This window comes from Onychomys torridus, chromosome 16 (assembly GCF_903995425.1).
Source record: "Onychomys torridus chromosome 16, mOncTor1.1, whole genome shotgun sequence".
Lineage (NCBI taxonomy): Eukaryota > Metazoa > Chordata > Mammalia > Rodentia > Cricetidae > Onychomys > Onychomys torridus.
This window is the reverse complement of record NC_050458.1, coordinates 66371051-66440289: the sequence shown is the minus strand read 5'-3', so window position 1 is coordinate 66440289 and position 69239 is coordinate 66371051. Positions and strand designations below refer to the sequence as shown.

Sequence of the window (69239 nt, the reverse complement as noted above, 5' to 3'; positions counted from 1 at the left end):
AAGCTACACAGAGAAGCCCTGTCGAGAGAGAGAGAGAGAGAGAGAGAGAGAGAGAGAGAGAGAGAGAAAGAGTTTGAGAAATTGTTAGAAATTCTGTCCTAATCTCAAGTCAAATATAAAATATAATTGCATTTTCTTCATAGAATTTAAACCAGTGACTCAAACACCAATTTTTAAAATCAGAGATTCTCACGATATAATCCAGATATACTAATTTGATACTTACATGCTGAGGAATGGTGATAGGAAAACACTAGAAGCCTCTGTTTTCTATAATTATAATTAAACCATTTCATAAGGGCAGAAAACTTTGTAGGTACAGTGAGACAGTGGCATCCCTAACATACAGCAGTCTCGAATCTGAGGTTGCTTCAGGCAGGCTTGGCGTATGGCAGCATTCCCAATGAAAATGCACAAATTGTGTGTGTGTGTGTCCGTCCAGAGCCAAGGCTGTAGTGAATGGAGCGATGCATGTGAGTTTTGAGTTTATTTTCAATCAGTGCACGTATGGATCCTTTTGCTGTTGCCAAATATTTCATAATCCCCAAATTCAGTCACATGATCACATATCGTTATGATCTTGTTTTATGGGTTGAGATCTAGAAGCTCCATCATGGCCTGTCGGAATTTCCCTAGACAATTAGAATGGTACTAAGAAGAGTTTGGATGGCAGATCTCTCCACCTCAGAACATGCCAGGCTGTGCAGTATGGAAGCCAGACCCTCTGAGGACCTGGCACACAGATGTGTCCCTGCCTCTGTCTTATACAGGGCCACTGTGTCTCTCCTCTAGGTGCGGTCCAGAGCAGCAGTACAAGGTTCTAGACATCAAGTGGATGCTGCTGCAGGAGCAGAGCAGCAAGCCATCAAGGAGTACATTAGCACTCCCCAAAGATACAATGGGCACTTGACTTGCATCTGAGGACCATGTCGGGTGGGGCAGGAAACTATAAAAAGATGGGAGCCAAAGAGAAGAATGGGCCACTTCCCAAACCTCACCTCAGAATGACTGGGGACCAGGTTGAGAAGTGGGCACTGATCCTTAGCAAATAAATCACAAATTGTTACCAAAAAGCAAAACACGTAAGACCAGAATGAGTTACAGGGGTTCTAGGAGAGTTTTGCTTTGTTTTTAAGTGAACTATTTAGTAATATACGCTTTTGTGGAAGAAAGGACAGTTCCTTGTGTACACACTATATATTATATTGATATATATAGAGAGAGAGAAAGAGAGAGAGAGAATTGTCCTTGTGTACACAATATATATTATATTGCAATATATATGTTATATTATATATGTATATATATGGAATTGTCCTTGTCTACACAATATATATTATATTGCAACATATTAGAAAGTGTCATCCACCTGCTGGCTTAAACTGCTGTGCCCTTCATTTTGTAAATATGAAGATGGAATGATGTCACTCAGAGGAGAAAGGCCAGGCTGTGCAGTGAGCCAAGAGCTGCCGTAGGCCCTTCCTGAACTACAGGAGGCTTCTGATGTGGTGGAGAGTCAGGAATCTCTGAAGCTTGGATGCTCTCACAGCAATTGAGTGCAGTCTGGAGCTAGACCCCACTCTAAGAAGCAAAGAACCCAGAGGCAGGAAAAAAAGTGGAACAGATGAGAACCTAGGCACACTTGCTTAAGTCTCTCTCTCTCTCTCTCTCTCTCTCTCTCTCTCTCTCTCTCTCTCTCTCACACTCACTTCCTCTCCTTCTCCCTCTCCCCCTCCCGTCTCCCAGAATAATTTTTCATTTATTGAAGAGAATTTTTTCACATAATATATCCTGATTACAGTTTCCCCTCCCTCTCCTCCTCCCAGTCCTTCCTCCTCTCCTCTCCCTTCCAAATTCACTCCCCTTCTGTTTCTCTAGAAAAAAAAAACAGTGTTCTATTACAACAAAATAAAAACAAAACTATCACATCAGAGTTGGGCAAGACAAACAAACAGAAGGAAAAGAGCCCCAAGCGAAGGCACAGGAATCAGAGACTAACTCATTCACACACTCAGGAAGCCCATCAAAACACTAAACTGGAAGCCATAGTGTACACATGGAGGACCAGTGCAGAGCTTCAGGTCAACTCAGCACTGACTTTCAGGATACAATACACACCCTTTCTAAGAGAGCTGCCCGATCTGTTATCTCTAATTAAGAATGTTAAGAATCCAAAACACCAAACTGCCTAAGTCTTAAGGAGAAGCCATAGGTCAGCATATGCTAGATTCAGAAGTAAAAACTGTCCACAGGTAAAATCCACCTGTTCTCTCTCTTCTTGTGGACCACAGCATGAACCTCTGCAGGTCACAGAAAACAGACACAGGGACGACCTGTACACCATCAGGACAGACATTTCTGAGGACTGCACCACACAGCAGGTGAGACCTAAGACCAACCAGGTCAAGAGGCAGCCGTGCTGGGGGCAATCGGGAAGGAAATACCATAGCCTGGCCTGAGTGAGTGTAAACAACAGACTCGGAAATGTTTGCTGGGGGAAAAGCAGCACAGGGGAGAAGAGGCCATGTGATCCCCACACTTAGATAACAAGCTGATCAGCAAGACAGAGCCAACCTAATCAATGGCCCATCACCTGAACAGAGCCAATCCAGGTTGCTCAGAGTAGTTTGATCATAACTATGAACATTGTAATAGGAGCCCCAAAGACTGCAGTTTTACACAGTATCTGATTGGAAAGGAAGAACTGGGTCAGAGTGGGTGAGGAACATGTCACCGATCTGATGGAGATTACAGGGGGAATGAAAACAGAGCAGGAGCAGAGAAAAAAAGAACACAATGCTGGGGGGGGTTTCTGAGAGGGGAGGAAGTCACGGGCTTGGCAATCTTCTGTGTGCCCATTGCTCTCTCAATATGAGCATACTATGGTATAAGAACATGCGGAATGCTCATGTGATCATCAAAAATAGTCCTTGGGGGCTGGAGAGATAGCACAGTGGACAATGAATTTGTCACATAAGTCTGAGGACTTGAATCCCCAGAATTCATGTGACTCGTGTGAAGCTGGGCATAGTAGTGCACATTTATAATCTCAGTGCTACTGTGCCCAGCTTCACGTGAGTTCCGGGGGAGAACAAGCTGGAAGGGCTGGAGGATGCCACGCAGAAGGCCAAACAGGACATGGCCAGGCTGTTGAAGGAGTACCAAGAGCTCATGAATGCCAAAATGCCACTTGATGTGGAGATCGCCACCTACAGGAAGCTGCTGGAAGGAGAGGAGTACAGGTGAGTATGCACCCCTCCTCCAGCCCCTGAGGACACCTCCATGATGCCAGGACTGAGCACAAGATGAGAGAGCATTAGCTGTGGCCACAAATGGCTCCATTCAGGAACCCATGTGCTGGGGAATTCTCTGTGAACCGTCACCAGACCGAGGGTTCCCCCAGGGACCGAGGTGAGGGCTCCCTAGTTCTCACCTGCTCTGTTCCTCTTCCAGGTTGAATGGTGAAGGCGTTGGACCAGTCAACATCTGTAAGTACTCTGCTTGCCACCTCCCCTTCCCCTGCCTTGAGCCTGGCTCACAGGACAGAGTGGCTCACCATGTCCTTTTACCTTTCACCTCCGCAGCTGTGGTGCAGTCCACCATGTCCAGCGGCTATGGCAGCGCAGGTGGTGCCAGCAGCAGCCTGGGCCTGGGAGGAGGCAGCAGCTACTCCTACAGCAGCAGCCATGGCCTGGGAGGAGGCTTCAGTTCTGGCAGTGGCAGAGGCATCAGTGGTGGCCTCAGCTCCTCTGGTGGCAGCTCGTCCACCATCAAGTACACCACCACCTCCTCCAGCAGGAAGAGCTACAGGCTCTGAAGTCCCTGCCACCAGAGCTGGTCCCTGATCCCCAGACCCGCTGGCTGCAGAGCCCTGTGCTCAGGGGCTTCTCCTGCACTGGCCTTCTCCTGTGTTCTCTAGTTGGGGCTGAGCAGATCATGTGCCTTCATTATTTCTCTGTTTACCCTTCTTCTGTGTCCAGCTTCCTTCACCAGCAGCCGTTGCCACACGGTGTGGCTCCCCTCTGTATGTGTCTGACTTAAACCCAGAATGGTTCATCATATGCCCTGGAGGAATGGAAACTGGTCTCTGAAATGGGGAGTCCTCCCTGAGAAGCTTAGCTATCCTGCTCTTCCAGGCTGTCTTCAACAGGTCCCGTCTGACAGGTAACTATCTTGCCCAAAACCCTTCCCTTTCGATGACCCTGGATGCTCTGAGACACACCCCTGACAGACAGAGCCTGTCTCTGTAATTTTCTCTGGTCTGTATCAAAAATGTTCTGCTACATCGAGCAGAAATACAATGTTAACTTTCTTGCCCTGCATTGGTTCATGTGGGATCTTCCACATCCCACATATTTGTCATTGTCTTTGGGCAACCAGGTTCCTCCCTTTGCTGGCCCCATGCTCTCTTCCTAAACTTATCAACTTCATTTGATGCTGTAGTAATTCTCTAGGGACATGGACACCATTAACTTAGCCCTCCACACTTAATGTTTTGCTTTAGTGTACATCAGGACAGAAAGGAAAACTAAAAACTAGTTCAGTGCAGTTTATTTTCTTCTTTTTAACTCCACCTTCAGGTGGTTTGGTCTCTGCAGTGTCTGGGGCTCCCTTGGAGACTCCCCTGCCTCAGGGCACTGGTCCTCCAGGTCAGAGGCAGTTGGGAAGAGGCCAGAGTGTCTTGGCTCTATGGTTAAGACCTTTGTCTTGAAAGAGCTGCTTTGAGATGTATCCGTCAAACTAACTGGTGCAGTATGAAAGTGCCCCATCCTCGGCGTGTGAGCTTGAGGCCTCAGAGCATTAACTGCCAAGTGGATCCCACTCAACCCAGAGACAGATGGTTCAGATGAAGAACTTCTCTTTAAACTCAGAGGATGTGTCTTTGTCGTCTTGTCGCTTTGAGCAAACAGATGACAAGAAACAACTTAAGGAAGGAAACATGGGCTCTGACTTGCCATTCCCATCCTGACAGAGGAGTGTGGCAACAGCTGGGGAGGGCATGGAGGCGGAGGAGTGAGCATCTGGTCACTCTGCACTCACAGTGTGGAGGGAAATGAGGCTCTCACTCATCTCATTTCCTCGTTCTTATTCAGCCAGGGTCCCGGCCTATGGAATGGTACCACCTTCAAGTGGGCCTCCCTGTCTCACAGTTAACCCCCCACAGACGTGCACAAAGGCTTGTCTTCTCAATAGTTCTAGATACTCTCAGGTTGGCTGGCAATCAATAACAACAGTGACAGGAAGCCACGCCAGAAAACAAATCTACGTACTTATACCTTCTACCCCAGTAACCCAGAAAAGGGAGACACTGTCAGCAATTTGGCACAATAACTCAATCAAATGTCAAAACAGTGTTCGCTACAGATTTCATTTGAAGCGCTGTTAGCAGAGACGACATGAAAAGATGTTCCAAGCTGACAGGTGACTGTCGGGTTTGTGACGACTTCGCTTTAGGAAAGAAGCTTAGCAAGAAAAACTAGAGGTAAGTTTCTTCAAATCCATTCAGATATCAAAGTCAAGGCAGCAATTTTGGCTTTTAAGCAAAAACAGACTCCAGATTTTAGATCATGTTTACCCAAGCCTATTCTAAATTCCCTCTGGTCAAATATTTCACAAGAGCTTTAAGAATGAGAAAAAGAATGCACAGCAAGAGAAACTTCTACCCAAAGACTACAACCATATAACTAAGGGAGGCTAATTTAAAGCTACAGGAGGGACACTCTCCCTAGATCCCCAAGCAGGCTGGTGTCCCAAGGACCCTGCAGCTGAAAGGTTTATACAGAAGACTCCGAGGATCAGTGAATCTCCTTCTCCACTTATCCTGGTTGTCTGGGGTACCAGATACAGAGAAGGCAGAGCTTAGGACTGCCAAGTCAGACAAAATCCAAAGCCAGCAGAGGAATTTCCACCATGCCACACAGACATTATTCTCCCACGTTAAGAGTCCCAGAAGAGGAGGTTACCAACAGGCCTCCCTCCACGGCCTTGAGTGAGGGCCGCATGAGTGCTCCGTTGAAAAGAGGCCAACTAGAGACCAGGTGGGCTGATGTTTAGAGCAAGTCCACACCTCTGTCACCTGTGAAAAGGGGTGTTCAGGCCAGGGAGAGGACGTCCAACTAAGTTTCAGTGTCAGATAAACGGCAAAAGCATTTACTGTGCCTCAAGTATTGCATGCAACATCATTATATTGACAATATATCTGTCCATCAGAAGGGACTATCCTGCATGTGCTGCATGGCAGACGAGGGTGCTTTTGTTGGGCTGCTGCTCCGGGATTCTACCAAAGGTTAGACCATGAGTCGGGACCAAACCTAAGACCCCTTCATGCTGCATCAGTCAAGGTTTGCTAGAGGAACAGAATCAATGGGAAATGCACATAACTCAAAAGGGGAACTATTAGATCCGTTTACACCTCAGGGCTCGGGTGAGTTAACAATGGCGTTCTGTACACCACAGGGCAGAGAACATGGTAGCTTCCTGATGCAAAAATTCAGACCCTTAGCAGTTCTAATCTGGCACTGAATACCCTGAGACTCCCCGGAGAGTAGCTGGTATTGGGGCTACATTGAAAGGCTGAAATCACTGGTATCTGAAGACAGTGGCACAGAGTAGTTATTCAGAAAGCTAGGTGGCTTGCAAGCATCATCTTCTTCCACCATCCTTTTGCTAGGCTATTGGTGTTAGGGTACTGTGTGCGGAGGATCCCGGCTGGCTGGGCCAGGGTATCCCACTCGTGCAGGGAAACATGCCAGGCAGTGTAGCTAGAGTTTTCCTGCCTGGCCCAGTCAGGACAAATCTCTCTTACCCGCCAGTCCCACAGTCGCTCAGACCCAACCAAGAAAACACACAGAAACTTACAATGTTTAGAAACTGTATGGCTGTGGCAGGCTTCTTGTTATCTACTTCTTCTCTCTTAAATTAACCCATTTCTGTTAGTCTATACTTTGCCACATGGCTTGTGGCTTACCAGTGTCTTTACATGTTGCTTTTCATGGCGGCGGCTGGCGGTGTCTCTCTCCAACCTTCTACTTCCCAGAATTCTCTTCTCTCTTGTCCCACCTATACTTCCTGCCTGGCCACTGGCCAATCAGAACTTTATTTACACAGAGCGATATCCACAGCAAGGCAGATGCAGTGGCGGGCAGGACATGTGAACAGTCAGTCACTCACAGCCAGGCACTGCATCCACGTGGAAATAGGTTTATTATAATAGAGAGATGAAGCAAAAGACAGGGAAAGAGGGGGACAGAAAGAAAGGGGTGAGAGGAATGGAGGGTGCACACCTCGTGGGAATGGAGAGGGGGCGGGAGAGTTCTCTTTTTTAAAGGAGACTTTACGTCAAGACGCTGGGCGGGTCTCCAAGGGGCAGGTCTCCAAGGGGCAGGTCAGAATCCTAACAATTGTTGCTGCCCCCATTCAGCAGGAGTCTCCCCATCACTGTCTCATGTGACCCCTCTTTTCTATAAATGCACTCATAGGCACAGGATAGGTATGTTTTACCAATCCAGTCAAGCTGCCAACAATCACACCTGAGAGCCTTCCCCTCACTGGTAACTCAGCCTTGGAATCTTGTGGGCTGTACACACACACACACACACACACACACACACACACACCCTTTCCATGTCTCCTCACCTTGCCGGAGGGGAGACAGCAGCACCAGCGGGGGCCCATTTTGGTAACTGCAGGTTGTTTCAAAGTACAATGTGTTTACTCTGCTTGTAGGTTGTTCAAAGATCTTAGCAAGGGAAAACAGAACAAAAGCAAGTAGGTCACAATGAGTGGTGGTTAATTCTCAGAAGTGGGAGTCAGGGTGCCTGCTACTTTGCCTCCTGTACTTTGCTGCTCTGAGAGGAGAAGGAGCCTCCTCCCTGTCTCAAGGGATCACCACTTCTGAGATCTGCCAAACTCGCTTCTGCTTCTCTGTGGTTCCGTGGATCCCTTTGATCTCACCATCGTGAAGACCAGAGCTTCCCGTACACCCTCAAGTTCTCCTTGTTTACTTACAGAGTTCTCAGGTTGTTTTTGCTGACATTGCTTGTTGTGTGAGATTGTGTTTGTGTTCTGACAACTAAAGCTTGCTTGGAGTCAGAGGGCGGAGCTAGCCCCTAGTTAACCAGACAGGCCTGGAGGTCTGTACAGAGAGGAGACAGGAAGTGAGAAGGTTGGGTGGAGAGAGGATCTGGCCCTTTTGGACAGAGGAACAGAAGAGGTAGGAAGTCACTGGTGGCTGCTCCCCTGCTTCTCTGATCTTTCAGCATTTTACCCCATATCTGATTCCTGGTTTTTATTGATAAGATTAATTAGATTTGCGCATCAATGGCTATTGTGCATTCCTAGGTAAGTCATCATGTCTGTGTCATGAGATACAACTGTTCTCACATCTTGTTTTTTTCCAAAGTAGTCTGTGAAAAAAAAATACTGATTTCTATACCTTGATCTTGTGCTCAATTCCATCTTAAAGATAAGAGAGAAAACCTAAGCCTCAGGAAGTGCATAGGCAGGGCAGGGCTGATTGCTGAGGACTCCATGCTGGAATTTTCCTCCACACGGAGGCTTGGTCTCACCACACTCAGGGATCCCTCTGTCATCCCCGCCCCACTCTGACCATGGGGAGGACCTGGCCAGTGCCTTTCCCTTCCAGCCTCCTACGCCTTGCTTGCCCTCTGGTGGAGATACAGCTGTCCTAGGATATTAAGACATGAGGTGAAGGAGCAGGCTCCTCACCTAAGAAGGCCATGCTGGGTGGTGATGTCAGCTGGTGACAGATACACCCACTCTGAGGGCAAAGGCTAAGCGATGCTTACTCTACAGCTTGGTAATCCCAGCCTACACTGGGAGGAAGATGAATGGGAGGTTTTTTCCCAGGCTAGCTCTGTTACCATTCTCTCTCTTCCCTCAGCTCTGGACTCTAGCCAAGCTTTATTTTCCTGTCCATCATTTTCCAAGAGTTCCTTTGTGCCTCTGAAATCTCATTCTCCTGCTCTGACATTTCTTTATCCTTTGGAGATAAGGAATAAAACGTGTCTGTCATCAGCTCCTGGTGCCGCATTACTTTGCTTCCAAAAATCTCTTTAAAATCTCATTGTTTGCTTTTCTGCACCTTTGGATGCTTAGCAGTACAGCAGTCAGTCACTCATCAACACAGTCTAAGACTGCCCATGGCACAGCAAGGCTCTGGACATTGAAGAACAATCTAAAATAAGGCCGGCACATTACTAAATGCTGAATGTTGACTTCAACAGACTTTTGTGCCTATCTTTGAAAAAATTCTAACCTGTGAAATCCAGAATTATCAACATAAACACACACACACACACACACACACACACACACACACACACACCACTGCTGCCGCCACCACCACCACCTTACCACATAGACCAAGAGGCAAGGGGGGTGAAAAGTCTGTAAGTGTGTGAACAATGGTAGGTTGAACTTCAGAGAGACAAAGGGAGCATTTGCATCTTCAAGGGGACTTTCAGAAAATACCGGGATGCTTTCACAGCTTTGTCAAAACAGAGCACAGAGGTGTTTATCTTGTGGAAACAGGAAGTGCAACAAACAAAAACAGAACTCCCCTCCATCACAGAGTCACATCCCCTCAGTCATCCCGGAAATCTCCACAACCTCTCTGAGAGACAGTCTTTGCCCCATTTAGTGCTAGAACATAGAAGCCCATTGACGTTCAATGACTCCTCCCTTAAGGAGTCCCAGGTTGGTTGCCATAGCAACAACAAAGCAACCCTTGGGCCCTGTCACCACCACCTTCCCCCTTCTTCATGCTATTTCCCAATCCTGTCGTCATTTTTCATGAGTCTCCGAGCTCACTCGAGGTTGCCCAACTCTTGCTTAATAAGGCAGTGCTCAGGGTGAAGGAGAGGCGCCCCAGCTGCTTCCTTTAAGGGGAATGTGTCTCTTGTCGGCCTGCTGGAACACATCCAGAGTATGCATGGGCAGGAATCCCACCGAGAGCGCTGGAGCCTTGCCCACAGGCCACCCGCCCTTTTACCCTTTTCCATGAAGGGAAGAGACCAGTGTCCAAGCGGCTCATGTAGCCTGGTCTGCCCAGTGGACATGTTTCCTCCCTCTGACTCCAGTGACAGGTCTGTTTCACAGCCTGGAGCTGTGTGTCAATCAACTGCACACCGATTGCACATCAAGAGAGTTGACTAACTAAAAGGGCCTTCAACCAAGTTCCTCTTCAAAGACGCTGATTCTGCGGTAGTGATGAGTCAACCACAGGCTTAATCTGTCCCTCTGCATCTGGGCTTTTGAGCTCATCCCATCTAAAGGTAGAAGAGAGATGGGTTCCCCTTCTCCAGGTACCTTTCGGCAGTCCTTCCCAGCTTAAGGGCTCTCTGTTTCCCAACACCATTGTCATCATCGTCTTCATGATCAGTATTGCTGATCCGGGGCCACCAGCTCACCTGAGTATCGTATGGTCTGAAGGGGGACAATAGTTCCTAGCACTGTTCTGAGTGTTTCATGAGACAAACCTTCCTGGGGAACATGAAAACTACAGTTCTGCATCCAGAGGCACTCAGGAAGGCAATGCCTCACAAAGGTATGATGCAGAAAGGGAGGGTGGGTAACCATTCAGCAAATAAAGACAGTCCCATCCTCAGTGTCTTGGGTGGGTTAACTCTGTGGTTCTGCAGAGAAGCCACCCTGCAAGCCATTCTCCTACACTCAGACACTGATTCCTGTCTTTCTCTTGTGTGTGCCCAAAATGTTACATATGGCACCACCAGATAGAACAAGGGCTTGTTTGAAGTCTTCAAGGCCCATTCATAAATGGGCCAATCTATTCACTGTCCAAATATTAAATTTTCTAATAATGTCATACACCATTGCATGTGGCTATTATTTTCTATTCATCCCTTTCATCTTCTTCATAGCCCAGAAAGCCACAAGAGGGTAAGGACCACAGAAAACAATCCCTTTCCACCCAGGCACAGAGGATAATAACACAGAAGCCAGGCACTGTGCTGGGAGACAGAAGACAATAGTCCTGGGTCCAGTCTTACTCTCTAACTTCCTACAGGACATGGAACTCACTCTCTTCACTCATAAAGCAGGGAGATCCCAGGGATCTCTGAGCTCCCCTGAACATGCTGGGCCTACCCCTAAAATGGCATCCGACCACTATGGTCCTCTGGGGGTGACTATGCCTCCCCATTGTATCCCAGTACCAGGGATCCATAGGCCTCCTTTACTTCTTAAAAGAATAGGTGAATGAGAACGCAGCTTACTAGAAGAACTAGAATCTGAAGTGTCTCGGAGGTAATGGGAATCAGAGAAGACTAGACACCAAGGGGCAACTAGTTGCCAGGACACGAGTTCCAGGACCAAGTTCCTGAATAGTAAGGTGGAACCTGCCAGGCCATGGGGGTGAGGTGACTGCCCTTGGCTCTCCCTCCCCAGCTGTGACACACACACCAGGCTCAGCAGCCACCTCCACACCAGTTGCAAGCCAATGAAGCTGTGTCAACAGCTTCCCTCAGCACACCAGTATCGCCCAGCCCACCCAGACTGTGCCCACAGGCTGTGTCTCCATGCCAGTGCTCAACACACCAGGTTTCTAGGTAATGCACTCCTTGCTTATTCAGAGGACTTCCGGATTCCCGCCTCCAAGGAAGAGCCAGAGCAGCATCTCCTTCGTGGTCCTCTTTCCTCCCTCACCATTTCCTTCCCACAGCCTCTCGACAGGAGTCAGAGAGTTGCAGTGGATGAAACGGCCCTGTCCTGGGGACCGAAAAAGACCACTGAAGTGGTTGGAGGTGAATGGTCAGATACATTTTAAATCCTGACTTGTCTAAATCCCCCCACACCCATAAGTCACTGGTATCTCATCCACCATCTGCCCCCAGGAAGGGATCTAACCCTGTGTCACAGACAACAGAGTTTATCCCTTTGTGATCTACAGGGTAAGGGAGGCTTAGGCATATGTGGGACAGCAGACAAAGAATAAGTAGCTTAGCAGCCAAGTGGCTGGGTGTGTGACTGGATGATTATTCACAGTTTTGCCTCCTCTGGGACCCCAAGATTCCTCATCTGCACAGCTTCTCCAGGGACCCCAACATTCCTCATTTGCACAGCTTCTCCAGGAACCCCAACACTCTTCATCTGCACAGCTTCTCTAGGGACCATTGTAGTTAGAGTTTTCCTGCCCACAGTCAGGACAAATCTCTCTTACCCGCCAGTCCCACAGTTGCTCAGACCCAACCAAGAAAACACACAGAAACTTATATTGCTTACAAACTGTATGGCGGTGGCAGGCTGCTTGTTATCTACCTTTTCTATCTTAAATTAACCCATTTCTGTTAGTCTATACTTTGCCACATGGCTTGTGGCTTACCAGTGTCTTTACATGTTGCTTTTCATGGCGGCTGTTGGCGGTGTCTCCCCCCAACCTTTTACTTCCCAGAATTCTCTTCTCTCTTGTCCCGCCTATACTTCCTGCCTGGCCACTGGCCAATCAGAACTTTATTTACACAGAGTGATATCCACAGCACTTCCCCTTTTCTTCTTTTTTTTTAAAGGAAGGTTTTAACTTTTACATAGTACAATTACATATAACAAAACAATTATCAAGCAAGAATTACAGTTACAATATTAAAGAAGATATCCTATCTATCTTATATTTGTGAGTCTAAGATTTTATATCCAACTTATCTTTTATCATAACTGAGGAAATTATAACCATCTAGTCTTCAACCACATCAAAGACCTCAGAAGGATATAATATTACCTGAGAACCGGGAGAAGGATGTAAGCATTTTTTGGGAGTCTTGCAAGAGTAGACAGAGACAGCAGGCAGCCTGGACAGTCACCTAATGTTCCTTTGTAAAGTTGGGGCATTTGTCTTCAGCCCACAGGGCTAGAGTCTCTCAGTCACTTCTCTCAGTGTCCTGTAGAATGTCTGGCAGTTTCCTCTGTGAAGCAGGAACCTGAAGGACCATTTTGTCAAGCAAAGTTTAGTGTTCACCTTTCTATGGGTCCTGCATGTCCAGTCGATCAAGCAGTCCAGGCAAGAACAGTTTCTTGTCCAAATGGCTGTTTTTGCCAAGGTGAAGATAAACTCCATATGAAGTGTCTTCAATGTCCATCCTCCTCTCTGAAGTAAAATGGTGTTGCCAGGAGCAGACATGTCTCACTGTCCAGAAAGTCTAAATTTTAAAAATATTTTAAATGCCATATTCTGTAGACCTTTGAAGTATTTGAAGGTTACCTGTCTATCTGAAATATCTCTATGTATATCTAGAAGACTTAACTAACATGACTTTGAGTATGATTATCATAGATGACCAGTTATTAATCTATTTTTAATTATCCATTACAATTTAAAATGAGCTATATAAACATAATACCTTAAACAAGAGTAGAAATATACACACAATATAACAAAATTAACTAAGTTTGTATCAATAGACTAAAGTCTATACCAATGTAAAATATTTTAAACAAGTTGTTGCTCTTTAGAAGTAAGTTCCCTAATCTACCCTTTCATCCTATTATATCTATATCATATCCCCCTTTCTTCTTTAGAAAGAGATCTCATTTATAATCAACCTGCTTTAAAGAAAAACATTGGTTTTTTTTCTGTCCCACACCAGAGGGCTCTTCTGATTTGGGACATAAGAATCTCTTAACCTTTTCTTTTAACAATGTGCTTGGGTTTAGAGAAGGAGTGAGCCAATTCCAGCTCCAAAGCCAGCTGGGAATTTGGGCGTAGTTTTTCTTACTACTTCCTGCTGGAGGGGGACGCTGTATCTTATGGGGACACAAAGAAAATTTTAGGATTATGGAGTAGTCCGTGAGGGTGAACCTCTGAGCCAGTTGCCTTGAAACCATTCTGGATGTCAGATCATCTGGGCCATGGTGTCATTGGAGACCTTTCAGGTGGTCTTGGCTGATCAAACCTGATGTATCTTAATCTGGAACAAATCCGCAGCCTCTGGCTCTCTGTGGAAACAAAAGCAGAGACTCTTTTCCAAAGCAACATATCCTTATATCCAAATTTTGAAGTCAAGGTACCTTTAAAATTTACCTATTTGTTTAACTCAACAGCTTTCATGATCAAATCTTTTTCTGCGGTTAAAAATCCCAAAGACAACACAAACCAGATTCTCTGTAATATCCATCTTTGTAAGACTGAAATGTTGCTGTGGCTGCTGGCTCCGCCCACCTCAGCTTCCCAACATGGAGGTACAGTTCACCGCCAGCTCTGGGTCTGGAGCCATGTGTACCATCAACTATCAGAAGCAGTTCTATCAAAGCAGTGCATAGCCCAGAAACTTTTTTTTTAAAAAAAACTAGCAAAGGCTAAATCTACCACGCAGCAGAGTAAAGTGCCACTTGTAGACTCCTCATTCCCGCCACACTGCAGGTCAGACGCACACGCCAGGAACCCGCCATAGTAGCTCAAACAGGCAGGCTGCCGCTAACTTGAGGGAGACAACTAGAAAGCTGTTTTTAGCTCCATCTTAGAATCTTTTTTCTCAGGTTTTAGGTGGAAACTCTTGCCAACACGTTGGACGCCATTTGTAGTTAGAGTTTTTCTGCCTGGCCCATAGTCAGGACAAATCTCTCTTACCCGCCAGTCCCACAGTCGCTCAGACCCAACCAAGAAAACACACAGAAACTTACATTGCTTACAAACTGTATGGCGGTGGCAGGCTGCTTGTTATCTACCTTTTCTCTCTTAAATTAACCCATTTCTGTTAGTCTATACTTTGCCACATGGCTTGTGGCTTACCAGTGTCTTTACATGTTGCTTTTCATGGTGGTGGCTGGCGGTGTCTCCCCCCAACCTTCTACTTCCCAGAATTCTCTTCTCTCTTGTCCCGCCTATATTTCCTGCCTGGCCACTGGCCAATCAGAACTTTATTTACACATAGCAATATCCACAGCAGACCCCAAAATCTGAACAGCTTCTCCAGACTCTAACATTGTGCCCCTCTGTTTTATTCTTCTTTGCTGCTGTGCCCGTCACCAGCATGCTCTCGTGTATTGTTGTGCAGTGAGTGTTAACATGTGTGTGTTTGTGTGTGTGTGTGTGTGTGTGTGTGTGTGTGTGTGTGTGTTGTGTAATTTCACATAGGTACCTTCTCTGGGTCTGTCTGATGCTCTTGATCATGAAGGAAGAGACATCTTGCTTCTTAGAAGTACAATTTCAGATGGAAAGAGTGTGCCATTTTGCTGCTAAAACTTCCTGGGAGAATATTGAGGACTCTGCACTGCCCATCACAAGCCACATGAAGGGTCTGTGGGAGGAGCAGACAAGGCATGCAGCTGCACACAGGCAGGAGTCTCAAGTACTGAGCTTCATCGGAACACTGAGGTCAACCAACACAAGTGAGAGAGCACACAGCTAGTGAGAGAGCACACAGCTGGTGAGAGAGCACACAACTAGTGAGAGAGCACACAGCTAGTGAGAGAGCACACAGCTGGTGAGAGAGCACACAGCTAGTGAGAGAGCACACAGCTAGTGAGAGAGCACACAGCTAGTGAGCTGAGCACAGGTGCAAAGGGAAGCACATATGGCCTGAGCCCTTTAGAGGTGGGCTGGTGGTGCCTACTCGATACACCAAATATTGAGGAAGTATGGCCACCCTCATGCATAGTCAAGCAAGAAAAATGTTTCAAGTCTGGATATCGCCTCAACAGAATTATGTTCTCCCAGCTCAGCCCTGCTGAGTGTGCCCGCTGGGAGGCTCGGTTGGACTACATCTGCAAACCGCCTCTGCTCCCCTCCTCCCAGGGTGGGAGGGCTCTGTCTGCTTTACTCCAAGCTCTGCCTCCTTGACTGTAAGAGTGAGCAATGAGCATGTGAGAGGTTGCTGTCTGGCAGAAGAGATGCAAGGCAGTGAAGCAGACAGCTATGGCTTGGGTCCTCTGATGCCCCAGGAATGGCCTGCTCTGGGCAGGCAGTCTCCGCTGCCCAATGACATTCTGCCCATGTTCCTTCTCTGCCCTGGCCTGATTACAAACCCAAAGTCTCAGGTACAACCCCCAAGTCCTCACCCTGGGGAGGCCTGTCTCTTTGCCTTCCAGTCCTCCTCCCTAACTCATCCCTAGCCACTAGCCCACTCTGTCAATGGGTCCGACACTCTGACAGGGGCCTCAAGTTCTGCTGAGGATGATGGCAGTCAACCTAAGCTCAAGGGGCAGGCATGAGGGAAATCACTGGGTCCAGCTGTCCTGTTCTAGCTCCCAGAACACACCGTGTCCTTAGGTCCAACAATCCCCCAGACCAAAGCCCAGATGGTCAGAGAGCAGAAAGGATTCTGTAGGTCTCCTTCATGCTGGACCCCGTCTGCTAGATGAGCTCTTGTTGCCATTCTGAAGATCTGAGGAGACACATCTGGGGAAGAAGCACCCACCCATCAGAGACACACTAATACCCAGACCACCAAAGCTCAACACATGGAAGAGCAAGCATTCCATGGAACAGGTGGGAAGAGTTAGCATGGGGCCCTGGCTTCCTGGAAAGGCTTTTTAGAGGTTCGATATCAGTTCACTGAAAAAAGAAGGTAGAAAGTCGAGGGCCCAGGAGATAGTGCTGTCTGTAAAGCATGTTGTCACACAGACATGAAGACCTGAGCTTAATCCCCAGAACCCACATAAAAAAGACCAACAAGGAGGCTCTGCTTATGATCCCAGCACAGGAAGTTGGGACAAGTGAACCCTTGGAGTTTGCTAGCCAGCAAGCCTCGCCTAATTGCCTAATTGGTCCTAGTGAGAGACCTTGTCTGAAAGAATAAGGTGGCTGGCTCCTGAGGAACAACATCCAAGGTTGGCCTGTGACCTCCACATGCGTGTACACACATGTACCTGCACATATGCACACATACATGCACTTGCACACACACTTAAGAGTGAACACGTTACCCACATGTACACACACCAGTAAATAAGCAAACTAATCAATTATCCAAAGAAACCTCCTTGGTAGAAAGCAAAGAAGAAAAGTTTTAAGAGTAGGTAGGACTTCAGGGAAAACATTAAAGCAGACTCCTGTTGCCTTTTTCCTCTTTTAGAACGGCCACCTTTTGGTGTCTCATTGTTACTAAGATCTATTTTCAGAATAAAACTTGGTCTCCATTCAAAACAAAAAAACTAGGTAGGAGAGGAGTATGGAGTATAATCAAAATATGTTGTATGCATGAATGAAATTTTCAAAGAATAAATAAAAATACTACTTTACAAGAAGAGTCCATATATTTTGAGATCTCCAACTCATACATACACACAGTGAATACAAATAAAGAGGGCCGTGACCTGTGCGTTGGGGAGGCTGGCTATCCCAGGCACTCGCCGTCTATTGAAGTGAAGGCCACAGTGCAGGTGAAAAGTCAAGGACGAGTGAAGGAAGAAGAGAAGTCAAAGAATTATCTGCCTCAGTTTAGCTCCCCGTGTAAGTGAGGGAGACCACCCAGTTTGAGCAACTGCCACCTTTGGTGGGAAAATCAGAGAGGGAAGAAGAGCGCCAGAGAGCGACCCCAGAGAAGGCACTGTGGATAGCAAACAATAAAGCCGCAGCCACAGAAAATGGGGTGCCAGGAGGAGAACCTGTGGGAAAGGAAGGGAGTGGCCAGGAAGATGCCAACCTCAAGTTGCCAAAGGTGGTTCTGAGGGAAAATGCCAAGCCATCCGCTCGCATTCCCTCCTGTGGACATGTGCCATGCTGGGCTCCAGAGCCCTGCCTGAGCCAGCCTTTGGCGAAGGCTCTGCAGTTACTCAGAGTGCTCAGGTAACAAACACACGTCCCTTCCTCTGGGAGACCAATTATCACATAAAGGGAGCAAAGAACACAACCATGTTTATTCTTTCTGTGGGCAAAGACAAGCGTGCACCAACCAAGCCAGGACCTAGGTACACTGGCAACAGAGTAAATGTCTGAGCTCTGCTTGGCTGGTGTCAACAAAAGCTGTGATTCACAGGCTCCCGTGGAAACAGGGAGTATGAAGCTCAACAAGAGAGGCCCAGTCCTTGGTCAGAGCCCCAGGTAAAAGATGGCTCCCAGGACAGAGACAAGCCTCTGAGTGCCAAGCTGCCATTCCAGGCCTGTGAGAACATCAACCAGGCACTGTGGGCCTCCTAAAGGACACCTGTACCACGGCACCTGGCTCTGTTTCCCACCCATCAGGCTGTATCCGCCTGTCTCTAAATTAGCTGTTATGAGTTTTGTTTCCTTATCCACACATGGGATCTGAACACCTTGCTAGTATTTCCTCTCCTACTCACCCACCCTTCACGACCATGGCAAGAAGCAATCAGACAGCAAGATGAAAGAGGGCCTGACCATCAGCCAGACACCTCACAGTAGAGACGGGGAGAGGAATACGGGAAGAAAGAGGCTGATGCACACTGGAAACCCCCTGTCCACGCTCTAGTGCAATATGTGAGGCACAGTCAAGAAGGGAATGAGGGGCCAAGAGCACGGCTCTGTAAAAAGTTCTTTCTGTACAAGCCTGATGACCTGACCTGAGGTCAGTCCCTGGATCCTGTAGTAGAAGGAGAGAACCAGCCTTAAAAATTGTCATCTGATCTCCACACATACGCTGTGTCATATGTGTACCAACAGCCTCTCTCTCTCTCTCTCTCTCTCTCTCTCTCTCTCTCTCTCTCTCTCTCTCTGTCTGTCTGTCTCTCTCTGTCTCTCTCTCTCTCACACACACACACACACACACACACACACACACACACACAACAACAACAACAACAACAGTTTTCAATTTGTAAGCTAACATGAATGGGGCTTCTCCAGTGAGTGTAGCTCTGGGGATACGGGTCTTCAGGAGGGGATAGCCTGGGAGACTTCTGGAAACAGGCAGCCTCAGAGATAACTTGATTGTGTATCACCTTGTTCAGTTACCCAGAATGCTTGATTGAGTTTTGTCTTCCCGGCAGGGCCGTGAAGTTATCGCTAAAGATGAAGAATGTGTGCTGTTTCTTTTGGATCCTTACAAGACCCTTCTAGGATGAGCATGCGGCAAGCCCTTCATGAATACGTATACTGTCTGCGGGAGAACGCACTCACATGGCAGAGGCACTGTGGGAGTTTTCGCATAGGCGAATACTCTCCATAAACTCCATTATGCAGACACATGCTGAGGTTCAGCAAAGTTGGATGATGTGCCCCAGGTCCCACTGCTGGCCACTGGAGGGGTTAGAATTCAAACCCAAGGCTTTCTGTTCCCACTCCTGTCCACAGAAGACAGAATTCCAAATGGCCTTGAAAGGCAAATATTGGCATAAGCATGGCATACACACACGTGCATACCAACATACCTACTCCAGGAAGTCGCATGGGACACCCAGCAAACGTGGAAGGTTTTGAGCAAAATTAAAGGGCAATCAATGCTGTGTGGAAGCTTAAGGAAGATGATTGCAGACATGGAGGACCAGCCTGATGGGATTGGAGAAGGCAGGCAGTAGCTGCTGAGAACAGGCTCAGGGGTAAGATACATACTGGGGAATAGGAAACTGTTTCGAAGTCCCTTGTGTTGACACAAGATGTTTGGACTGGAGGGAGTTGGTCCCGGGCCTAAGAAAGCGGTTCAGAAATGAGGCAGTGTTTTGGAGTCCATGAGGAGATGCATGACTAGGACGTGACTGAAAGCAATTAAGAAGCTTCTCACCGGTCTGCTGATCAAGTTACAACTAGACAGAGGTTTCCACGTGGGGGAGGGGAGGCAGCTAACCAACCAGTGGGTTTTTTTTCTTAATGCCATTTCCTGCGGGGGTACTCAGGGTGAGCTCAGGACTGGCAGATGCCTAGGGGATGCCATCAGCAGGGCCCCCCTTCATTAATCAAGCCCCGCCCTTTGTGGAGGCCCATAAAATCCCAAGGGCCTGCCGCTCCGTAGCTGCCTGGCTTCTCCAACCCCTTCACGCATCTACCTCGCGGGAGCTCCTGTCGCCTGCCTTCTTCACCCACCATGTCTCGGCAGTCCACCATCACCTTCCACTCCGGCAGCCACAGGGGCTTCAGCACAGCCTCCGCCACCACGCCAGCTACTGGCCGCTCCCGCTTCAGCTCTGTCTCTGTGGCCCGCTCCTCAGGAAACAGTGGTGGACTGGGCAGGATCAGTGGTGCTGGCTTTGGAAGCCGCAGCCTCTACAACTTTGGGGGGACCAAGCGGGTCTCCATCGGTGGATATGCTGGCAGTGGCTTCCGGAGCGGCTTTGGTGGCAGGGCTAGCAGTGGGTTTGGGGTCAGCAGTGGCTTTGGCTATGGGGGTGGCATTGGAGGGGGCTTCAGTGGCCAGGGCTTCCCTGCCTGTCCCTCTGGAGGCATTCAAGAAGTCACCGTTAACCAGAGCCTCCTGACTCCCCTCAACCTACAAATCGACCCCACGATCCAGCGGGTGCGGAAAGAGGAGCGGGAGCAGATCAAGACCCTCAACAACAAGTTTGCCTCCTTCATCGACAAGGTGGGCCTGTGCTCACCCCTCAACTTCCCAGTGTATGGAGTGACTCGGTGGGGAAGGTTCAGTTCTGGAGACAGAAGCAATGCGGGGTCCCCAGGAAAAGAACATTCATCAAACAGTACCAGCTATGGACAGAGACATTTTCAAGCCAGGCCAGCTGGCCCACAGGACCTTGTAGAGATGCCCCACCCCCCATCCCTACCTCATCCTTCCTGGGAATCCCCTTCCAGAAAGAGGGCTTCCACCGTGCCAGCCACCCTGACCCAGAGGAGTGGCACGGAGAAACTCAACCCAGACTCCATGACTCTCACCATAGAGGCTGTAGTCCCTCCCGTGTCCAGTCCATGGAAATCCTAGAGTCCTTGGGATGCCTCCATGGGCTTTCTCATTTGGGAGTGGAGTTGTCAGTTACACAGCTACTGATTGAGTGTGGGCTAAAAGCCTCGTGTACTTGCCTCCACTGTTAGCAGGAGTGCATGGTTCTGCCTCGCTGGCTTCTCGAGTGAGGCCCACTCTCTCTGCTCCCCTGCAGGTACGCTTCCTGGAACAGCAGAACAAGGTCCTGGAGACCAAGTGGAACCTCCTGCAGGAGCAGGGCTCTAGGACTGTCAGGCAGAACCTGGAGCCCTTCTTCGATGCGTACCTCAATGACCTCCGCCGGCAGCTGGATGGCGTCACTGCTGAAAGAGGCAGGCTGGATGCCGAACTGAGGAGCATGCAGGAGGTTGTAGAAGACTTCAAAGTCAGGTGAGTGGGAGCCGGGCTCCCGACTACACACAAGCATCCCCGGGGTGGCTCCTCTGAGGCCCGGAGAAGTGCAAAGCAGTGAATGCCACATGTCCAGGAGTGTTGGGTGTGCAGCCCAGAGTGCAGAAGATAAAGACCACACAAGCAGGGTGGCAAGGGACCTCCATCTCAGCCTGGCTGCCAGCAAACACAGGGCCTGTTCTCATCTGTCTGCACGGCTGAAACTGGCGCCAGCATCGTCCGGCAAAACAACCCTGGTCGCTCATTCTGGTGAACGGTATTGCCTCACCTTTAGCGTGCTGCTTATCTCCACTGGGTGTGAGCCCAGGGGCTGAGATGGCTTGAATTTCCCAGATGACGTGAGCTCGGGTGAAGGAAAGCAGCCAGGTAGGAGGGTCTATCGTCTGGGCTACAGTGCAAAGGCATGGTCCTAGCAAGCCCGTTAGCTAGATTGAGCTCTATTTTATCACAAAAGTACACTGCTCAATGGTCACCCCAAGGCCCAGGGAAAATATTTCAAAATGTTCCTGAAAGACTCCTAAACCGATAAAGTTTTCTTCAGAGCTTCAGCGGGCACTACGGAGGCAGCATGCATTTCTGGCGATTAGGACTATGTGTCTCCAAAGAAATGGAATTGCCTAAGCATGTGATTCTATTCTTATAAGTCTATGCTCACCTCCGAATCGCATAAAAGCTTTTTTTTAAGCTGGCAGAAGGAATTATCTACCTTTTATAGGGGAAGAAATGGAGGTTAAATGAATCATCCAAAGTCATGTGCAGGTCACTGAAGAGCTGGAAAGGAAGGAAGGTCTTTAACTCTTGCTACAGCAGTGGGAGCCTTGCTCAACCTCATACCCCCTTGCCCTCATCCTTGCAGGTATGAAGATGAAATTAACAAGCGCACTGCCGCCGAGAATGAGTTTGTGGGCCTGAAGAAGGTGAGTGGGGACGTCTCTTAAATGAGATTGGTTCTGAGCTGCTCATCCCAGCACTCAGGAGACAGAAGCGGGAGAGCCGTGTCTGAAGCCAGCCTAGGCTACATGTAATATTATACCTCAAAGAAAGAAGGGATGAGTATACAGATCAGGGGCAGAGCTTATCAAGCATACACCAAGTCCTTTGGTCAAGATCCAGCACTGAGAGGTAGGGAGAAGGAGCTTCAAAGACGAGGAAGATGAGAGGGGCAGGGGAGGGGATGCTAGAGAAAGAAATTGAGACTGAACATTAAATCTTGGAGTATGAGATCGTCTGGCCCTGGGCTCACCCAAGAAATATCACATCGATGATGACATCATGTAATAAGCTCAAGCCTCCCAGAAGGCCCCACTACATCTGCTCAGGTCTCTGTTAGCCTAGGCAGCTTAAGCCCCAGTCTCAATGAACTTCTATGCCAGCCCACAAAACCCAGGCAAGATTCTGCTCAGCTTCTCTTGACTTGCTGTTTGGTTCTGGGGTCATTCCAGGACGTGGATGGAGCCTACATGAACAAGGTGGAGCTGGAGGCTAAGGTGGATGCCCTGACTGACCAGATCAACTTCTACCGGATGATCTATGAGGCAGTAAGTCCGCAAGTGGTTCTGCTGCTCCTGATACCAGGGCCTAGAGAGGAAGGGAAGCTTCTGGGTGTCAGTCACTTAGTGAGTTGAGCTGGCGTGGTACCGGAGAGGAATGCTGGGGCCTTTGACACAGGAAACAGTCTCAACCCTGAGGCCTCTCTCCCAACCAATGTCAAAACAGCTCTAGCAGGGATGCTGGTTCCCACCTTCTAGGAATGGAGACTGCCCCTGCTCCCCTCCCTCTGCTACAGCCCAACTCACTGGCCAGACGGCTTCTTGAGGCTCTGCCGTGTGGAAGGCAGATACCTGGGTCTCTGGGGAGACAGAGGAAGGAAATGATGGAGTCACACTGAGGAGGTGGGATGGCAGTATCACCTGACCCTGAAGAATGCCTCTATTTGGCATGGGGACCCACATGTTGTAATCGCATCCAACCAGTGGGAAACATCGACAGAAGGCTTGTAGAGGCAGTGCAGAGAGAACGACTCCACCACCACACCGACTAGTTGTCTAGAAACTTCCAGGGGCAGAATTGGGGTCCCTGACATGAGGACGTGGCTAGGAGTACTGGAGAGGTTGGGGTGCCTGGAAGGATTTCTGCCAGGGACACCAGAGAAGAGATTCCTAGCCTAAGTAGTCACTTCAGGCCCCTTCCTCTTGTCCCTGGTGACACTGAGTTGATTCCCTGCAGGAGCTGTCTCAGATGCAGAACCAGGTGAGTGACACCTCGGTGGTCCTCTCCATGGACAATAACCGCAGCCTGGACCTGGACAGCATCATCGCCGAAGTCAAGGCCCAGTACGAGGACATTGCCAACCGCAGCCGGGCAGAGGCTGAGTCCTGGTACCAGACCAAGGTGAGGTGATAACACTCAGGTGTGAGTGTTCTGCGGCTGAGCTTATCTCTTCTCTCTCTACTTCTCTTCCCAAGTGCAGCTCTGATACTAGAAAAGTCTAGCTTAAAATACAACAGAGGTCCAACCATAGACTAGTGTGTTCCCCAGATGATGTTGGGTGCTCAGGACATACCTGGTCCCTACCTTTCTCTGAATAGAGCAGACTGGGTCAGATTCCAAAATGACCATGAGGTATGCATAGTAGTCCTAAAGGACTTATGAACTCTTTATATAAGCTCTGGGGGCCCTCCACTCTGCCTAACAGGGCTTTAGAGTTGGAGATATAGAAGCCGCAACCAGAGAACCCAAAGTCTAGAAGGCCAGAAAGTGGATGGGCATCACCAAAGGGAAAAAAAGAGCATCACCAGAGAGCTTCCAGTGAGATCTGGGTTTTTAGTCCAGCAGTCAAGCAGAGAAGGATACGAGACTGTGAAAGAACAAGAGGGATTTTAAGGCTGAGCAATCGGCCAGAAGGCAAGAACTCACACGTGCTCGGAGACTGGGTTTGCAGGAGGGAGGCTGGAATGGCCTTAGAGAGCTACTGCCGAAAGCCTTGGGTGGTCAGGTTTGTCCTGAAACAGTGTAGCAAACCCCAAGTAGTCCCCTTGCCAAACCAAGGCCCCTCCCAGAGCCATCTGCCTCTCACTCTCTGACGGCCCCATCCCAACTGTCCTGCCCTGCCCTCCATTGGTCCCTTCGCTTCCAGTAGGTTGTCTGGTGTCAGGGGTCCACAGTGCAGCTCCTTGGCAGTGAGCAGGAGACGGTGCACTTAACCCCAACTGGAAGTGGAATTGGTAACAGACTCCTCCCTGCATGTTTGGGCTGCTTCCAGTCCTAAGTATCTGGTGGCAGAGGAAGCTGAGCGGTCCAGCACTCTCCAGACAGACTGGATCTTGACTCAGACAGGACCTCTTCCAAAGAGTGGGCTGGAGGAGGCAGGGTGAAGCAATCCCTCCTCAGCAAGCATGCCCTGGAGAGATGTATCTTGAGCATGGAGACCAGGGTGTCTGCCGGGTGGGCATGGTGCCCCCTGTAACCTCCCTTTCCTTTTTTCAGACGGCAGCATTGGGATAATCCCAATGCTGCCGTCTGCAAAGCTCTCTAAATTCATGGGCATAGCCAATCCTGACACAAGCTCAGACCAAAACACCACAGCAACATCGAGCAAGCTACTCCCTCGCTCCCACAACTGGCCACCATTCCCCCTGCTGCAGGGTTATCTCATAGGTCCCTTTTTCCAGTCTAGAATGTTCTCCCTCTAAGCTGTCTACCTAGGCCCCTCTTCCCATCCTACAGATGACAGCGTCTCCCCTTCAGATGTTTCCCTTCCACCCTCCCAGCCCACTACACACACTCTTTTGGGGTACTCTGAAGGATCCTGTTCATTGGCTACCAGCTACTTACCTTTTTGGATACAAATTGAGCAACAGTATAAGCACCTAGGAGCCAGGATCAGCTGTGCTCATGTGCCATTCCCAGAGCCTGTGCCTCCCCAAGGAGCAGATGGGCTCCAGAAAAACCAAATGAGGGAGGGGCAAGTGACTGGAAGTGAGTGGCCTGCTTGGCACACAGGCGTTTGAGTAGGTGGCCATGTCCGCTCTTGCCAGTATGAAGAGCTGCAGGTGACAGCTGGCCGGCACGGCGATGACCTCCGAAACACCAAGCAAGAGATCTCGGAGATGAACCGGATGATCCAGAGACTGAGATCTGAGATTGATGCCGTCAAGAAGCAGGTACGGTTCAATTAGTGCAAGAATGCTCACTTCTGTGCCATCCCACCAGCCCCAAGGACTCCTTCCATGGATCGAGGCACCTCTGGGATCTGTCCACAGATTACTGACACCTCCTTTCTTTTCAGTGTGCCAGTCTGCAAACTGCTATCTCGGACGCTGAGCAACGTGGAGAGCTGGCTCTCAAGGATGCTCGGGCCAAGCTGGTGGACCTTGAAGATGCCCTGCAGAAGGCCAAGCAGGACATGGCCCGGCTGCTGCGCGAGTACCAGGAGCTCATGAATGTCAAGCTGGCCCTGGACGTGGAGATCGCCACCTACCGCAAGCTGCTGGAGGGCGAGGAGTGCAGGTCTGTTCTCAGAGCACACAGACTTATCCCAGCAGCCTGAGCTGTGGCAGTGAGAGATGACAGAGAAGGCAGGTGCAGCCTCTTTCCAGACTGCTAAGTCATCCCAGGGGCATAGAAACCAAAGGCCTGAGCAGGTCTAAACAATCAGGTCTATTACAGTAGAAGGCTGGTTACATAGTAGACCTGAAAATGTGGGATAAAGGGTTCTGGATGAAGAAGAAAGTGTCCTAGATTTGGGCTTATAGGTCCCCATTCATTATGAAAAGTTGAGTCTATCTCTGGCCCTCAGTTTCCCCAGAGCTCATAGGGTTTTGGTATTCTTCCAGTTAACAGCTGTGCCACCAAAGGCAAGTTACTTAACCTTCCCATCTCAGGGTTCCTATCTGTAAAATGGGGGTAATGATGGTTCTGATGTTGCGTATTGCTAAAAGGCTTTAAATAAGGCAGTATCACAAAACTCTTAAAACAGCTCATGCCATGCAGCACGTGGTTTTGTTTTTTAACCACTCTTGGAGCTGGAGAGATGCCCCAGTGCCTAAGAACACATGCTACTCTTACAGAGGACCTGAGTTTGATCTTCAGCACCCATGTAGGGTGCCTGCTAATTGCCTATAATTCCAACTCCAGGGGATCCGACACCCTTTTCTGGCCTCTTCTTGCACTTACACTTGTGTGCACATACCCACACATAGACATATACATATAATTTTAAAATAATAATTTAAAGATTTATGTATTTATTATATGTGTATGAGAGTTTTGTCTGCTTGCATACCGGTGGAAGTCGGCACCAGATCCCCCTGGAGCTGGAGTTATAAATAATTGTGAGCCACCATGTGGGTTGTAGGAACCTAGGTCTTCTGTAAGAATAACAAGTGCTCTTTACCACAGGCTATCTCACTACAGCCCTAAAAATAGTTTTACTTTAATTAAAAAAATAAAAATCTTGCTCTCCAATTTAGTGGCCAAAGGAATGGGCTTTGAAGGCAGATGTATCCTGTTTCACACCTTGTGACCGTGAGCAAGTTAATTAGTCTCTCTGGTCTTCAATTTCCCACTGTAAAACTGACATAATAACACCTACTTAATAGGGTTGTTCAGAGAATTAAATGGTACAATGAGTGTAGCAGGCTCTCAATAAATGTTAATGGTAGCCCTGAGTGAGCGTTTAGGAATGAATACCGGTTGCTAAGACAGTAATAGACCGATTGTGACTACTGTTGTTTTTGTGATTGGGACGCCTCTCCACACTTATGATAGCCCCGGTGCGTGACAAGAATCCCTTATTGAAAAGAAAATCTGGGTTATAGGGACCATTCTGCCTTTCCCATGCACTCTAATCTGATTGGCTTTCACTTCCTCTAGGGGCGTGGTTTAAACCCAAACTGTGCCTCTGAGGTTACAGGAACTACACCTCCAAACTTCAGGTTTCCATAAGACTCCAGTCATTAGACCCTTACTGTTTTTAGTACTTCGTGTATTTTTAGAGTTTTAACCAGCATGACTTCTGCAATAAACATAATAAAGGGTTTTCATAGCCCTTAAAACAATCACAAAATTGGTCATTGCAAACACCTGCCCACTGACAACCTGGACAGTAGGTAACCTTCCCTCCTCTCCTCCCAACCAGGCTGAGTGGAGAAGGAGTTTCCCCAGTGAACATCTGTGAGTACGACCCCTGTGGCTTGGAGCTCATGTGAGTGGGCGGGCGGGCGGGTGGGCATTGGGGGGGTGCAGATGCGTGGCAACTACGAGAACCCTGCAGGCAGCACTCACTTTGAAAAGGGTTGAGGGCATGACAAAGCCATTGTGAATTAGAGGAACCTGTTTTATTTACTTATCTACTGTGGTGTTGGGAGAAGCCCCTGGGGCCTTGGTGTATTCTGACCACTCTCACATACACCCATCCTGCCTTACCCTGTCCTGGATATTAAGTGTTTGGAGTGCTGTGCCAGGGGACACCAGGGGAAGGACATGTGTATGCCTATGAGCTTCCAGAAGGAAGGAGAGACCAGAACCAAACTTAAGGGGGCGGGGTTAGACAGCAACAGTGGCAGTACAGTAGAGGTGAGAGGAAAGTGCCTTCCTGGAGAAGTCTCCAGTAGGTTCTGGAAGAGAAGCACTGGGTGGTAGAGGAGAAGCAGAAAGCCTGGAGAAAGAAGATAGCACAGGCCAGCAGAGGTGGAGATCTAAAGCAGCATCTCACAGAGCAGGCAGGAGATGGGAACGCCAACATCTGTCTGTGAGACACTCGGCACTGACGTCCCGGGCCTTCTGTCCTGCCTGCAATTCTGATTCTGTCTCCTCTCCACCTCAGCTGTGGTCACTTCGACAGTTTCCAGTGGCTACGGTGGTGGCAGCAACATTGGAGGTGGAAGCCTGGGTCTTGGCGGCAATAGTGGCTACTCCTTCACCTCCAGCGGTGGGCACAGCCTGGGTACAGGTCTGGGAGGCTCTGGCTTCACCACCAGTAGCAGCCGGGGCCCAGCGGGCAGTGGCTCCAGCATCAAGTTTGTTTCCACCACATCGTCCAGCAGGAAGAAGTACAAGCACTAAGGTGGCCAGCCTGCAGTCGCCCTTGGCCTCTACCTTGAAACCTCCTTGCACTTGTAACTGGATACCTGGGCCCTTCCCCCATATCCTCTTCACAGGAGCCCCTGCACTGCCAGGGATCCTGGCATCCTGGCTAAACCCATTCCTGGCCTATGGCAACACCCCGACAGTCCCCAGGCTGCTCCTGGCATGTCTCTGTGCTAGACACACAAACCCAAAGCCCACTCTCTTCAGAAGTTCAGTCAAAGGATCTTCAAATGCCCCTTCAGCACACCTGTCCCTTTCCTCCAGATGCAGGGACAGGGAGTCTGTGTTGGCCACCTCAATGCCAGGCTGTCTTGTCCTTCTCTGGCTGCTTATAAATTGCCAGCTGGAGTCAATGCTCCTCTGTCTCCTCCTGGAATGTGCCTATTAAATGCATGTGTCATGGGTTTGGCTCAGCTCTCTGTGTGCAGCGGTGATGAGCTCACAGCAATTCTGACTCCCAGGCAGCCCCCAGTGAGCGTTCCACACAAGCAGTACTCGGGGCACAACAGCTGTGGCCCCTTCCTGAGGAGCTAAGGGGGGTATATGGGGAGGGCAGCAGACCAACAGCCTTCCTCCTTAAGTGGCTCCTACTTCCTCTCACTCTTCTTTGGGATGCTTATTTGGGAAGTCCCCACCCCTGGGCAGAAGCCCTGCCCAGCCTCCTGCTCAGCATGTCATGCAGGGCGAGGCCATCCCCTCCCCAAATCAGCCTGTGTTCCTGGGACAACACTGACGTAGGATGGGTGGTCAAGAACTGGCCAGCAAAGGAGCTGATTGTTCCCTCGACAACTTCAAACTTGCAGCCCTGAGCAGAGAAATGACAGGACAGGAGAGGAGTTAAAAGTCAGCCCCGAGGCCAGGCCAGGGAGCCAGGGAGCCTGTCCTTGCAGGCAGCAGGGAGACACCCAGGAAGGGCTGCACATTCCTAAGTTTACAGTCTCCTGGACCCCTCCTCTCAGGACCGTAGGGCATGATGGGATTAATATGAGTGGGGCTCGGGTTTATTTAGACAGGGTGGGCTCGACCCTTAGGATTCATGGCAGAACTGATAGGCGCTGCCAACCAGAGCTGTGGAAACCATTCCTGCTAGGAAAGGAGAGGTTCAATGACATATGAGTCAGGAGAGAGGGATGTGAAATAAGGGCTGACGTCGTGAATGGTTAGAAAGAACAGACTCTGAGGACAATTGTTAGATTCACTAGCTAAGACCAGGGGGACCAGCAGAAGAGGGCAGGGATTTGGGGTGACCTCCAACTGCTTCTTAGGAAGGACAAGACACCCCAGTTTCCCCATCTATGAGAAGTGCAGGGATTCTGGACCTGTAGCCCAGCCAGCCATGGGTTCTAGTACCATCCCAGCATTCCCTAGCTGTGTGGCCCATCTGCCAATGGTTGCAGGTAGAAACCAAGGGCAAAAACAACCAGTGTTGAAAGGTGAACAGGTGGAGTTCAGCTCCCGTGGTACTGCTCAATAGACGTTGGGAATGATTTATCATCCATTTCCACAAAGTTCTAAAAATAAAATGTAATCATGTTTATGGTAGATCTGCCACATAGTATAGTACAGGCTTAACACTCAGTAGATATTTTTAATATATATATGATGAAGATGGGATGGGCACAGTCAGATGTTTGGGTCCAGAGTCTGGGAGCTGGGTGTGGAAGAGAGCTATAGATGGAGGCAAGTAGCGGGTAGGGAGGGGTGTCTAGAGTGTGTGACTGAGAACCTGGGCAGGTGGGGAGCTCTGAACCCAGGTTTGCCTCAGGCTGCACTCCCCAGGCCTGGTCCTGTCCAGGGTAGGGTGTTCCCCATGGTGATTAGCGGGCAGGAAGATGGGCTGTGGCCAGACATGCCATTGAGGTGAACGCAACAGAGTGGTCTTTGATCTGCTCTGGCCAAGCCCAGTTCTTGAAAGGGATAAAACTCAAGGTGAGTCCAGGTGAGCCAGACCTAAAGGCTCTTCACTCTCGCCTTTGCTTTGCTGCCCTTGGACATCAACTTCCACCATGACCCAGCGATCCTCTGTGACCATCAAGTCCGGGGGCACACGGAACTTCAGCGCCTCCTCAGCCAGCCTGCTCCCTGGCTGCCGGCCTGGTTTCAGCTCTGTCTCGGTGTCCCAGGGCGGAAAGAGTTTTGGAGGCGGCTTTGGGGGTGGTTTTGGGACAAGAAGCCTGCACAGTTTTGGGGGTAACAAGAGAATCTCCATCAGTGGTGGCTACCGCTCCAGCCGGGCCAGCTTTGGAGGTGCTGCCTGTGGGCTGGGTGTCACCGGCATAGGGTACAGAGTTGGAGGAGCCTATGGCGGGTATGGATTTGGAGGCGGGATGGCCCCTGGAGCTGGAGGCATCCATGAAGTCACCGTCAACCAGAGTCTCCTCACCCCGCTGCATCTGGAGATTGATCCATCTCTCCAGCGGGTTCGAAAGGAGGAGAAGGAGCAGATCAAGACCCTCAACAACAAGTTCGCCTCCTTCATCGACAAGGTGAGGAGCAGGTGGGGTCTCCACTACTAAAGCAGCTGTCATCCAAAATCTTCACTGTCTGGGTTCTCCTGAGGTCACCTGGGGCTTCCCAAGACCCATGCATCTGGGGCCTTGGCAGTCTGCCGATGGGGCGGGAGCAGAAAAGAACCCATCTCCATCCAGCCTTAGAGCTCTCAGACCCACAATGAGGACATTACCACTCTGGAGGCAGTGGTCATGGGTCAGCTAGATAGTTTGGAGGGAAGGGTCCCTTTTTCTCTCCCAGTTAATGAACCCTAGCGTCCTCCCAAGGCAGAAGTATTTCTCTGTTGATACATCTTGGTGATAGCGTATGTCCAGGAAGCTGAGTGGGCAGTGAAAGGGTACAGAGATGACATGTGTGACTTCAGCCTGAGTCCCAACCACTGTGTGACTTGGGATCCTAGAGGTACCCAGTCCTGGGAGAGAGCCTTTTAGGATGTGACGCCATTGTGCACCATCTCACGTCTCAGCTGGGAAAGAGTGTGGCCACAGCCCTGGATCACTCAGGCTCTGTCTCTGGGATGAAGAAGAGCATGGAGTCCAGAGACGACACCCAGCTTAGGCCCCAGTTCTGGACTCTCCTGAGGGGAGAGTTTCCTCTCCTCTCAGGCCCCAGTGGAGTGGAACAGATCGACTCTCGGGTCCCTTTGTGGCTTTGTCGTATTACAAATACCTCCTTTTGGGGAGCGGATCATTGGGTGGACAGACCCAACTAATGACGCTGCTGGGACACCAATTCTTAAGCTTTGTCACCTGTGTCTGGTGGCACCTTGCCTGGGTTATGCCAACACGGGTGTGACTTCCAGGAGCCTGGCTGAGAAGGGAAGACCCTGGGCTTTTGCCTTTTCCTGGTTGGTCCAGGGGGGCAGGTGTGTGGAAATAGTGAGTGGGATTGGGAAGGACTGGGGTGCCAGGGTGTTCTCTCTCCCACAGTGGGAGACGAGGGAAAGACACACTTGTTATAGACCTCTGTGGGGACACTGCCATCTTTGAAGCCATAGAGGTGTTCTTTCATTCTTGGAGAGTAAGTGGCATCCCAGTCCCTCCCAGTGGAAGGACTTCTGATTGAGGGAAAGTCCCTTGAAATTCCCAGACTCGGGATCAGATGCAGCTAAGCCCAGAAACCCAAATGGCAGCTCAAGACTGCAGGGGACTCAACAAGCAACCCAAGGAGGTGGTTGCTCAAGGCCACATGACTAGTGAGAGACATGGCTGGGATTGTGCCCAGGTCCCTGTAGTGTAGTTCCAGAGTGACCCACACCCACATTTCTAAAGTGCACAGGCAGCTGAGTCCAGGTTCCAGATCCTGAGAAACCTTCCCAGAAAGGAAAAAGACAGAATTTATTGCCAAAACCTTCCACCCACGTAATAGGGATCAATTTGGGCTCAGTTAGCCATAGTGTTCTTTTCCTAAGTTACTGCATGTCAACATGGTTGGTATATTCAGATGGCTCCAGCCTCTTTGGACTTAGCATTTGCCTCCCAAGGGCACCGCACCAACATTGATGTGGCTTCTCCGCATCCAGGCTCCTTGCAGCTCAGGGGGAGAAAGGGAAGCCGCCACCTGGGTTTTGAGGTCATGCAGGGTCCCTGCACTATTAGGGGGTCCTACATCGCAGACCATGTGGGAGGCTGAATCGAGGAAGCCCTCACAATCTCTTACCTTTGGCCGGGACAGGTACGGTTCCTAGAGCAGCAGAACAAAGTCCTAGAGACCAAATGGAGCCTCCTGCAAGATCACAAAACAACCAGGACCAACCTAGAGCCCATGTTTGAAGCCTACATCACCAACCTGAGGCGCCAGCTGGAGTGTCTGGGAGGAGAGCGAGGCAGACTGGAAACAGAGCTGAAGAGTATGCAGGACGTGGTGGAGGACTTCAAGAACAAGTGAGCGGGCACTCAGTCTATCTGACCCTGCCCTGGGGGTCTGCGGAAAGTCAGGCGAAAGAAGGAGGGTGCGCCGTTCCCCAACACTGCCCCATCTGGGAGGAATGGGACACACGCTTGGGGCATGAGATGGAACCAAACAGACATGAAAGTCATTGGTTAGGGTTGGAGGAAGGGCTGGAGTTGATGAGATAATGATCACATAAGTCCTAAGACGTGCCCATATGTAACAACTGTTAATCCCTGCAGACAGCAAATACAGGCTCTGAGATGGCTGATCATGTACCCAAGGTTACACAAAGGGTAACTCAAGAGTTAGGAATTGAAGCTGGAGACCCCACCCCTCCCATTTATTCAACTAAGTGTTCATTTATAGGGTTTGTGTTCTTTCCCCCAGCCCTGCCCAGGAGGCTGGAGGAATAGAGAAGAAAAGGGTTCTCCTGGGACCACATGTGGTTTCCCAACCACAATTCATAATTCCCTGAATCCCCGCTGGCTTCTGCAGGGGGCGTGGGATATCCTGATGCTGAGGGAGCCTGGGGAGGGAGTGGGCCACCGCAATGGAAAGGAAGCGCCCTTCTCAGAGGATGGTGGACAGGGAGAGCTGTAGCATGCCGTGGGTGCCAGGGGAAGTACAGCCAAATGGAAGAATGAGGACACTGGGCCTGGGGGTGGGTGGTCTTATAGTCTGAAGACTCAAGATAGGGTTCAGCGTGGCTGAGACATCAAGGGACATAGCAACAGTGTAGGGTAGCAGGAGCCGGGCTAGAAGCCAGGGGCTGCCAGTCAAGAAGGAGGAGAAGGAGGAGGAGGGGCTGGAGGAAGGACACACCTCTTTAGAGCTCCAGGATGTGTGGAAGTACATTACAGGAAGAGGGGGTGATTCTTCTCTGCCATTTTCAGTTTGAGTTTTATTTCAACAGAAGTAGGGGTATTTGATTTGGTGTTCAGAGCTACATAGGCATGAGGGAGCCACACCACAACAGAATGTTTTCCAAGTGTGCCCACCTGCCATACCTTGAGCTGAAGGATATGGGGTGTGCTGGAGGACTTGAATAACTGGGCCAGATAGAGCCACGCCAACCTCACTCTCAAGCCCTCCTCCTAACACTCATCCTTCTCCCCCTTTCCACAGGTATGAAGAGGAAATCCACAGGCGCACAGCGGCAGAGAATGAGTTCGTAGTACTCAAAAAAGTAAGCAGCAAAGGCACTGTCGCCAACTGCAGGTTCCGGGGGAGGCAGAGCTGTCACTGAAGCCTCCAGTCTTCTTGGTGATATATTTGACTTTAAACATGAGGACACTGGGTCCAGGGATGTTCAGTCTGTTGTATAGAGGTGATTAGAGGCAGGTCAGGATCCAGGACTCCCGACTCCAAGCTGTGTGAGTCATGGTACCAGCCTCTCTCAGGGCAATGTAGGGTAAGAGGGAACCAACAGGACCTGGTCCTCAGCTCAGAATCCAGAATCCAGAGGCAGTCTTTGGGCAGGGCAGTAGGAGGATCAGGCAATGGAAGTCTAGAGGTCTGCTTGCTTTGAGACTGGCAGAGAGGGAAGCAAAAAGACCACCAAGGATTAAACTGAGTGAAAAAATGGAGTAGCAGCTTGGGGGAGAAGGGAAGGGAAGTGGATAGGCAGAGATGTGAGGATGAGAGTCCATACAGTCTTTGGGGAGAGGCTTAAAGAACTCATAGGCAATGGGAGCCCTGTGACCCAGGATGGGGTGTCCTCACCATGGAAGGTGACATGAGACCCTTGCATACAGCATTGATGAGCAGTACAGACAGGCAATCCTGAAGGTCATACTATGTGGCCCTCCCCATCTCTCCAGTTCCACTGGACAGCATGCAGCAACATGTGCTCCCTTGGGAGCTGCAGTTGTCCCACTAGCTCCGGAAATAATCTCCAGAGGCTGCTAGTTGACCCAGGGAGGGTAGAACCCAGAATGATCTCATGTTCTGTGCCCAGGATGTGGATGCTGCTTACATGAATAAAGTGGAGCTGGAGGCCAAGGTGGACGCCCTGATGGACGAGATCAACTTCCTGAGAGCTTTCTATGAGGCGGTGAGAGAGCCTGGTGCCCTGTCTGAAGGCCTGAGGCTGGGACACCCCCACCCCCACCCTGGCACACAAGCTGTCCTCTCTTTACTGGCCTCCTTCCTCTCTGCTCCTCATCCCATCTGTGGATTGTGATTCATGGGACAGATCCAGCTCTCTGAGGGGGAAAATGAGGTTCCTGGGGGGGGGGGGTAACAAGAAGTTTCCAAAAGTGGAAAAACTCAACCAGGGCTAATAAGAATAATTAGAATAAATGTGTTCTGTTGAGCAGATAGAATATCTGTTTGTCACCAAATTCAGGGGATTCCCGCAGAACTGTCCCAGCCCCAGGCCCAGCTCAGTCCCGCTCCTGTTCTTTCTGGGGCACCCCAAACTGTGCAATTAGACTAATCAGCAGGAGTCACCCAGCCTCCAGGTGCTTTCTGTCCAGGTGTGACAATTGCCTCCCCTCCTGAAGACATGTTTCTGTGGAGCACCAGGGCACTTTTCTGTGGCTTGCAGAGACAGCCACACAGACATAATCAAGACCCTCGGTTCTGGGACTTTTCTGGGGTCTCCTTCTGCTGTTTCTAGCTAATCTTCATGCCCCATCCCTAAGGAGCATAGTACAGGACAGTCAGGAACAGGCCGGGACTCAGCGGTGCCTGGTCCCTTCTGACTCAGGCTTCTTGCCCAAGGTGAGGTATCTGTTAGGTGTGACGGGCTGGGCTTCTTCGGAGAGTGAGACATCACGCTCTGACAGCCAGCAGGCTCCCTTGACAACGGGAGTGGCTTCTGGAGAATTCTATCTGGAGTTACCTGAGCTGTGCTCAGGTACACGTGTGCTGAGGCTGAAAGCCATTGTAAGCTTGGTGGCCTCCCGAACATCCTTCTCAGCCCATCAGAGCTGAGAGAGGAGCTGCACTTCACAGTGCAAGACCCTCCATGACAGAACCTGCCCCAGGGGGGTGCCATCCCCAAAGCACATGTATGCACTCATATACACATCTGCACACATGTGCATGCACACATACGCACATACATAAATGTCCTGTCTCATCTCTCCTCTTTGGGCTCAATCGCAGGAGCTGGCTCAGCTTCAGGCTCAGATCTCTGAGACCTCTGTGGTCCTGTCCATGGACAACAACCGCAGCCTGGACCTAAACAGCATCATCGCCGAGGTCAAGGCCCAGTACGAGGACATTGCCAACCGCAGCCGAGCAGAGGCTGAATCCTGGTACCAGACCAAGGTGAGGCACCAAAATCTAACCAATTAAACAGACACAGGGATTGAAAACTTCATAAGATACAAGCCTATTCTCTCCAATGCCCCAGCCTACTAAGATCCAGTGTCTGAGTTCAACTGAGAGCTTACATGTATTCTGAGCACAACCCAGGGTCGACACCATCAGGAGCAAGGGAAATGTCAGACACAGGCAGAAATTCCAAGGCTGTATATCAGAGAAACGGGCATCAGTGGTCAGTTGCAGCCACCATGCCAATGGGGGGATGTGTCAAGAGAAAGGTCTGGTGCCTTCTAGATGAGGCTAAAGGATGCAAAAAGCAGAGCTGGAGCTGACTGGGACCAAGGCTTAGGGACAGACTTAATACGAATCACAGAACGACATTTCCGAAGTTGGAGCAGACACTCTGAGCTGGGAGTCAGGGAAACAGTACACTCTGGTATCATGACAAATGTACATGAAGGAGGATCTCTATCAGAAAGTACCCGCCGTGTGTGAGTACATGTGTGCGTGCGTGTGTGCGTGCATGCATGCATGCAAGTGTGTGTGTGTGTGTGTGTGTGTGTGTGTGTGTGTGTGATGCTGATCTAGAAGGGTCAGATGCATGGAGTGGAGGGAAAGAGAAGAAGAAATGCCAGGAGCAAAAAAAGGGGGGAGGGGAATAGCATGGCCACAAATGTCTGGCTGTTGCTGAAGTGTGTGGATAGGGAGAGCAAGAAACGATGCCCACAGACTCAATGGGCAGGGTGAGACAATCCAGGACCCTCTGAGCAACGCACTGAGAGCCTGGAGGGCTCTGGGAAGCTACAACCCTCTCTCCTTGGGCCTGACTATCCCTTACCCGAAGCCTCTCCTTCCTCCCAGTATGAGGAGCTGCAGCGGTCTGCTGGTCAGCATGGGGATGACCTCCGTACCACCAAGATGGAGATCTCTGAGCTGAACAGGGCCATGCAGAGGCTGCGTTCTGAGATTGAGAACCTCAAGAAGCAGGTAGGACTGATATCTCAAAGGCCGTCCCAATCAAACCCCTGCATCCAGGAAAACTTGGATCTGGGCTGACCTAGTTAGGGTTTCTATTGCTGTGATGAAACACTATGACCAAAGCACCTTAGGGAGGAGAGGGTTAATTTGGCTTGTGCTTTCACATTGTAGCTCAACATGAAAGGAAGTCAGGACAGGAACTCAAACAGGGCGGGAACCTGGAGGCAGGAACTGAGGCAGAGGCCATGGAGGGGTGATGCTCGCTGGCTTGCTCCTCATGGCTTGCTCAGCCTGCTTTCTTATAGAACACTGGACCACTACCCACAGTGGAATGGGCTCTCCAACATCAATCACTTTAAGAAAATGCCCTACAGCCAGATCTTATGGAGGCATTCTCTCAATTGTGGTCCCCTCCTTTCAGATGACTCTAGCTTGTGTTAAGTTGACATAAAACTATCCAGCACTTGGACTTAACTCAGTTGGTGCAGACGGAAATCTCTCAGATAAGGAATGGAGATGCACTTACCTCTCCACTGGAGCCACAACATGGTCAAGCTTGTCTTGCTTTATGTACTTACCCACTACCCAGAGAAAGACCTCAGAAAGCCATTTTCTCATCCAGAAAACTCTAAGTTACCCTTGGGGACTGAGAACAAACAGTTCTCAGTGTTGACCTCAAACTCAGTGTTCTGCCTTCCATTGCAATAACATACTGTGGGGAAGTTAATCTAACCCTGCATGTGCTCTGTGCTCAGTGTCAAAAGCTCCTCCTTTGTCCTGTGGGCAGTGTGCCACACTCCAGGCTTCCATAGCTGATGCTGAGCAGCGTGGGGAGCTGGCTCTCAAAGATGCCAAGCACAAGCTGGCAGAACTAGAGGAGGCCCTACAGAAGGCCAAGCAGGACATGGCCCGGCAGCTGCGTGAGTACCAGGAGCTCATGAACGTCAAGCTGGCCCTGGACATCGAGATCGCCACCTACCGCAAGCTGCTGGAGGGGGAGGAGTGCAGGTGAGCTCCCACCATGGCCCAAACAGATGCTACCAGAACAGGATAGTATGGTACAGAGGCCACATGGGCCACTTACCCCCGTGCCCCTACAATAAAGGCCAAGGACAGATGCAGATGGCATTCACTGTTCCTTCAGAGGTTCCCTCCTACAGCTGTTCCTGAGCCTGGTCCAGGGTCAAAGCTGTGAGACAAAGGTGGCTACAAACTCCTGGGAGGCCCTAAGCAGGAACAGTGTGACTTGAGCCTTATAACACATACAAGCGCCCTTGGTATCGACCTTGGGGACAGTACATGGCCCCAGATGTCCTTTACTTTAACCACTCCATTCTGCCTCATTGGCATGGGGTCTCAGTTCCTGTTTCTATCCGTATCTTGACCTGATTCCCCTCTAGGGTTCCCCTCCTGTATTTTTGTTAGCCTCTGGAGCTCATGAGATGAACACCAAGCTTGTTCAGCACAGGGCAGGCTCACAGCATGTGCTCAGCCCTGATGGCCTCACATGCAGGGGACTGGGAGCTCTCTATGTCCTCATCAGTGATGCGCCTTCTCTTCCCACCTGCCACAGGCTCACTGGAGAAGGTGTTGGCGCAGTGAACATCTGTGAGTAAATGTCTTGGGAAGATAGAAGAGTGGGGGGGGGAGGCAACAAGGGAGACCCTAGCATCACTGAGATCTGAAAATAAACAACTGAGGAAATACATCATCAAGACCTCTCCTCCTTTTTTTTTTTTTCCTGGTTTCTTTCCCCATTGGTATTAAGAGTCCTGAGCATTCCCTGTCCCTAGGCAAGGAGTCCAAGGACTTTTTCTCATTCTGGGAAAGTGTCCTTAAATGCTGCAGGGAACCCTTTACACCTTGGTGGTTGTAATGTGGTCACATGTCCAGCCTAGCCCCAGAGGATCCTGCATGGGACAGGATCACTCATGCAGCCAGGGTCCCCGGCCCTCGGTTACTCTGGCAGATCTATGGAGCAGCTGAAAGACCTCTACATAGATTTGAAGCAAATTGGCTGGGCAAGTAAAACAGGCATCTCGACTTTGCCTGGACATCCAGGAAGAGACCGGAAGGGGTGATCTCTTGGTATCTCAGGCAGTGATGTGGCAACACTGAGTCCTGGTCATGGAGATGAGAGCCTCTGGGCCTTGGCTAGGTCAGAGAACATCAGGGAAAGCCAGAGCCTGTGGCCACTAGAGAAAAGTTCAGAAGCCTCACAGGAAGAGCACACTCCCAGAGAGATGGCTGGCCACAGCTTCAAGTATTTGACAGGCTGGGAACAGTGTTCCCTTATGGGACCGAGTTCACTGTTGCCAAAGCATTGGGGCAGAGGCTAGCAGGCCTAGCAACAAGAAGCTGAGGAGATTCCAATACTTGGCAGGGAGACTCCTCTAGGTGACCTTTGATCTCTCCTGATATGAAAGTCCAAAACCCCCTTCCCAAATCTGAGGTCTTGTGTCCCATCCAGTGTGAGAGCCCCAATAGAGGAAGGTACAGTGCAGCCTAGAGGCTTAAGACCTGGTCTCGGGCAGGAGTGACCTTGTGCACGCTGCTAGGTGCTTTGCGCCTCCATCTGTTCATCTCTACACTGAGGTCACCGCCATGATGACATCTCTTTGAGGGACCAGTACCATCATAGCTATGGGAGCTTTGAAAGTCACAGAGCCCGCTCTGGGGCTCCCCCTGCCTCCTGCTGCCTCTGCAGACAGCTGTCTGTCATCTGCGCGTCCTGGGGGAGGGAGTGGCCAGAAGATGAGTGTGGGAGGGACGACTGACCACTGACAATGTATCCTGTACCTTCTCTTTTCAGCTGTGGTCTCTTCCTCGGGGGGCACAGGCTACAGTGGAGGTGGCGGCCTCTGCATGAGCAGCGGCAGTTACGGCGGCGGCGGCGGCGGCTACAGTGGGAGTGGCCTCTGCTACGGTGGCGGAGGGAGTGGCGGTTTTAGCTCCACCAGCGGCCGCAGTGTGAGTGGCAGCAGCTCAAGCATGCGAATTGTCTCCAAGACGTCGTCCAGCAAGAAGAGTTATAGGAGCTAAAGCTCCACCTGCCTTGGTCCCCGGGCCCCCAGCTCCCCAGCACTAAGGCCTGATGCTTTGCCCATGCTCACCATCCCCAGCAAGAGACATTGACCCCAAGTGGCCTATGAGTTTTAAGGTTACCTTGTCCATCCTCTGCTTCCAGGCTGGCCTCCACAGAGATACCCCACCCATTCTCATCTCCAAGTCCTCCTTTACCCACACTGATTCAACTGCTCTAGGCTAGGCCTTTGCCCCTAAGCAGTAGGGGTTGCAGGAAGTCCTCCTCAACCTGCTTGGGCTCTACAATCACAAGAGAGTCTTCTTACTCAGTCCTCCATGGGACTTTACACTTAACCTTGGTGGCCCAAAGTCACCTTTCTCTGTGTGCTTCCCAGGCTCTGAGGTGACTCTGAGCTGTGAGGATCATCCGAGCCTTGTCCTGGCTCTCTGAGCACTCAGGGCAGAGCCAGGCAGGGAGCTGGATGAGAAAGGCAGATCTCTGCTGCTTTCTCTTGCTCCAGGGCGCAGGGACACAGGTGGCAGAGGAGAGGTGTGAGGGGATAGGAAAAGGAGCTTCATGGAGGGTTTTGGAAGCTGGTCTTCACAGTGGTTTCATCTAAAGAGCTGTGAGCCCTCAAATATCTGCTATGAGTTCAAAACCAAAATATTTCCCAAAAGCAATTAGGCTGTCCGCTGCTGTGCTGTGTGTAAAGGAAGTTAACAGCTCTGAAGTAGCAGCCAGACCTCCCGAGCTGTCCACTCCTCTTCTGCATGCCCATTTCCTAGAATTGCTTCAATAAAATGTCACTGAGCACCTGAAGCCTTCATTGAGTGTGTTGTGTCTTACACCGAGCAGCAACCTTGGAGTGGTGAACTCTGGGAACAGGGGATTCCACACATCAAACTATGAACGACCCTGCCCTCAGCCCTGGGGTTCCAGGAGCTGAGCATGGTTACTGAGACCATCATCTGTCCTGGACACAGTGGGAGGCCTGTGGCTTTGGGGCATCAACATGGCTCCAGCAAGCCCCATCCTCATGGCTCAGCCCACTACCCATCCCCAGAGCAGTCTGCCCTCTTAGTACCACCAACCCTCACACCATGTCCTGGGTCTTTCAGCAGAATGAAAATATGACTCCCCACTCCACGTCTGAACACCCCAGCCCACTCTACCACATGCCTCCCAACTGTCCCCTGACCTCTAATTGCACCCTTCAGTCTTAGTCCCAAATATAAGAAGACGTTGAAATGACCCAATTAGGTAAGAATTCCCAAGACCCAAGACAGTTTCACAGTCCAGTCTGCTGATCTACAGTTGGTAAGACAAGAAACAAAGCCTGCTGGATCAGGGCTTTGAACCCAGGCTTCTTCCTCTGGAGCCACAGAGAACAGGGAGGACAGAGAGAATGGGGTCCAATCCCAGCCTTGTCACCCCCATCCCCACTACTCTGTTCCTTACTTGGTGAGATCCTAGATGTAAAAGGCCCTGGCTTGTAGTAAAGCCCCAACAATCAACCTTGCCGTATTGTGGGCTTGTGACCTAGACACAATCTCAGTAAGAAAGCCATTTGGCCCATCAGGGCTGCTGTGTGGAGGGGGGATAGAAAGAGGAGCAAAGAGGTTGAGGAGGCTTTGAGCGTCTCCAAAAACTCCATCTGTAGGCCAGGTGGCGGTAGTAGCACATATCTTTAATCCCAACATTCCGGAGGCAAAGCCAGGTAGATCGCTGTGAGTTCGAGGCCAGCCTGGTCTATAAAGCAAGATCTAGGACAGGCACCAAAAAAAAAAAACAAAAAAAAAACAAACAAAACAAAAAAAAACCTCCATCTGTAGCCCCATGCTAGGAAAAAAAGTTTGGATCCATCCAGAACATTCTCAAGGACGCCCCTGTCCCTACATATATCCCCAGACCAGGGCAAGCTGCATCACCACGGGAGGGGGGGGTTTGGGAGGGTGCTGATCTCAGTGCAGAGTCCACACTGCCATGCTTTGCAGGGGACACAAAGTGTAGGGTATTCTCCCCCCACCCCCCCCCCCTGGCCTCAGGTCTCTCCTCCTGAGTCCCCTGTGGCCTGTGTGGATGAAGTGTGGGGCTAGTATCAGTACCTGGAGGACCCTGTAACACAGCTGTGCAGGAGCAAAGGAGCAGCATGGACAAGGTGTAGCCAGCCACGGGAAGCTTCCTCCTCCATGGGTATATCTAGGGGTGTCTGGGAGCCCACAGAGTAGTGGAGTATCTAGAGGAAGGCACTGATGCAGCCCTCTGGCAAAGAAAGTCTTCAGAGCATCCTCCATCTCAGGGAAGTCCCCTTCTGTAAACAATCTCAAGTTCCACTCTTCTTTCCTGGGAGGCTGAGCCACTGGACATGACATCCATAAGTGCCTGGTTGGCCCCTCTCATCAACTCCATAAACAAGGAAGAAGGACAGATAGAATTTTTATGGGACTTCCCCACCCCCAGCATTGACCACTGGCTCCTTCTTGCTTTTTGCTACCCTAATTATGTACTGTGTACCTAGCAGCTGCCAATATCCCAAGCTCATAAACCTGATTTAGTAGTGATTAGGGGTTTGAACCAGTCTAGTCCCCCACCCCCACCAGATAAAAGCTGAAAAGCTGAGCCACGGTTTGGTTAATCCATCCTACCCCTGTTCTCCTCTCCAGGGAACCATCTCTGCCTCTCAAGCCATGTCATGCAGAAATTTCCAGCTGAGCTCCAGATGTGGCAGCCGGAGTTTCAGCTCATGCTCGGCCATCACGCCCCGGATGGTCACGCACTATGAAGTGAGCAAGGGACCCTGTCGTCCTGGAGGTGCCGGGGCCCTCCGAGCCCTGGGCTGCCTTGGCTCTCGCAGCCTATGCAATGTGGGCCTCGGGAGGCCCCGTGTGGCCTCCAGATGTGGCATGCCTGGCTTCGGGTACCGAGCAGGAGCCGCCTGTGGACCACCCACCTGCATCACCCCTGTCACCATCAACGAGAGCCTTTTGGTCCCCCTGGAGCTGGAGATCGACCCAACAGTGCAGAGGGTGAAGAGGGATGAGAAGGAACAGATCAAGTGTCTCAACAACAGATTCGCATCCTTCATCAACAAGGTAGGGGCAGCCAGGGTGCTGCGGGGCAGCCAGGGTGCTGCGGGGAAGTGCTGGGGAGCATGTCCTGCATCTGCTCTGTCTGGGGGACAGGAAAAGGCCTTTGTCTGTAGGTCTTCCAGCACTCCATGAAAATGTCATTGAAAATGCCTGCTTCCCAGTCCAGACCAGCTTCAAATTTGCATCCCTCTTCTCGCCTCTGTCTCCCAAGTACTTAAGATTATGGGTGTACATAACCTCCTCTGACCCAAGCTCCCCACCCCACCCCTGTCGTCACTTAAAACTAGGATCTTTCTCAGATATCATCTGAGAAATTATCAAGGTTGTCAGAGAGCGGACTGTCAGATGGACTTCCACAGTAATATGAAAGCAGCCAGTGGCCTTCCACGTGAGGACTGAAGCTGCCTCCCGCGCACCGAGGCTGTGCCAGGACGAGGCCTGAAGGCAGAGATAAACACCGGGAACCCCAACTTTCCCATCTACTTAGGGCTGTGGTGAAGGCAAAAAGCGGAGAAGAGCTTGGCACAAGGCGGCGTTTCCCAGGTCCTGTCCTTGGCAGCCCCAAAACCAAGTAGCTTCAAAAAGCTACAAGGCAGCGCGACGTGCTAAGAAGCACTGAGCTGGCCTGTCATTCCCCAGGCCACCTGGGTTTGTCCTCACACCCTAGGGAGTCAGGATCCATGCCAAGGGCTAGGCTGCTGTTTCTGGAGACCCCAAGGATTAGGGCAGACATGCCTGAGAGAAGCCCTAGGTCCTGGCAGTGCCCACTCCTCTTACCCCGAATCCCTATGTAAGCCACTCACAGTTCAGCCTCAGGGACTTGGCTGCCTGTCTCGGGGACAGACAGATGATACAGTGGGAGACTCAAAGGAACTGGTCTATACTAAAGTGTCTCTGATGCCAGGCATGATGATACATACCTGTAACCGCCCCCGGGAGGTAAAGGCAAGAGAATCAGAGTTCAAAGCCAGCCTCAGCTTCATAGTGAGTACAAGGCCAGCCTGAACTACATGAGACCCTGTATCAATGCCTACCCCCACCCCCAAGAAAACACGGGCTGGTGGTGGATCAAAGGGTAAAGTCAGTTGCTGACAATGTTGACAACCTGAGCTAGATCCACAGAGGCCACATGTCAGAAGGAGAGAACTGACTCCCTCAAGTTGTCCTGACTTCCATGTGTGTGCCATGACATGTACATGATCTCTTGCGTACACACACACACACACACACACACACACACACACACACACACACTCACACTTGTAAATGAGTGAAATGAGCTGGTCCACTACCCTGTTTTACTCTTAAAGCCTGACAGGTTCTGGTTATAAACACCTCACAGAAGAAAGCCCCAGCGGTGAGCCTCTGTAATGCTGCTAGCCTCCTGGGACATGGCTATTGATCCACAGTAGAGTGGCAGTCCTTCTGTAGCTGACTTAAGAGGTCTGATATGGGGAAACCCATAAGAGAGCTGTAGACCACGCTCTGTGTGCCCGTGACTGGCCAGTGACCAGATCAACTCACTTGGCTGCTTCCAATCTTGATTACAACCCACACAAATGGAAGAGATGGCCCACAAGCCGCCAATGTTCCTGGGACTCAGGCTTCCTTCCGACCCAGTCACATAAAGTGGAGCAGCAGAGACAGAAGGAGTCAGCAGTGCTAGGTCACAACCCTTGACCTCTGCTGAGGGACCTTGGACTCAGGCATTCGTGTGTGGGTGTGCTTATGGTGAGGAGAGGCTCACAAGAGGAGGAGGCATGTTCAAGTCATGGGGTTACCAAACAGCCAGCCAGGGAGCTGTGTGTGGGCTGCCCAAGCCTTTGGGACAGCACTCTTTCCACACCAACATAGACCGCTGAGGGGAAGATGACAGTCTTCTAAGGTCCCTAAGGTAAAGGAGACACAAAGCCACCTCCCTTTAGGTGTCAGTCTCTGCAGAGACCTGGTGATCACAAAGCATGGCCTCCTGGTCTTTTCTGCATGGTGACACCCATTCTTGGGGCAGGTACGCTTCCTGGAGCAGAAGAACAAGCTGCTGGAGACAAAATGGAACTTCATGCAGCAGCAGAGGAGTTGCCAGAGCAACATGGAGCCGCTCTTCGAGGGCTACATCTGTGCCCTGCGACGACAGCTGGACTGTGTGTCTGGGGACCATGGGAGACTGGAGGCTGAGCTCTGCAGCCTTCAGGATGCACTGGAGGGTTACAAGAAAAAGTAAGTGGCCTTTGCCTTCACCCTACAAAGGGACTAGCGCCAGCTGGAGAAACAACTTAGACCTCAGTTTCCCCATCTACAAAACAGGGAACTCAACGGGAAAACAATTAAGTAGCACAGAGCATCCGTATTATTATCCACAGCTGAAGCCCGGAAGTGTGTGTCTGTGCTCCATCTCCCTTCTCTCCACCCGGCTTGAATGGGGTGGGTGGGCACCTGCCACTTACAGAGCCTCAAGACTCTGATCCAGCTATATTCCTATTTGGCATTTCATTCACCAATCCCTCTGCAGACTGAGAACTAGCCATCCCCCGGGCTCTTTCCTCTAGGATTTTGTGGCTTCTCTTCCCTCCTTTTGGTGAGCCTCTTCTCAGGATATCCCCACTCCCACCCAGCCATCACAGTTCAGGTGTTCTCTCCCTAGACTTCTGGCTTCCCTGTCCTCTCCTAGAGGGACTGTGGGTTTCTATTGTCTGTCCTATCCCACCCACTCTCCACAGGACAGGCTCTGAGCCTGCCTCTCAGTGTGGAGTGGGTGGCTGATGTCAATGGATAGGCTGGCAGGCAGGAGATCCCCAGCCTGTAGGAGGTCTAGAGAGCTTGTCACCTGGAAGGTTTGGGGTGGGTCTGCTCAGAGCCTCGTAGGAATATATGGGGCTCGGGATAGGAGAAAGTGCTTCCATTGAGGAGAAATGGTACAAGAAGACTGGACAAGAGATGTGTCGATGGAGAGGAGCCATGATGGCTAAGTGTCAACGGTGAGCCTTCTTGGTGACAGGAACTATGCTGGAAAGTGATGCCCAACCTCTACCCCACAGCACCGGAAACCTTTACACTTACTTGTGAGTGGGTACAGCAGAAGAGAGAAGGGCCAGGGTCCAGGGTGTAGGAGGTGTTTGGAGGAGGTACCATTGGAGCATGACCTTGACAGATAACTTTTCTTCCAGTAGACTCCTTCTAAAAGGGACACAAAGCCTGGTGGAGTGGGACATAGCTTCTAATGCCAGCACTCAGGAGGCTGAGGCAGGAGGGTCGTGGGTTCTAGGCCAACCTGAGCTATGTAGTGAGTTCAAGGGCTGCAGAGTAAGGCTGCCTCAAAACCTTTTCATTAATTAGAGTAGAAGCCAGAGTGACTTCAAAAACTGAAGGGAAGGAGGAAGAGGTGGGAGAAGCCAGGCGTAGAGGAGCAATGCCTCCCTTAAGAAGTTCATAGCCAGGCAAGCTTAGATTGACTTGCAGCTCAAAATGAGATTTGGGGGTTTTAAACAGGATGTCCTTCCGGCACACCAACCACAATGGCCAACTCTTACACAACACTTGTCCTAGCCAGGGCTTTTCCTGAGACATCACAGGTGTCACTAATGCACAAGAGCCCTTTGAGGCAGGCCTGGGTTGCTGCTGTTCTACTGGGGATACCCCTGTGAGTAACAAGGCCACAGAAGCCATCACCACCCAGTTTGTTTATGTCTAGTGTGAGACAGAGTGGGGATTCGAACTTGGGCAGTAGCCCCAGAGCTCCTTGTCAAGGCTAGACAGAGCTCTGCTGGACCAAAGAGAGACGGGCATCAGGAGCACAGGGACGTTTTCATGGATTGGCACTGTTCATCAAAGAGTCATGCTAGGCCCTGAACCCTGACTCCATTCCCTCTGCCTTGGGCACAGTGTGTGGGCTGAGGAGCCCCCAGGGAGTGGGAGGGTGCGCTGAGGCTGTTTCTGTGCTCTGGTAAGTAGGTAATTACTACCTCTACCACTGGGCTTCAGGTGGGGGCCAGACTTACCCTGCAGGCAAGGAAGAGGCATGGGGTCAGCTGGGAATCTCCCTGGAACAACAGCCACCTCAGAACAGCTTGGGGAAGATGACGTGCCAGTGGTGTGGCCTTTCTCCCATTCCCAAAGGAAATGGTTAGATGAGGGGGCTTCCTCCACAGCAAGAGAACGAAGTAGCCTTGAGCATCCCAGGTGATGAATCATCACAGAAGCAAGCTGCTGGTCATGGGAAGGGGTAGACTGACAGGTAACTATGAGATATTCTGGTAACAGTGTCTGTCCCCAGGGGGAAGGAGCATAAGGGTCTAGAGAGAAGGCTGCAGCATGGGCCCACAGACACAGCCAGAGCCCCCACCCCCTAAGAGACTTCTGTCAAACTCTACACCTTAACCAAAGCAGTGCTCCCCCACTACAGGTATGAAGAGGAACTGTCCCTGCGCCCCTGCGCTGAGAATGAGTTTGTCACCTTGAAGAAGGTGAGATGGTGCCCAGTGAAGCAAAGCTCCTGGATGCCAGCTCTAGACCATTGGCCATCCATGTCCCAATCCCTCTACCACAAATAAGTTCCTCTCCTTGATCTCGTGTTGGCCCTGTTGACCCTGGGAAAGAAGAAAACCTGACACCCCATTCAGCTCCACCCTGCATAGAAACAGGGTTTAACATGGTCTCCGTACATCCTTCCCCTGGGTCAGAGCTGGAGAATGGCAGTGAATCCACCTGCCCAAGCAACTCTCTGCCCTCGTAGCTAATGCCAAGTCAGAAACAAACACTGATTCAAATCCAGGCAGAGAAACAACTGCCCAGTTCCTCAGCTGGAAACTAAATGGCTCCAGACACCTCTGCACAGGAGCGTGGGGGAGCCTCTAGACCTATCCTGCCATATCCTTCCCAAGCCCACTTCCTAAATAAGGTCCTCTCTCTTGATCTCTTGTGTTGGCCCTGGTAACCCTGGGAAAGAAAATCTGACACCCCATTCAGCCCTTTGCTGCATAGAAACAGGGATTGGCCTCCATGCATCCTCCCTGGGGGTCAGGCCCAGGCCTTTCCTCCTACCTTGGCCCCATCTCCCTTTCCCTCCACCCAGGCTTGGAGAAGAGCCCAGGGCCCACAGCTGCCCTGATACCAGCTTAAATAGGGGGTTCCTAGCTGATTTGGGGTATGGCTCTGATCCAGGTCATGGTTCTGTCACTGTGTTACAGGATGTGGACACAGCCTTCCTGGTGAAGGCAGACCTAGAAACCAACTTGGAGGCTCTAGAACATGAGATTGAGTTCCTGAAAGCCCTGTTTGAAGAGGTACTTCCAGTCTCTTAGTCTTCTGGGTGACCAGTTCTGGAGGGACAGGGTGGGCAGGAGTACCAAGGCAAGCACTAAAAGAGCGGCCCATGCATTCAGGGACCAAGACCCCCAAAGTCATTTTATCTAGGTTGGTGGTTGTCAGCTCTCCCCTAGAGAGAATCTGGGTCACCACAGGGACAACAGACAAGGACAGGAAGCAGACTGGGTACTGTGGGCCAGCAAGAGCAGGAACAAGTCTCAGTAGGCCTGAGCAGGCCCCTCTCGTGCCTGGACCTTCAGTGCTCACTCCTGACTGGCCTCCTCAGGAGATCAGCCTGCTGCAGTCCCAGATCTCTGAGACCTCAGTCATTGTGAAGATGGACAACAGTCGGGACCTGGACGTGGATGGCATCATAGCCGAGATCAAGGCCCAGTACGACGACATCGCCAGCCGCAGCAAAGCGGAAGCAGAGGCCTGGTACCAGTGCCGGGTGAGGCTGGGGTGCAGAGGGGCAGGGCTGGGGCCGGAGAGAGACATCAGAGCAGAGGAAGGGACAAAGACAGGCAACGGGGAGAAGCAGAAGAGAGCTCTGTGCCCTAAGAAGAGCTAACGACTTAACAAGTCCAGGCCACTCCACAGCACCAAGGAATCCCATAAACCCAAGCTCTGTTGTTTCTGCCAGGTCAGGTGTCTGCAGAACAGAGGGACCCCACAGACAGGCCAGCCCTGTCACCAGGGTGCCAGGTCCCAGCTCTGTTTGTCCACAGACTCACTAGAGCAGCCCTCTAAGCAGCATGCAATCTATATAATTGATGTTGATGGCAAAGAGGGTTCTGAGCTTCACCGAGTAGGCGGAGGCCGCTGGCCTGGGTGTTGCTGGTGGTAGAGCAGAAATGGTGATTAAGGGTGTCCCAGACTTGGTAATTAGGGGCTTGCTGGGAGGGCAAGGAGAGCTCTTGGGCAGCTGGATTTGACGACCCTGCCATCTCCTCCTCCTTGGCTTGTCTATAACGCGGCAGCATGTGTGTTCACCCGCTGCTGTCTCCCACGTTCAGCCTCTGCTCACTGAGCATTCCTTGTGCGCCCAGCACAGAGCACGGAGCTGCAGAGGCAGCGGGGACTGGGAGAGCCATCAGGCCTGCCTTCCTGTCGTTTTCCTTCTTAGAGGCAGAGCCAAGGGCAAGCAAGATGCATGGCAGAGCACCAGGGCGTGTGTCAGGTGGTGACACACTACAGAGCCATGAGTGGGTAGGGTGGCTGGCACACAGGGTCCCGTGGAGTGTAGCTTTAAATACAGGGGGGGAAGGAGGGGGCGACACCAGGCTGTCCCTGTCTGGAGGAGTCTAGGGTCCTGTTGGGAAAGACATGGGTCCAGCCACACCCAGCTCCATGGAAACACTCAGCAGTTTCCAAGAACAAGCAGCAGGCTTTTGGGGCTGACGAGAGGGGCAGGACACGGCATTTGGAAACGCAGGAGCACGGACAGGACATTTGATGTGATGCCCACAAGCAGAGAGCAGGGGAAGGGTGGTTAACTTAAAAAAATTTTTTTTCACTTTGAATCTGATTTCTGTTTTTGTTTGTTTGTTGTTAGCCAAAGCAAGACACCATGTTTTTTGTTTTGGACTGTTCAACTCTAGGCTGAACATACAATCCCTCTAAAGTCCAGAGGGACATGGAAAATGGAAACAGCCTTCAGGACAGCTCAGGCTCTGGGGCAGAGTAAAAGGGACCGGAAGCAAAAAGAAAGGATCTGGGAACTGAGGGGACAGAGACTCAGGGCTGGGTGACGTAGGAATAAGGAGTGGCCCCTGACACTGGAGAGAGCCGGAAAAAGCATGGAGAGCAGGATGAGGGTGGGATGAGTGTGGCCATGGAGCAAGTAAGCTGGGAAGCCCTGGAGAAGAAGCTGGGGACAGTGAGGAAGGGGCCAAGAGATGCCACAGTGAAGGCCTGCATCTCACCTCTCTGTCCTGACAGTATGAGGAGCTGAGGCTGACGGCTGGGAACCACTGTGACAACCTGCGCAACCGTAAGAACGAGATCCTGGAGATGAACAAGCTGATCCAGCGGCTGCAGCAGGACATCGAAGCAGTCAAAGGCCAGGTAACCCCCCTGAGGGGCTGGGAGAACACTCCAGAGAGCCACTTTCCTGCTGGGCCGTGCAGGGCAGGACACACCTTGTTGGTGAGCAGGGCTGAAGAGAGGCAAGCCCAGGGCGCCTTGGTTCACAGAAAGCAAGCCCTTCTCTACAAACTGCTGACCAAAGAGCATGGGCAGACCCACAAAGTCTGGTGGCCTGAGGCCAGAGAAGCAACATGGCAGCAGACTTCAAACCCAGGCTCTCACCCTGGGATCCTAACCTTCAACATTCCTAAGTTGTTCACAAAACTAGACCCTACTCAGTTCTCCCAGGCTAGTGAAAAACAGCCGGGCACTAACATCTATCAGCCACAACCCCACCCCTAGCTGCAGATACTGAACATATCCAGAGGGAGAGCCCTTTTCCCAGGGTGAGCCGGGTATACAATCCTAGGGCCTGCAGGAACAGCCATGCGTTCCTCGCCGGTCTAGACCCAGTGACACCTTCCTGTGCCCTCTCCCCAGCGCTGCAAACTCGAGGGGGCCATTGCCCAGGCAGAGCAGCAGGGTGAGGCGGCCCTCAGTGACGCCAAGTGCAAGCTGGCAGGGCTGGAGGAGGCCCTACAGAAGGCCAAGCAGGACATGGCCTGCCTGCTCAAGGAGTACCAGGAGGTGATGAACTCCAAGCTGGGGCTGGACATCGAGATCGCCACCTACAGGCGCCTGCTGGAGGGCGAGGAACACAGGTGAGCTGAGAGGAGAAAGGGCATCAGGGTGGCTGTCACTCCGCCTCCCTAGGCTGCTCCATCCCACAGTCTTGGGAAACAAAGCATGGTCACCATTGCACTTCCTGAACACAGTGAGGGCCGAAAGGAGAGTTCTCTTCTAGGCAGATGCCTGAATTCTTTTCCCTTCTTTCTCTAGGTTGTGTGAAGGCATCGGGCCTGTGAATATCTGTAAGTAGCTGACTCGTCCATCCTGGACTCTGGGTCTTAGTATTTGATTAAGCAAGGTAGAAGCCCCTCACATTCCACCCAGCCTTCCAGATCTCCTTGAACCCCCACAGGAAGAGCTTGCCTGCCATGTACCCTGGGCAGGTGGAGAAAAATCCAACAGGGCTGTCTAGGGGCCCCACCCAGGTCACCTAAACAAGAGAACGCTTTGCTGAAGGGTGAGCAGCCCTGTCAGGACAGAGGTGCAAGCAGAGTTGGAGAGGGGAATCAAACATCAGGTCAGGCTTCAACAAGGCTCCGGGGAAAGAGGGGGCGGATGTATGGGAAGCTTCTGAGCACTGGATGTGATTAGACAGCAGAGACAGGGAAGTCAGCCGCTGAAATGGCTGTCCTTGGAGGTAGGCAGCAGTGCTGAGAGGTTCAGAGGTCCTACTGGCACGTTCCAGCATGGGCCCCTGAGCACGTCTTCCTGTCCCCGCAGCGGTCAGCAGCTCCAAAGGTGCCGTTCTCTACGAGCCGTGTGTGGTGGGCACACCCATGCTGAGGACCGAATACTGCACAGGGACCACGGGTGTCCTCAGGAACAGCGGGGGCTGCAGCGTGGTGGGCACCGGTGAACTCTACATCCCCTGTGAGCCCCAAGGGCTCCTGGGTTGTGGAAGCGGGCGGAGCTCCAGCGTGAAGATGGGGGTGGGTAGCAACTCTTGCAGTCGTTAGTGTTAGCACTGCCTCAGAGTCTGGAAACCCTGGATACCACATCTCTACAGGGCTGAAGACTAGAATAGGTCGAAATTCTCCCTTCCCACACCAACTTCACATTGCCCTAGGATGCTCCTGGGAGTTGAGTCACTCTTGCTCGAAATCTATTCTTCAAAACCACCTTTCACATCTCTGGATGCAGACCCCAGGCTGGACCCAGAGTGGGTGGGATACAGAGAGAGGCTGCCTTGCTCCCGCCACTGGAGTCACAGTAGTCAACTTGAGTAGTCAAGAGAAAGCAACAGTCTGACCACTTCTCTCCCAGGCGAGACAGCCAGTTGGGCACATTACAGTTCTATTTTGTAGAAGGCTCCATGCACTTCCTCACACAGCCAGCCCTGCCCTGCCCATGCCCTGCCCAAGCCTCCTATCTCCCTTCCCTCAGGCTCTCAGAGATCTAAGAAAATCGAACTGACCGCACCCATCTGAAGCATGCACTATTATAAAAAAAATTAGAAAGGAGATTCCCCAAATCCCATTTTGAATTCCAAAACCAAGGTCCAGAATTAGAGCTCCTGGGTCACTAGATGCTGCTGGTGTCTTCCTGGTACTGAGGCTCAAGAATGATCTTTGGGTAGTATGTTGGACCCAAACTGAAAAATATGTATAGCTTTCATTGGCAGTGAGACACGCTCAGAGCAAAGGCGACAGCCCATGGCATACTTGCTGCTCAGACAGACAGTAAAGAGCTGGACTTGGTTAGTGCACCTGAGCCCCAGCCCTGCCCACCTCTGTACATAGCCACCACTCCCTGCCCCTTCTCATTCAGTCCCTCTAGCTTTGGGCTTAGTTCAAATAGGAACATGGTTCACCCATTCAGTGGCGGGTAGCTACCCCAGTCATGGAGAGGCTTGTTTAGGATCTAAGGGAGAGAGGAGATCCTAGGCTGACCTATGAAACCTGTCCATCTGGAGTTCTGAGCTGACTGTTTCCAATAAACTGACTCTGTTCATGCGCTAGGAATCAAAATGTCCCCTGCTCTGTGTGGCATCATGGTAAGGCTGAGGGGCCTCAGGAGCAGCCTTCAAGGACTGCAGTTTAGGAGTAGAAATGAAGGAGTTACACTCATGGGAAAACCCCATATACATAATAGCTAAAACCTGTACATCACACATTTGCAAGCCCCTCTCTATGTTATGAGCAGCACATGTATTTGCATATGGTCCTCCCCATTCTGTGGATCCCCACACACAATCTAGAGGAGACCCACAGGACCCCATCATGTCAAGACAACGTCTCTTAAGCCCTTGGTTCCTCTGCACCTTGGCATCTCCCACCTGGGAAAGCTTTAGAAATGAGTAACAGCTGGACTGGGGAAGGATCAGGACACTTCCCCAACCTCTCCTCATTTAGAGAGGCTCAGGACCTGGAGACCAGACTGGACGCTAGCAGTTCAGTGCTCCATAAGGCCCCTAGGACCCTCCCCTGCTGGCCAGGTTGATCCCAGAGTTCACCCCTCCTCAAGGGCTTTCTATCCCTTGTGGCGCCCCCTGCTGGAGCCAGAATGAGCCTCTTCCTTCCCACAGCCTGCGTCCTGTGCAGAGCTGTGAGCGAGAGGACCATGTTACTGAGATATGAAGAGGCCCTGTTAGCCCCCAAGAACTCTGGGCCACATTATGGAGCCATAAATAATGCTCAAGGCGAGCTAGTGACTGTGCTAAAAGCCAGGTAGAGAGGCTGACAGGGACAGCCGGACCAGAATGTGTCAGAAATTCTGGAGTTCCATAATAGTAATGACAGCTGCCAACATCTGTGAGTAGATAGAAACTTTGCCAAATCTCCTAAAATAAGCATGTTGTGTGGTGCTGTGCATTATCCTCTGGTGCTCTCAAGGGTGGCTTCATGGGTGTGTAGACCTGGAGCACTGATTATAGCTGGGGTGGCTGAGCTGGGGTGGTGGGAGGCACAGGAGATGGAACTGAAGTTCTCACTAGACACAAAGCTCTCCAGGAAGAGCAGCCAGTGGCAGGGAAGCCTCAAAGGCCTGCAGGACTGTGGAGGTAGAGGAGTCCCCAATGGGAGGCTCAGCAGGTGGGATCTGGGGCTCCCCCTTCACATCCTGAAGGAGAGCCTCCATCTCTGCTCCTGTCCCTGTGCCTGCCAAGCTTCCTGCTGGATAGTCATCCAGGGCTCTGGAAACAGGAATGCTCTGACCTGGAGTCAGCAGCCAGCCCACTTTGAGACTTTGGTTCCAAGTCAGGGGGCCTCCTAAGAATGTTTGCTGGGAGACGGAAGTCCCCAGCATGTACGACCCACACTAGCTGTGGACGTTCCAGCTCAGGCCTGGACTCAGCACATGTTCTCCAGAGTCCAGAGATTCCTGCACTTTGTGTTGTCTTGCAGTAACCCATTCTCCCTTCCTGTTGAGCGGTGACTCAAGGCAGGCACAAAGTGCCTCCTGGTGGTGACCTTGTTCCTCTCTGCTCAGAAACTCCTCCCTTCTGAGCAGCCCCACTGGGTGCTGGGCAACAAGAGGACTCACCAGTCCTGCTGGATGGCAGGAATCTCCAATCCTAGCTCCTCACTGAGGGCCCCAGTAAAGGGAGGTGGGGAACAATCTCCAGAGCCCTGAGGGCTTGGGAGGATCTGGAAGTGAGCTCTTCATTCCTGTGTCTGCCTTCCTGAGTGTCTCGCAATCCTGGGTTCCTCCCCCGGTCCTGGCTGTCAGGTGCTTCCTGCTCCATGAGCTTGTTCCCAGAATCCTCTGCTCCTGTCCCAGTGGCCCTTCCTCATACCATCACCTCTGTGGCCCAGGCTCACTCACTGCTGCCTCTCTTCAACTAGGGTTTCCAAGGATTCAGAAGGAAACCCAGGAGCTTGGGTTGGGACAAGGGCTTCAGAAATGGCGCTGTGACTCTGGAGACTGTGCCAGGAAGATTGCAAAGTCAAGGCCTGCATGGAATACAGAGAGTTCTAAACCAGCCTGGGCAACTTAGTATGGAATGCAGAGTGGGAATATAGCTCAGTGGTAGAGCACTTGCCTAACATGCACGAGGCCCTGGGTTCGACCCTCAGTACAGAGTGGGGGGGGAGAGAAGAAGAGGAGAGAAGGGAGGGGAGGAGAGGAGGGGAGAGGAGAGGAGAGGAGAGGAGAGGAGAGGAGAGGAGAGGAGAGGAGAGGAGAGGAGAGGAAGGGAAGCTGGGTCACCAGAATTGAGCACAGGTGCCATGCCAGTGTGACTACAGTCAGCACACACACTGAAAACACGGTGCAGCTCTGTGGAAGCCATCTGAGCATCACACCTGCCAGGAGCAACATTTTCATTCTGGACAGGTTATGCTGAGTGGGCAAGGAATTTGAATCTAACCTGAAAAAAAAATGTACCCCTCTGGCCCAATACAAGGGAGCGCTTTATCTCCTCTAGGGTAAACCTTTGGGCCCTGAGTCTGAGAGGCCACAGACAGGAACGTGCTGGACAATGGACTTCCACCTCCAAGCCACCCAGCTACCTTCTGCAGGGGACAGGGGGCATGGGGGGCACGACTCCAGATCTTGCTTTCCCGGCAGGAGCAGGTCTCAACATGAGAGCCTCCCAGCCAGAGCAGCGCAAACTCATGCCCAGGCGAACAGGAAGCACTTTGAAGAAGGTGGAGCTCAGCAAAGCTTCCTCAGCATCTGGGCTTTCCCCTCCTGCCCTTCCCACACACAGACCCAGCCAGGCCTACCCAGGGTTCCTGGACCTGGCTTGGCTAGCTAGGAGGGTATTCCCCTCTCCTCCCATGCCGCAGATAGCATCATGATGACCCAGCGAGGGAGACTCAGTCACACCGCTGAGGAGAGGCGGGTCTCTGGGATTACACCCAGGCTTCCTAATGAAAGAAACTGTCGCAGAAGCAAAACCTCCAGCCCAGAGCTGACAGAGCGACTCCTCCTTCCGCCTCCACACCCCCCCCCACACACACACACACCCCACCCTCTCCGAGAACATCGCACAGGACTGTCTTATGCATCATCTGGCAAAATAACGTCTCAGAACTATAAAGTGCTGACGGTGACAGGGCTATGCTTGACTGGCCCCAGTCACTCCCTCCCACCTTCCCGCACAGGGTGCAAGGAGGCCCAGATGGAGACGGCCCAGGAATGCCTAATGGGGCAACCAGCATCTTGCCATGGGAATGTGGGGTACAGTACAGAAGCAGGGGTGGGGGCTGCTCAGAAGTAGAGGGAGGATTGAGCTAGAGGGCTGACACCAAGAACAAGTAGGAGGAAATTGAACTCAGATGGGCTAACCAGGCCCCTGGAGGTCACTGGCAAACCATGGAGACTGTTTAGAAGGGCGAGGGTGTGGGAGCATTGAAGCAGGGGTTTTTAATTGGTAGTGTCACAGTCTTTTAGTTCTCTGCTCACAAGCCCTTCTCTTCCTGCCCGTGCCTGCCCCAGAACACACTGTGCAAGGCCACACTGCTGCAAAGTGGTGAAAGTGAGATTAACCCAGTCCACCCGACTCTGCCATCTGACTCAAGCCTTCCTCCCTCCCTGCTGTCCTTCCTGCCCCACCCCCTGCTCCTCCCAGCCCACCTCCAGTGGGGTTCTCTTGTCCCCTTCCCATTCTCCTCTTTGCCTGGCCCTAGAGACGTGCCAATCCCTTTCCTCCAAGGAGGCAAACTCAAACTCCAAGAACCAAAGCTGGAGAAACACCTGGATCCATCCTGTGAGCACTCGCATTTCTGTGCCCCTGCTGTCTCCAGGGCCACATCTGTCCACACTGATGCCCGGAGACTCCTCTTCCTAAAATACCTGCACAGCCAAGTGCCCAAATGCCCCTCTCATTTCTCTGCTTTTAACCCTCGAAATGCATTCGCTCATTCAACAAAACCCAACAGCATGCCTACCTATACCCTCCCAGCATCCAGTGCAGAAGACACGCCATAGTGTCGCTTCCTAAAGCTAGCTCCCCCGCCAGGGCAGAGAGATGACAGAAGACAAGCCCATGCAAGAGAGTGCCTCAGGTGGTAATGGGTGCCTAGGAGAGGAGGAAGCAGCTGAGGAGGAGAGGGAACCCCCAACAGCGGGTGAGAAAGTGGCATATGAACAAAGGCCTGAGAGAGTTGACAGAGCTGTTGGAGGTTAAACAACCTGAGTGGTAACAACAACAAGTGGAAAGCCCAGGTGTGTGGCGCACGCCTTCAGTCCCAGCACTCGGGAGGCAGAGGCAGGCGGGTCTCTGAGTTCGAGGCCAGCCTGGGCTACAGAGTGAGTTCCAGGACATCCAGGGCTGCACAGAGAAACCTTGGCTTGTAAAGGAACAAACAAACCCAGAAACAGCAAGCGATAACTGTCTGCAGCAGGAGAGTCCCTCCTGAGTGGTAGACAGGCAGGAGAGGCTGGGGCAGAGCGGGTAATGGGGCAGTGGAGGCAAGTACGGTCAGCAAGGGGACGGCAGAGTCACAGCAGAGAGGCATTGGCTCTGAAGGTCCTCAGCAAGACATGGCTTGCCTGAACAGGTTTTGAAGGACCCCTTGACCATGGTGTTGAGAATGGTCTGAAGAGAGAGATAAAAGCCAGAGACATCCCAGGATCATGAGTCAGTAGACCCAATGAGGAGTAAGCAGTGGGCTCCACCTGGCAGGGCAGCATGGAATAGTAAGAGCATGTGGGGTCCGGATCTTGTGAAGGTAGGTGTGTGGTGGATGGAGTGAAACGCTGAAACACAGAGAAAAGAATGACCCAAGACTTCTCACATGAGCTGGTGCAGAGACAGTGAGCCTGGCAAGTAAGAAATATGAAGAAGGAAGACTTGGGGGAAGTTGGGGATGCATTGCTTGAGGTGCCTATTTGATATCTAAATGTGGTTATTGATTAAAATACATGCTTGGGGAGCTGGAGAGGTGGTGCAGTGGTTCAGAGTGTGCACTGATTGTCCAGAAGACCCAAGTCCGTCCCTACCACCCGCACTGAGCTCAAAACACTATAACTCCAGCTCCAAGGGATCCAGCATCCTCTTCCAACCTTCCTGGGTCCCTGAACTCCCATGCACATACCTTCCACACAGAGATACACACACAGGTACATATTAAAAATAAAATAAATCTTAAAGAGGACATAGAGTGCAGGGGCAGTCTGAGGTGCAACTACGCATTGGTGCTCACTGACAGGCAGAGTATTTAAAGCCCCGAGTTGCCCATGGGAGAACACAGTGTCTGGAGTGAAAAGGAGGCCATGTTTGGAAGGTAAAGTGTGCCAATTGTGTCAAGACACTGCTGATGGGTCAAGGGGAATGAGGGCTGAGGAGACCACAGGGTCAGCAACAGAGGCCGCTGGTGATCTTTACTGGAAGCATTCTCCCATTGTTTTATTTCCTTCTCCCTCTTTGGACAAACAGCTGACAAAAAAAAAATAATAATGCTCGCCCGAGTAGGTTTCTCATAGAAAAAGCACTGATGTAACGTGGTATATATATGTATATATATATATCATACATATATATGATACATATGTATATCTATATATATATGTGTGTGTGTGTGTGTATATATATATATATATATATATATATATATATATATATATATATATAAAATAAATATGCCCCAAGAATTCAAGCAAACATATGTGTCCCCAACCATAAAACAAGGCCATGCACTAGAATGTAAAAGGCGAGCAGGAGCTTGGAGTCCTGACTATCTATAATATTGCCGACTGTGATCATCTCCACTGGCTTATGAGTCTTCGTTTTGTATCCAGGTGCTTACAGCCTTGTCTCTGTAACCCAACCAGAGAATTATGAATGATTCAGGGAACCTGTGAGGATAGGGCTGTAACTCAGCTCCAGGATACACCTGAGGGTTGAAGGTGGCAGCTCCAAGTCACATGGATAACTTGACACACACTATCTGGGACAACGTAGACAATGAAGAATAAAGATCTTCTGAGGGTCTCAAATCAGAAATGTGTCCACATCAGCCCCAAAGAGGCCTGCTATAGCATCAGCCCCTGTAAACAACCCAACCATGAAGAGTAGATAGGACCTGCAAAGGGCCTCTGAGCACTGAGTCTATCTGCAGAGATGCATCGAGCTGTCTTCTCTCTGCAAGACTTCTTCCTTGGAGCTGTGTATACCTTGTCTCCTATACACAGCCCCCCTGCCTTGAGAGAATTAGCTCTGGATATCCACATTCCTCCAGAGCCTCTGGCTGCAACTATTAGTATTCTAACTCTCTGGTGGTTAGCCACACTTAGAGTGGGGGGAAAAGCCTTTGGATATGAGCAAAGCAAAATTAATGTCCCCATAATGGCAATTGTGGTGGACTTATAGGGAAAATACGACTATAATGTTTATGTGTTTATATGTTTTTAATGTTTATAGGTTGCCTGCTCCAGCCCGCATCCTGATGAGAATAGGTGTGCCTGAATTAGTTCACTGTGAAGGACGTTATAGACATGAAGAGTTTCTGCTAACTACCCAAGCTCATAAAAGCCTTTAAATGGCTTTTTTCATTTTTTATGAGGCCAATCCTCATGTCCACACACACATAAAAGGAGTGAGAGGGATCCACTAGCCTCATAGAGACTCCCAGCTCCAGCTCACCCCACTCCACATTGCTCCTCAGCTGTCATCCACAAAGCCACCATGTCTTGCCGCTCCTACCGAGTCAGCTCTGGTCGTCGTATGGGCAGTTTCAGTTCTTGCTCAGCAATGGCGCCTCAGAATCTGAACCGCTTCCGGGCCAGCTCTGTCTCCTGCAGGAGCGGGTCTGGCTTCCGTGGCTTGGGTGGCTTTGGTAGTCGGAGCGTCATCAACTTTGGATCACCCTCACCTCGGATAGCAGTTGGGTGCTCCCGTCCTATCCGCTATGGAGTTGGCTTTGGAGCTGGCAATGGGATGGCCTTTGGCTCTGGTGATGGGAATGGAGTTGGTCTAGGCTTTAGGGCCAGCAGTGGTGTTGGCCTGGGGTTTGGAGCAGGCTGTGGCCTTGGCTATGGTTTCGGCGGCCCTGGCTTTGGTGGTCCTGGCTTTGGCTACAGAATTGGAGGAATTGGAGGTCCATCAGCCCCCTCTATCACAGCTGTGACTGTTAACCAGAGCCTGCTGACTCCCCTCAACCTGGAGATCGACCCCAATGCCCAGAGGGTGAAGAAAGATGAGAAGGAGCAGATTAAGACCCTCAACAACAAGTTTGCGGCCTTCATCGACAAGGTGCCTTGCTGGCTGACCCGGGATAGGCACTGAGAGTAAAGGGTACTAGGGTGCTCTTCCATTTCAGGAGAGCCGACCAGGGTTTGAGCCATTACATTAAGTACTTAAGGCATCCACCAAAGGCATTGAGGGATGGGTGGCTTGTAGACTGTTCTGCACTGAAAACAGACAAACCATAGGAGCTGCTGCGTGGAGAGACAGACTAAGACGCTGGCCAGTTTCTGGAGAAAAGGAAGATGATCCAGCCAAATCTACAGGCAGACGGGCAAACCAAGCATTGTTTCTTGGTTGCTTAGAAATGTCTCCTACACAGGTGGAGACTTCACCCAGGTGTTTGATTGACTCATGCTTAAAATCTTTCATCCTTTAAGATCACAGTGTTCCCAAAGGAGATTTTCATAGTTCCTGAGACAGATGGTCTCAGTCATTCAGCCTCGGGAGAGAGAAGAGAGCAGAGTGATTTTCATGTAAAAGACAAAGAATTCATACACCCAACATAGGCTACCAAGATGTGGTTGGGATTGAGGGAAATACAGATGACCACCAATAGCTGATACAGAAAGATAATGGTATGAATATTCCCAATATACCCAGTTGGCCGTGTCTGCACGGAGATGAAGCTTGGTCTCTGGAGACGGGAAAGAATCTCTGTGAGCTCATTTTGCTGTGGAGCCAAGGAGCTCGGCTAATAGAATATCAGAGATGCTGGTCATGGTGTACAGTCCCAGGGAGCCACCTCCAAGTACCACAGTGACCCCCAATGTACTGTCACTGCTGTGTACTCTGCAAGGGATGGCTGACATCTACTCTCACAGGCCAGGCCAGCAGAATCCCATCCTTTGAACATCCTCATGACATGTGAGGAGGGAGAAATGATACTGTAATGTTTTTGTTAGTAGCAAAGACTCACTGGGTGTGAGGAAAGAGAGGGCCATGGCCCTGTTTCCCAGCTTCTGATGATTTAGAGGCATGATGGCCGCAGGAATAGCACAAATGATGTACGACAGGCTGTCTGAAGAATGTGGCTGCACCGTCAAGCCCTTTAATGCATTGCCTTTGCCTCCTGGATGTAGGTGAGGTTTCTGGAACAACAGAATAAACTCCTAGAGACCAAGTGGAGCTTCCTCCAAGACCAGAAATGTGCCCGGAGCAACCTGGACCCTCTCTTCGATAACTATATCACCAGCCTGAGGAGGCAGCTGGATGTCCTAGTCAGTGACCAGGCTCGGCTGCAGGCTGAAAGGAACCACATGCAGGACGTCCTTGAGGGTTTCAAGAAGAAGTGAGTAAACCTGGGCTACCCACACCTGGGCCCCATGTTTCCAGAAGCAGCAGGCCAATGCAGATGAGATAGGAGTGTTATTGGCTATGAAACCCGGCTCCTGGATGCATGGGGGATAGTAATGTGAGAAGTGGAATAAGGAGACGCTCTGTGAGGAAAAAGAAATTTTGGAGTTGGGGAGGGAAGGGGCTTGTCCTTAACACTGCCAGTAGCAATGAATAAATTGACTCTGGAAAAGAAGTCTTTAGTTTTGAAAGGAATACCCACACTCAGCATTGTGTTGGGTCCTATGTCCTCTGCGCTCAGTTGCAATGTCCCTGAGTTGTTTCTCACAGAGAAGTGTGAGAATGGTCCAGATTTTCGGACCCTAAATCCAAGTTGAGAAAGCAAAGGATTTGGAGGGTTATTAGCTTAGGGGGACTGAGCTATGCTAATCTGTGGGTAGCAATAGAAAACCAGGATCATGTTGAGGGATTAGATAGGGCTTGGGGGTAGCTCAAGTGAGAGCTTACCCTCTTCATCTCCATGTTCCCAGGTATGAAGAGGAGGTGGGGTGCCGAGCCAACGCCGAGAATGAGTTTGTAGCTCTGAAGAAGGTAAGGAGTCCAAGGGAAGTTCTATGTGGAGGCACCATGTTCTCCAGAACCCCAGCCCACAGCCCCAGCAACTTCTCAGGCAGCTGAGTGGTGGCTGAAATGGCTCACCCAAACAGCAGAACCCCAAAGACTGCATCAGGTTCCCTTCAAAGTTCTGATTGGACCACAGATTATTTGAGTTTAGGTGCTGTGAGTTTGAAAAAGATGGACTCTTAGGTTTCTTGAATTACCAAGGTATTCTTTACTTTTATCTGAGAAATAAAAGTCCACGTCTTTGGTGTGCACAGGAAGGGCACATGTATACCAGTGTGTGTGTGGACAACTCGAGAGACTTAGTTCTCTCCTCCCACCATGGGAGACCCAAGGATTGAACTCGGGTCTTCAGGCTCCATGTCATCTCTATGGCCCCTTTTCCTTTGCTTTTCAGTAAGCGTCGAATAAGGTCCAGCCCACGTGGGTTTCCACACTGCAATAGGGGAAGAAGGACAGTCACAGTAGGAACTGAGGGATCCCCCTGCCCATCTCCAGACCTCTAGGTAGGAAGGGTGAACAGCAAAGGCAGTGAGCTCATCCCTCTTTCCTACGCAGGATGTAGACACAGCTTTCCTGAATAAATCAGATCTAGAAGCCAATGTGGACGCCCTGGCCCAAGAAATTGAATTCCTGAAGGCTCTGTACCTGGAGGTGAGGTTCTTCTTCTCTAGGCATTCAAGGCTGAGACTGCTCAGCCTGCATGCCCTGGGGGCTGAGTCAGGCCTTCGTGTTTCTGGGTGCTGGTTTCATACATCCAGTTCCACCCCCTCTCAGACCTGAGTGCTCTCTGTCATCCTGTCTGGGGGTGAGGAAGGCCAGGGACTTCACAGAGCATCTCCACAGCCACATTAGGCCTGACAATGACCTCCCATCATCTGTGATCCAAACCTTCATTGGCCAAGCTAAAGGCTGGGTTTTAGAATGCCTGGCAAAATGATTTGCCAGAAGAAAAGAAGGGCACCTGATTTTACTAGCCAAACCAATGCTATTTGCTTCCAAGCAGCCTGTGTAGGCTGAAGAGAAGTCAGTCAGAGCTGCAGGGGAAGGTCTCACCAGGGTGGAGACCCTGGTTCTCTGAAGATTCTGGATCTAGGAATCTCTAGGCTCTGCTATATTTTAAAATATTGCTACTTCTCAGTGGACCAGCCGAGCCACCTTGTGGGTAGATAAACATGAACTGTTTATCTACAGCTGTCATTGGTCACCTGAGGTCCCCTGGTTTAGACAGTCACCTGAGCCAGAGCAAGCAACTGGAGGCATGCTCAAAGCATATGGCAAGGGTTCTAAAGTCAGACTTCAATTGCTTCTCAAGCATGCCTTTTTTTCCGAGCTCTGGACTGAGTTGGGGAGGGGAGTCTTCCTGCAATGTCATAAAGCAAGAAGCAATGCTCCCTGTGTCTGTTTCACAGGGGACCCTATGACAGAGTCCCAGTTGTGGATGGACCACTGAGCCCCTCTTCCTTGCTGCTTCTCCAATACAGGAAATCCAGTTGCTGCAGTCACACATCTCAGAGACATCTGTCATTGTGAAGATGGACAACAGCAGGGACCTGAACCTGGACGGGATCATAGCTGACGTCAAGGCCCAGTATGAGGAGGTGGTGAGGCGCAGCCGCGCTGATGTTGAGGCCTGGTACCAGACCAAGGTACAAGACCAAGGCAACAAAGACTAGGGGAAGGGGACAGGTGCCCTGGGGTGACAACTGCATTGCGTGTGGTCAAAACACTGCATTCTGCCCCCAGTATGAGGAGATGCGGGTGACAGCTGGCCAACACTGTGACAATCTACGGAACACACGGGATGAGATCAATGAGCTGACCCGGCTGATCCAGAGGCTGAAGACAGAGATTGAGCATTCCAAGGCCCAGGTGGGAAAGGGAAGGAGAGAAAGCTACAGAGCAGGGAGAGGCAGAGTCCCTGGCTTTGAGAAGCCCCAAGTCTGGTGAGGTAAAGACCTACCAAGACTTTGACACAAACCAGAGGGCTGTAAAGAAAAACTTCCAGGAGAAGAGAGATGTGGACCAGAAGGGAGGCCTGGGTAGGGGAGGTAGAAGGAATAGAAGACTATGGAATCCTTAGGTTTGTCTCCTGGCAGTGGAAACCCAATGGGGATGGAGAGTAAGGAGAAGCAATACTCCACCCCTTGCTGACCACAATCACCATCCCTGGAAAAGCAGCTGCCTAGAGATCCAATGCAGGCCTGGCACTACGTTTCACCCTATCCATAAGGGCGGTGTTGCCAACCCCACCGGGAACCCCAGGTCCCTAGCAAAGCCCACAAGCAGACTTCCTTCCCTGCAGTGTTCCAAGCTGGAGGCTGCCGTGGCTGAGGCAGAGCAGCAGGGCGAAGCGGCCCTCAATGACGCCAAGTGCAAGCTGGCAGATCTGGAGGGTGCCCTTCAGCAGGCCAAGCAGGACATGGCCCGGCAGCTTCGGGAGTACCAGGAGCTCATGAATGCCAAGCTGGGCCTGGACATCGAGATCGCCACCTACAGGCAGCTGCTGGAAGGCGAGGAAATCCGGTGAGAACAGGAAGGAGTGGGGTCAGACATCCGGAAAGATTATCAAAGTAAGGGCAGAGAGCCAGGCGAACAAACCTGGAATGAGCAATCTCTAGAGAGAACAATACATTTTCCAAAATTATTAGTCGGTTGCCCTTGACACAGGATTAAGAAGATGCTGTGCTGTCAAATGTGCTTACAAGCAAGCTGCACCAGGTCATAGGCATTTTGTCTGGCTGATTAATTGGTTAAAATAATAATAGGTCATCAAATTGTTTAGTTCAACAATTTAGAAGCAATCTCTAGAAACATGGTGTATTTCAAAATGCACTAACAGTTACCCAGACAAGAAGCCCTCTGATGGCAAGCAGGTTCACAGTTCATGTGAATTCTCTCATTCCTTATTCTCTGCAGGATCTGTGAAGGTGTTGGGCCAGTAAACATATGTAAGTATCTAGCCTTTGCTCAGACCACTTCTTAAGGAAGCTCGTGAGATAGCTGGTCTGGCCAAGACAGTGAGGGAGCAGACCATCGAGTCGCTGGACTGGGCGCATGTCCTTAGCAGAGGCTCTGGGAGCAAGGAGTACGCAGTGGTTTAAGTGGGAGACACTTCCTGGAAAGAGACTTGGCTTTCAGTGGCTTTTACCATCACAGAGCCTCAGAAGGAATGGAAAGGATGTGTCAAAGAGGTGATCCCTGTCTGGGTTGAAGGGATGGGGCCATGCTCAATGGAAGTTGTCCCATCTCCCCTATCCTTCTACTGCTTCTAAATCAAGTATGGCTGTTCCCAAAGCAAGTGTGCTACTGAGCTGGCATGGCAGAGCAGGAAGAGTCCCTGCTCTGTACAACTCCAGTCTTCCTGAGAAGGGGAGTACTAGTCAGGGCCACGCTAATCGCGGAAGGACACCTGCGAGGGGTGAGGGGTGGGGGCAGAGAGAGCACACCAGCTTTACTCTCTGAGAAGAGCCCTGATTTGCTGGAAGGCAACAGGGCAGAAATGCTCCTCTGCAGAAGGTCAAACCCAAAGGTCACAGTGGGGTGGGGGTGGGGGCAGCACGGACTCTGGTGCAAAAACAGAGAAGAGAGTGTCAGGCTTAGAGGCAAGGCTGTTTTAAGCAAGGCTTAGCTGGATTCCAGTCCTGAGGTATGGGCTGTGTCCAATGGAGACCAGTGGGGCTACAGAGCAGAGTCAACAGTGGGGCGGAAATGGCTGGCCAGGAAATGATGCTGGCAAGATTTCTTGTCTGGTAGATACATAGGAACAAGCAAGAGGTACAATATAACCACAGAGAAAACCACCCTGTGGTTCTATGAAGGCCACGGCTCCCTGGATGACACATCTCACTTGGCCTCTCAAGTCCACCTGACACGGGACACAGATAAATAGTAGTTTGTAGACATTAATGGCAGTCGATCTGTGGGCAAAGGTCCATGGATTCAGGCAGCATCCTCCCACTCCCATCTGGATGGCTGCTTTTCATGTAGTCTCAGTCTTTGAGCCGTTCAGACAAGAGTCAACATCCCTTTCCTCTTCTCCACAGCTGTGAGCAGCTCTCGAGGAGGTGTGCTGTGTGGCCCCGAGTCCTTGGTCTCTGGATCTAGCCTTTCCCGCGGTGGTGGAGTCACCTTCTCCTGCAGCAGTGGCATCCGTACCACTGGAGGGGTTCTGACTTCCTCAAGCCTAAGGGCTGGTGGGGACCTGCTGAGCTCTGGGACCAGAGGAGGCTCAGTGCTGGTGGGCGATGCCTGCGCCCCCAGCATCCCCTGCCCACTGCCCACTGAGGGCGGTTTCAGCAGCTGCAGCGGTGGCCGTGGCAACCGCAGCTCCAGCGTCCGCTTCTCATCCACCACTACCTCTCGCAGGACCAGGTACTGAGCACCTGGCCCTGGATGGTCACTGCCTGCAGAAGAACCAGCTGAGCATCCCCTGCTTCTCTCCCCTGAGGTGCATAGACTCTGGTTCCAAGGGCTCTCCAGCCACTCTTCCTGACAGTCCACAGCCTAGCCCGTGTCCTCTTGAAGGACTTTTCATTGTGGTGACGCACCATCCACAGCCCCAGTGTCTCCCTAGCTCCCAGAGTCTTTCCTTCGGACCCCCCTCTCAGCCTTTAGCTACAGCAAATGTATTTCAGCACAACTTCAGAAACCAGCGCACCTGGAGAGAGAGGGTCCATTCAGAGAAGCATGAGCACAGATCCCTGGGGTCCGCAGGCATCCTGAGCCTGCTACTTCTTGTTCCTCCTTCTCCCCTTCCCTGGCAGAAGAGGCTTCTTTCTCCCTTCCCTGGCCCCAGAGGACACAGTCCTTGGTGACCACGGGGATCCCTAAGTCCCCATGACGGTTCTCTCCCAGAGGCCCTCCCCACCATTTCTCTTGTGGTTGTTGGTTTATCTGTGATATGTGAGTCTGCCGAGTAGGTGGAATGCACATGGAGAGGTAGCTTTTCAGACCCATGTGCCTTGTCCTGTGGTGATATGAGGCCCAGCTCTGTGCCCTGTTGCTGCAGCAGGGTTTGTGCCCGCAAACCCCAGGAGGGGTGGCTGGGCGTGGGTGGGTGCCTGTTTGTACTATTCTTTGTGTTCCTGGTTTTTCAATAAACTTGCCAAGCTAACTTCACGAGGACTCCGCCTGTCCATCCGCATCACACTGAGGAGGTGGCTTACCAGAACCATTCTAATGACACTGTGACCAGAGCAGGAGCTGCTGGTGTCCTGGGCCCATGGAAAGAAAGGGAAGGTCTCACAGTGCTGCAGGGCAGAGGTGACAAGGAGCTGAGTTTCTGAAAACAAGGGCCAACATGCCCACTCTTCTCTGAGTGCCCTCTTCCTGACCACACTTAATCCTTCCTTTTACACCAGCTCCCAACCCACCACTAAACACTCTGAGGTGACCACAATAATATCCTTGTCAACTGAGTCAGCACAGTACTATTGTGTCTTTCTCACACAGAAAACCAATCACAGCTGCCCTCCTTTAAGCCTTCAATGGATTCCCATTGCCTACCAGAAGTAACCCAAGCTCTTTAACACCGCATTCTCCTGCAGAATCTATCCACACACCTCCATTCCGCTCCTGCAGAATCTGTCCACACACCTCCACTCCGCTCCTGCGGAATCTATCCACACACCTCCACTCCGCTCCTGCAGAATCTGTCCACACAACCTCCACTCCGCTCCTGCGGAATCTATCCACACACCTCCACTCCGCTCCTGCGGAATCTGTCCACACAACCTCCACTCCGCTCCTGCGGAATCTATCCACACACCTCCACTCCGCTCCTGCGGAATCTATCCACACACCTCCACTCCACTCCTGTGGAATCTGTCCACACACCTCCACTCCCAGCCATTCCCTCAGCTGCACCCTACTTCCAACCTGACAATTTTCATTCACCCACTTAATAAACATCCGTCCGTTGCCTATTACATGCCAGGCATGATGCCTGGCAAATAATTGGTAATAAAATTCAGCCCTTGCTCTTAAGCAGCTTCCAGTCTAGTCTTCAGAGGAGGGTAGATATGTAACTGGGACTTGGGAGGTTGAATGCTGTGCTAAGACCAAAATGGATGCCACTGTGCATAGCAGAGAAGACCAACACAGACGTGGGCCACATTAGCTTCCTAAAGGATGCGGTACCCAAAGATGCAAAGGATGGTGAATGAGCCATCTAAGTGGGACAGAACGTGCCAAGAGAGGCCACAGTATGAAGCCTAGAGACTGTAGAAAGCATGACAGGTAGGGAACCTGCCCAGAGCTGGGTAGAATGCTCTTAGAGGTCAAGATACAGCAGCCAGTGGAGGGCAAGAGTCCATCAGCATGGAACCTGGCCAGCAGCCTGAGCACCACCCTGTCACCCTGCTCAGACTCAAGACTTAGCAGTCCCCTGTCCTCTTCTCTGGGAGCCCCTGGATACCCACCTCATGTCTATGTGCTGAGTCACATGCAACCCTGAGATGCAGCAGCATGGAAGCTGCCCCACGAGGCCTTGGTGTCTCTCTCAGCCAGACCCACAACCACCCCACATCCATGACCAATGTGTGACCTCCGCTCTAATACTGACCTCTAACTACCTGCTCTTCAAAACTTCATCTTGGCCCTTTTCACTTGTACTGCCACCTGACACAACATCAAGCTTTGCCAATGGGCGCCTCAGTAAACGTGAATGGACCGCAGGGATGTGGAACGAGTCCCTTCCCTTTGCTCTCTCAGAGGCTCTGGTCCAGCTCCTCCAGGCCTGAGTTCCTGCAGCACAGGTGGTGTCTACAGCACCGGGTGCCTGCAGCGCCAGGCAGTGTGGCACTTAGGGGCAGGGGCGCCGTTCAGCTAGCTGTGGCCAAGCCTTTGCGGTCAGCTTTGACCCCTGTCTTTCTCTCCCAGCCCATCTTCACTCCATCAGAAAGTCTTGGCAGCTCAGTGCTCAGCTGCCTGCGCTTCCCTGTCTAGTACTGAGGCCGGAACTGCTCTGTTGCCTGGACAACCGCAGTCAACTCCCAGCTGGGCTTTGCTTCTGCCTTCCTGAGGCTGTGCTCCAAGAGCAGCCAGAGGGACCCCGTGGAGCAGCCCAG

The 69239-nt window shown here is 51.2% G+C and overlaps 4 protein-coding genes across 4 annotated transcripts; all 4 read left to right on the top strand.

Moving 5' to 3' along the window:
* Positions 1-19949: 19949 nt before the first annotated feature.
* LOC118596824 (keratin, type II cytoskeletal 75) lies at positions 19950-28274 on the top strand. The gene is made up of 9 exons (XM_036207731.1): positions 19950-20444; positions 20974-21188; positions 22066-22126; positions 22652-22747; positions 23436-23600; positions 25247-25372; positions 25498-25718; positions 27349-27383; positions 28036-28274. Exons 1-9 carry the CDS (start codon positions 19950-19952, stop codon positions 28272-28274), a joined length of 1653 nt encoding a protein of 550 aa, XP_036063624.1.
* A 1913-nt stretch (positions 28275-30187) lies between these two features.
* LOC118596817 (keratin, type II cytoskeletal cochleal-like) lies at positions 30188-40793 on the top strand. The gene is made up of 9 exons (XM_036207720.1): positions 30188-30784; positions 32484-32692; positions 33828-33888; positions 34660-34755; positions 35814-35978; positions 36837-36962; positions 37741-37961; positions 38527-38561; positions 39766-40793. Exons 1-9 carry the CDS (start codon positions 30305-30307, stop codon positions 39993-39995), a joined length of 1623 nt encoding a protein of 540 aa, XP_036063613.1. The 5' UTR covers positions 30188-30304; the 3' UTR covers positions 39996-40793.
* A 1828-nt stretch (positions 40794-42621) lies between these two features.
* Krt82 (keratin 82) lies at positions 42622-52660 on the top strand. Its single transcript, XM_036207727.1, has 9 exons — positions 42622-43070; positions 45076-45284; positions 47467-47527; positions 48251-48346; positions 48655-48819; positions 50310-50435; positions 50937-51157; positions 51336-51367; positions 51846-52660. Exons 1-9 carry the CDS (start codon positions 42666-42668, stop codon positions 52079-52081), a joined length of 1551 nt encoding a protein of 516 aa, XP_036063620.1. The 5' UTR covers positions 42622-42665; the 3' UTR covers positions 52082-52660.
* A 7034-nt stretch (positions 52661-59694) lies between these two features.
* Krt84 (keratin 84) lies at positions 59695-66550 on the top strand. Its single transcript, XM_036207718.1, has 9 exons — positions 59695-60261; positions 61335-61543; positions 62079-62139; positions 62728-62823; positions 63654-63818; positions 63916-64041; positions 64475-64695; positions 65089-65120; positions 66216-66550. The coding sequence occupies exons 1-9, from the start codon at positions 59695-59697 to the stop codon at positions 66548-66550; spliced, it is 1812 nt and encodes a 603-aa protein (XP_036063611.1).
* The last annotated feature ends 2689 nt before the right edge of the window (positions 66551-69239 follow it).

Bases quoted from the DNA above. Each gene is read 5' to 3' on its own strand.
- LOC118596824 (XM_036207731.1), top strand. From the start codon at position 19,950: ATGTCTCGGCAGTCCACCATCACCTTCCACTCCGGCAGCCACAGGGGC. The intron at 21,189-22,065 runs GTGAGTGGGAGC...TCATCCTTGCAG, and splicing joins GTAGAAGACTTCAAAGTCAG to GTATGAAGATGAAATTAACA. The intron at 23,601-25,246 runs GTGAGGTGATAA...CGCTCTTGCCAG, and splicing joins AGTCCTGGTACCAGACCAAG to TATGAAGAGCTGCAGGTGAC.
- LOC118596817 (XM_036207720.1), top strand. From the start codon at position 30,305: ATGACCCAGCGATCCTCTGTGACCATCAAGTCCGGGGGCACACGGAAC. The intron at 34,756-35,813 runs GTGAGAGAGCCT...GCTCAATCGCAG, and splicing joins TGAGAGCTTTCTATGAGGCG to GAGCTGGCTCAGCTTCAGGC. The intron at 35,979-36,836 runs GTGAGGCACCAA...CCTTCCTCCCAG, and splicing joins AATCCTGGTACCAGACCAAG to TATGAGGAGCTGCAGCGGTC.
- Krt82 (XM_036207727.1), top strand. From the start codon at position 42,666: ATGTCATGCAGAAATTTCCAGCTGAGCTCCAGATGTGGCAGCCGGAGT. The intron at 48,347-48,654 runs GTACTTCCAGTC...TGGCCTCCTCAG, and splicing joins TGAAAGCCCTGTTTGAAGAG to GAGATCAGCCTGCTGCAGTC. The intron at 48,820-50,309 runs GTGAGGCTGGGG...CTGTCCTGACAG, and splicing joins AGGCCTGGTACCAGTGCCGG to TATGAGGAGCTGAGGCTGAC.
- Krt84 (XM_036207718.1), top strand. From the start codon at position 59,695: ATGTCTTGCCGCTCCTACCGAGTCAGCTCTGGTCGTCGTATGGGCAGT. The intron at 62,140-62,727 runs GTAAGGAGTCCA...TTTCCTACGCAG, and splicing joins AGTTTGTAGCTCTGAAGAAG to GATGTAGACACAGCTTTCCT. The intron at 65,121-66,215 runs GTAAGTATCTAG...TCTTCTCCACAG, and splicing joins TGTTGGGCCAGTAAACATAT to CTGTGAGCAGCTCTCGAGGA.